We start from the raw sequence: 72,089 nt of genomic DNA, 5'->3' as shown, positions 1-72,089 counted from the left end.
TGGGAGCTCACTGAAATGCATATTAAACCAGAGTTAGTTATGTGTAAAAGCCTTCATTATATGAGTATTGATATTAAGACAAACCTGGTGCTGCTTTGAAGCAAGTAAAAGGCAGTCGTAGCAAAAGGACCAAACGCAGCAAAGCACAAGGGTTCCCCTAGACCTTGATAACTTAACCGAAAAGGCGGGCACTACAAGACAATTTGTTAGAAGCAACGGAATCCAATTATTTATATATTGAGGGAAAAGAGAGACAATAAACAACTAAAATTACTCATAAATCTCCCATACAGCATAGAGAGAGATTAGCACAGAAGCCCACTAATCATCATATATTATTATAAGTGTAAAGCTCCAAAGTAGAAAAGTTGAATTACAATTTTACCCTTATGCTAAATTCAAATGTTATTAAATAAATAATTAATTAAATATTAAAAATAAGAGTTATCCCTTTGAATAGATACATGTATGTGTTTCATCTTCCAAATTAATTTATATTTTTAATTAATATTTGTTTTTAATTTATAATAATACTTGACCTTTCAACTTTGTAAGTGAATCTTCATATTCCAAAACTATATTTTTTTCCCTACAAATACAAATCTTTCTATGAAAATTTTCTAATAGTATTTTCATAGAAAGATTTATACGTGATACAATTTTTGTGTGTGGAAGACTAGAGAAACTTTAATCAAGTGAAGAAAATTTCAAGGGAAAGAGGATTTCTGTCAAGATTACAAGGCGAATGTAATTATAGGGATGAATAACACTTCAATTACTAGAATATCGGAGTTTGATGTATTTGTTTTTGTAATTTGCCGAGATTAGAAATATGATAAGACCCCTCCATTTATGTAGTTGAATGTCGCTTTCGTTAAATTCTCTTCCAAAACTTTTAACTTTTTTTTATGGTCAAAGGTTAAATGTTTATTACTATAGTTTTTTTTCAACTTGCATTATCAATAAAAAAACAGGGAAAGGAATGTCTTAAAAATAGGGAAAGGAATGTCTTCAATTTACATTATGAATTTGCATTTTTGTTGGTAGCCTTATGCTAAACTTGCTCCCATATTTAATTTTTTTTTTATTTGTAATTTTATTTTAAGAATGTTTTGATTGAATGGTGTATTTTCGTATAAATTTTTTAATACTTAGTTATAATGATTTTCCATTACAGATTTAGTATATTTGAATTCTTTTATATATTTTATTCTTAGATTACAGTTTTGTTTACACAGTACATTTAAATTTTATAAATTGTTTAATAAATTAAATGTTAATATTAAATAGTAAATAGTAAATCATCATATTAGTATACATAACTTACCATCAACTTGTAAATGTATGTGACTCTCACTAATTATATTCATTATGTTCATTACTCTCATTTCTCATCGATAATCTCAAATGGATTAATATTTATTTATGACAACTCTTTGTATTTCTCAATGTTATCCAATAATAAATAGTGACATTTCACACAATAATATATAAACTTAAACCAATTGAAAAAAAATGAGAAAATCTCTATGCTCTCTTTTCTCGTCTCTTTTTATTTATTTAATTTAACATTTATGTTTCTTGCTTGTTGTTATTGTACAACGTAATTTCTATTGTTGTGTTATTATTATTGATAATTTACTATGCCCTGTTGCTTTGTATACATTAATCTATCATGTTGTATTTTAATATCTTCATTGGAATATTGAATTTGTGTGATAGTTATTTTTACTTTATGCACTTTTAGTCAATTTTATAATTAAAGATATAATATTTTTACTAGGAATATATATGTAGTTTCTACCGAAACAATGATAAATTTTACGATACAAAATTTATATGAAGTATCTTGGGATAAACGTGCAACGCACGTTCCTAAATCTAGTTTATTTTTAAAAACATTAAAGAAGACCTTTGTAATTTAGCATGGAGAACAAGAGGGCAAGACAGGTGCTGTAATAGAAACTGCTGAAATTATTTTTCTTTTCTTTAAGAAACTAGTTGGTATTGAGCAAGCTCCATCGAGGGAAACTTTGAACAGATACAGCTGAGAGTGAAAGAGTAAAGTAGGAGCAGGGAAGAGAAAAATTAAAGTTCAAGAAGTCTGACTACTTCCCGTTATCCCAATGGGAAATTGAGATTGAGGCATGATAGATTGATTAATTGCACTTGGATTAGAGATTTTTTTAGAAAAAAAATCGATTTCCAAGCATTGTAGCAATTAGCGGGGTTATAAGAATGAACCATTTGAAGTTCAATTCTTCTTTATAAAGAGAACCTTTTCCACTTCAATTAAGATGTTGAATTTCCTATGCTAACCAGAACAATAAATATTGCTTATGGAGCAATATATGCAGGATCAGAAGTATAGAAGATTCCATTGAACTAAATTATTTGAAGGGAAAAGGGTATGACTACTTATAAACAAATGACTCACATATACCCTTTTCCTCTAACGGAAATGAAAAAAAAATCTAATTTTTTATTATTTTTTTCTAAAAAGTATAATCCCCATGAGTAAATTTAATACTCGTCAATTTTTATTTCTTTTGACTTTTTTTTTATATTTCAATGACTAATTTAAAATTATTATTTTGATAATCAAATTTATTTATGTTTCACTAATATTTTTGTAAAACTTGTTGTAGATGACCAAATTTTTTTCTTCGAATACAAAAATCAAATTACAAAAAAAAGTTCAATTTTTTTTCTTTAAACTAAGGAATGAAAGAAAAAAATAAGAATAAGAAACTCAAATAATTGTAATAAAAGAAGTCAAAAAATGATTTATGTATGAAAAAAAATTAAAATATACCTTGAACTTTGATAAAAGAATCATATATACCCCTAAATAATTCTTTTTAAAAAAATTAAAAGTAAAAATATAAATTTAAAACTAATATTTTAACTTCCGTTAAATGAAGGGTATGAGCTCATTTTGTAACGGCAGGGGTATATGTGAGCCGTTTGTGTAACGGTAAGGGCATATATGAGCCACTTTCATAAAGGGGATAAATCAGCTCCAAATGACAAAGTTGAGGGATATATTAGACCCTTTTCCCTTATTTGAATTACCTGATATATGTAACCACAAGTAATTGCAGAAGCTAATAGTAATATAGCACGTAGATTTGCAGCCTCCACGGATGTATAAGTAAGCCCCAAGAAGCCAAGGGCAAGTAAGAAGCAAGCAGCAATTAATGTTCCTGTGCGGCTTACACCAAGATTACAAAGCAAAGTGAGTCAAACCTTAAAACTGTAATTCCAAACAAATTAATATAAGGCCATTGCATGACCACATTGTTAAGGCAACCTTATACTGGAAAAGTCACAGGAACTTCATATTCACAAACTGAAATATGGAAGCAGTCTGAGAAAGAGTGACTTTAGTTGATACATCCTCTTCTTTTTTTAGAAAGGTAACATGTTAGTTGACACATACTTTTAGTCAGCAAAAGACTCTAGCACATACTTGATACAGGTTATTGACTTATCTAACTTGTACTGACAATCTAGTAACTATGATAAGTAGCAGTCTGACTGAAGGTTAGTCAATATACAGGTTATCCTGTCCCCTTCAAGTATTCAATGACAAATGATTTCAAGCATAAGAATTAAGAGTTCAATATACACAGCCATGCACTTCATTTTCAGAAAATTATGGTACATCACCCTATTCAATTAAAGTAAGATAAAGAAAAAAGAAAAAAAAAAGGAAAAAAATAAAATAGTAATGCGATTGTCATGGCAGCAGTAGAAATTTTTACCTGCCAACAATGTTCACAACTGACTCTTTCTTGTCCTTATCAGCTCCTGTGTCAAAATCATAAACGTCGTTGCTGCCCAGATTACAGAAATATTGATACAGAGTGCAAGATGTGTAACAAGGACATTATAGTCCTTACTTGTAACATAACCATAAAAAATAGAGCCACATGCATTATAATAAAGTACAATCTTTTTAAAACAAATCAGAATTATTCCTATTATAGTGCACCAAGACAATGTCAAGGGTTGGCTAGCGGTCAATAAAGTAGGTAGAGAACCATAAGGTCTCATGTTCAAATCCTAGCGGAGGCAAATACTAGGTGATTTTCCCCATCTATCAAGCCTTGGTGGGCAGAATTGCCTAGTACTTGAGTTGGTGGGAGATAGTAGGTACCCTTTGAAATTAGTTGAGGTGTGCGCGAGCTATCCCAGACAACACAGTTTTTTTTTAAAAACAGTGGGTTTGATGCTTAATCACTTCCATCTACCAAGTTAGTCCAAATATCTCTCTCATATGTTCAAAAACAATCTCAAAATATACAATTCTTGGCAAGGCAACATGGATTACACTTAAGGGTAGAAGAGAAAAGAAAATGTAATGAAAGTAAATGAAAAGAGAGGGGGAAAAAGAAGCAGAGGACTAGAGAAGAAAACAAGATTTTCAAGAACTAACCCCTCCAATATAAAAGTCCTACCCCTATCCTTATTCATTAATTGTTGCAACAAGATGAACCTAAAAGGACTTCATGAGCTCTCTTGTCAACTTGCTGATTGAAGAGGGATTTGATCGTGTCTAAATGTCATTCAATCAAGTGCTTCTTGCACTAGACAACTTTGACTAGATGGTGAAAGCACATCAAAGTCTTTCCACCTTGCCACCATGATCAAGTAGTAGATAGAATTCCCAAAGACAGTAAAACACACACCTTAAATTAAGCCAAGTGATAATAAAAACTGAAGATGCCAACAGCATAAAATAACGCCTAGCAGAAAAGAGGCCTGTCTGCAAATAAGCAGCTGCACTCCCCACCTATTCATGAGGAGCAAAAGAACAGTGAGATTTTAGTGTGACGATACTGCAAAATCTGTTCACTATAAGCATAGACAGTTTTACTATAATTATTCACTACAACAACAAAACCAAAGGTATCAATTCGGAAATCTCTTTAGCTAGATCAAGTGAAAACCACTAACACCAAACAAAGATGGGCTCCAAGAAACAAGAACAATATGGATTTTTTGCTCAACTAAACTCACAATCAAACTTCTAGAAATAAAAGGGAATTCTCTCTTTACACTAAAAATAAATGAATATAGGTGAATTTTTTATAAGCCTAACATCACTCTAGCTTTAATGGAACAATCTCCTATTTCTTTTTTTCCAAATAAAACCAAAAATGACGTAACAATGACATCCTCCGAGTTGTCTTCTTGTTCTTTCCAATCTTTTCAGTAACTGAACATGATCATGTTATTTCAATGGAATACAAAATATCTCGCCTATCTAGTAATCATCATCACTCACATATTGAAGTTTACCGGCTCCTGACAACAGTTCAGGCTGTTCAATTTATTATTTTATTATACTGTTTACAATAGTCTTCTAGCTGCAGTTACAGGTCTAGCTAGCTTGTTTAGTTTATTCACAATGGCGATTCTGCATCATCTCCGATCTGTAAATAAAACTTCTCAACAAATATATAAAAAAAATCCACCACATTTTTCTTGATAGCAATTTAAGTAACATATTTAACAAGCCACAGGTAGCCTTTGTATAGTTTGGTAACACAAGATTAGCATTCGTAATGATTGCTTGCATTTTGAATCTCAATAAATATAAGAAACTAGTTAGGTGTTACCTTCACATTATGCCATTCACATAGGTTTACATCCAAAATCCAAACAACATATATAGTTGAAAATGTTAAAACCCAAAAGGAGACTTCAAAACTTACAGTTAGAGGAACTAAGGCTACAGAGTATATTGGCAATTTGATTGCCCTCCGTATCAAAGTAGCTTGTGAGATATTTTCTTCATTCTCCTCAGTGGTAACATCATGTTGTTGCACTTTACACATGAAGAAACCTCTCAGGCTTGAATGCCATTGCTTGACTTCTTTCCATCCTAAGTCAATAACACTGCCAGATCTTCCTGTGCATTGGAAGCAGCAGATTGATCTTTGTGTGACGTGTGATGGTAGTGAACAAGTCCTAAAGATAAAATTCCTGCCAAACCGCATAATGTCAAGGTCAGAAAAGATTCCATTGCTGATCAGGGATGGAACTTAAATTGTTTTCAGACATTGCGGTAACTATTCAAAAATCAAGCCCAAAGATAATCAACATCTTTGGGATGTTCAGCAATCAAATGACAAGCAAACATTTTCTAGCATTTGCAAATTCAACTATGTAAACAGCTAAATATTTAATAAGCTACAGAAGGAAATGAAATGAAAGGAAGCATTCATAATGTATTGAAGCTACACATAAGAAAATATCTACAGAACAGATTCATTTCATGAACTTTGATATTTCCTAAGGTTACATGCCCTGCATTCATGCGTACAAATGTGGATAGCCACGACTGCATTTACGTTTAAACATATCCACAAAATGTATTCACCTCATACATTTTGACATGTCCTGAAGTTGAGTAGCCAGAGTCAGTGTTCCTCCAATTATGCATATGCAAAAATATTGATCACATACTAGTCTAAAACATATTCGCTGTTTCAACCATACCTATGTTAATAAATATTTCCCCATAAAAATTATTTATGGTGTACCGATCAGGGTGTGGATTTCCCACTCCATTAATGTTTTAAGCATGCTCGTTACAGGTAAATGAGTAGCATTTCCAGCTCTGGAACTACTTATGTAGAAAATGACAATTCTATTTAGAGTCAACCCCTTCTTGACTCAATCCCAGGGTATAAACTAGTGGTCAATAAAGTGAATTCAGAACAACAAGGTCTCACATTGAAAGTCCACGGTAAATATACTAGGTGATTTCTTCCTATTTATCCAAACCTTGGTCGACGGTACTAGTGGAAGGTAGTAACTACCAGTGATTTTTTATTTTTTTTTGCAACTCTTTGATTCAAACTTTACATATGACACATTAAGACGATGAGATTAAAAAGTAATTTGGTACATACGTAAAATTCAAAAGTCTTTGTTTATAAAGACAACCAAAATTAAAATTGTAGGAAATATGACCAATAAACCAAACAAAGCCCAATATCACACCTTTTTTCATGGAAAAACTTTATCTTGGAGATTTACTCACACAACAATAAAGTAAACTTGCCTGGAAGAAAACGGCGCATGGCTAGTCTTATTAAAGGCAGAAACAAGAATTGGAACATTGAAAGTGGCTGACGATGCCATCAGTAACTCTGATTACCACTTAAAGCATCAGCCAAAATTGGGATTTTGAAAACATCACCACTGAAATTGAGAATAAAGAGACACCCAGGAAAAAAAAAGAATGCCCAAGAACATATAAAAAGTAGCAAATTTAATCTGTATCAAGAATCAAGAATTTCAAGAAACACCAGTTTTTTCTTTCTTCTTATGTTATCTGTTGAAGAGAGTGCAAAGATAAGAAGCCTATCAGTTGAGCAACTGTTAATAAGAAACAAAATGACAAAATTAGTCCCTTATTTTCGATGGTTAGTACAAAATAATTCCCTTTTTCTATAATACATTTTAGTCCTTTAAATTTGTTATAAATTACAATATTTTTAGTTCCCAATTTTCCATTGAATATTTATGAACCTAAAGTATTAATTAAGACGAGAATCATGAAAAGAAAGAAACTACGAAAAGTCACATGATAATAATCTTTTCATCGGTCTAGTTGGAGAAAATATTAAGTACTCAAGAGTTTTTCTATATTATTGTTGGGAGGTAAAAAAAAAAAGTTAGAATATTTTTTTTTTTGGAAAAATCAATTTTTTGGCTAACTCTCAAGTAAAAAATTTTTTTTTGCGATATTTGAAAAGCATCTTAAAAATTGTATTTCTTAAGAAAATTAGAAGCGAAAACATAAAATTATTTTTTTGTGAAGACTATAATATCACTTACATATTTATCTATATCTCTTATTAATTAATTAACATATTTCATATGTTTTGTTAAGTTTCATTGTAAAAATTTCTTTTTCTTTTTCTTTTTAGATGATAAACCTTTTATTTTATTTATGTTTATATGTCTTATTATTTATATTTGATATATTATTTTATAAACTTGACAGTCAAATTCATCTTGTTACAAGTATTATGGCTAACAATAATTTCATACGATGATATTCTACCATTGATAAAGACTATTTTGCAAATGAAGACGTTATTATAGAGATCGAACAAGAAGATGGGTGACCTTCAAAAATACAAGACAGGTTGTCTACTACTATGAAAATATTGCGTGATAAAATTAGGATCAAAATCATTGAAAAGATTTGTGATGTATGAAGAACTTTATCTATTTTTATGATAAGTTTTTCGTATTTAGTGATTTTATTTGCAGAATAGTTTTTAAATTTATTTTACTTGATATGTTTAATTATATTTAACTCATCATGTTAACAATGTATTAATATTTTATCTATTTACTTATCTATTTACAATATTGATTAATAATTTGAATATGTGTATTTTAATTTAGTTAAAATAAAAATCTAATTAAAGTTATGTATTAAATATTTAAAATGTTTTTCTTTACAAAATAATTTTAAAAGTATATTGATACTTGCTCTTTTTCGTATTTTGAATCTCAAAGCACTTTTCAAATAAATTTGACAAAACATCATTTTTTTTAAAAAGTTTACTTTTCGAAAAAACTATTTCTGAGAAAATACTTTTAGAAGTAAACAGTTTTTAGCAGCAATGTCAAACAGATTCGTTTCAGTTTTTCACATGATACTAGTACAATTGTACTAGTATGAATAGTTATTCTGGATCATTCTACTTGATAATTTGTCAATTAGCCTTTTTAAAGGAAATTCAATATTGTAATCCCTTGTGTGTTTTCATCATTAACCAAACTTATGTGAAAACTTAATAATTGAGCTTGCACAAACAAGCGTGATTTTTAGCGTGGTTATCAACTACTATTTTAAATATATATTTTTTATTTTTTGTATTTTATGGAGTAACATCTTTTGCTAGTAATTATTATGAAATAACTATTATATGATATTAATATATATGACATATCATTTATGTAAAGAAAAATGAGCTACACACGTGATTTGAGAGTTTTAAAATTTTTATTTTATTAAGTTTAAGAATTTATTGGATAAAAGATCAAGCAAAAAAGTTTAGAATACAAGCTGACAAAGTACTTAATAAACAGGTCATGTAGGGGTTATATCTTCCCCACGCAAAAGTAGAACACCAGCCTCAATTAATTAATGTTCAGATCATTATTAGCTCCAATTGTGAACATTAATAGATAACGCTAAGTGATCAGAAAATTTAATTAGAATTTAGTCAAAAAGTTTTAAAAGTGTATAATATTTTTCTTATTTAAAATAAACAGATCTTTTTTCATTTCTTAACTAAAATGTATTAAAATTAAAAGACTAAAAATATTAAAAAGATAAAATAATATAAATAATATATATGTCGGGCCAAATTTTCTGCCCAACTTTTTTTTCCCAATATTAATTAGAGTAGAATAATGTTCCAATCTTTTAAACAATCTTTACCTTATAAACTAATTTTTGAGTTGAAAATATTAAGTTTCTCATCATTATCAGAGTACCATATCAATCAAGTTTTTTTTTCTCAAGAAGCAGAGGCCCAACTAGTGAGCAAATTATAATAAAAGACTGAGGGATAAAATCAAACTTATATTTTTTCGAAAAAATTTGGATATGTACGAATATACTCGATAACATTGGAGCTCCAGCTCCATTAATTACAAGTATAATAGGATTGGAGGTTATCTGATCATACGAAAAATCAAATGCAGAAAAAGTTGTTCTCCAATTTGTCTATATGAATTGATAGTGAAGTAGCAAATCTCCAATTTCTACATAGAAACTTTTGGAACATATGCATGTGACACATGTACAGTTCCTTAATTAACTTTCCTCACCAAATTAAACAAATCATCTTAAAACCAACAAATTATACAATATAGTTATAAATTATCATTTTGTTGACCCTGATCGTCAACAATATAGTCGGTGTATACAAGTTAAAGCTCTAGTAAACACCCCCGCCCAGGCAAACTAGTACTAGTATTTCGATTAGCTGCTTAATTATGATGTAGATTTTAATGTTATCAGACAAGGCAGAGTGGTGATATTCTAATCAATGGCCGCAGACAAACACTGGCATATGGATCCTCTGTAAGTAAGAGTATTAAAAATCTAAAGATATAAACAAATTCAATTCTTCAAGTTGTGGAGGTTGGAAGGATTTCAAATTATAACATTATTACTATAATTTGATGAAACCAGGCCTATGTGACTCAAGAAGACACTCTAATGGCAACACTCACGGTAAAAGAAGCCGTATACTACTTGTGAACATGTCCCGTGATCTTGGATACTACTGGATACGCTTAGCTGTTTATATTGTAATAGCTGTAGGTCTTGGCACTATCTACTATGATGTTGGCTTCTCTTACTCCTCAAGGTAGAATACATATTCCATATTAAATAGTTTCATTTTTTAATTTTTGATTTCTCATTTCTTCATCTCATGCTAATAAGAGGCTTCTAAAACATGATTATTATTTTTTTTTAGGTATTTCAGCGTGAGAAACTAAACGGTCACTATGGCTCTGGTTCATTTATCATTGCCAATACACTTTCTTCTGTGCCATACTTGCTACTGATATCTTTTATACGAGGAGTTATCGCATATTATCTCACCAGACAACAAAGTGGATTCGAGCAGCATTTCATCTATTTTGCACTAGTCCTCTTCACGTGTTTGAGAGCCTAACGATGATTGTAGCAAGCATAGTGCCTAATTTCCTCATGGGATTAATCACTGGAGCAGGAATACAAGCACTTATGATACTAAGTGGTGGATTCTTTCGATCATCAAATGATTTGCCTAAGGTATTCTGGAAGTACCCTTTACACTATGTCGCACTTCATAGATATGCTTATGAAGGGATGTTCAAGAACGAGTTTGAAGGACTAAAAATTCATGACAAGCACATGAAAGGTTTGATCAAAGGGGAAGATATTCTGAGAAATACATGGCAAATGAATGTGGATTTGCTGTTTGTAAAGGCTGGTGAAAAAGTAAAGCCAGCTATGAGAGCAGTCATGTCTACATCAACTAAACATTTCAATTCGGCAGAAACACCTTTACATGTATTGGCTACCTAAATTTCAGTGATGATAGGGTAACATATATTTACAACGTTGCGGTGTATATAAGTTTAAAATATTTTCATGTTATTATAGCCTACTTCCTGAAATTGTTTTACTCTAGTTGCTGTTCTGTTTTCTCCCTGCCCCAAAATCTAGCAGATGATGACTACCTTAATGTAGCATGGTTTTTTATTATATAAGTAGTTTAAGTGTCATTATGCAATTCTCTCTTTTATTTGTTAAGCCTGAGGCAAATTGATCATATATGTACTATGCTGACTGCTGAGTATATGAACTGTGAGCAAGTGAAACTGTTTTTTTAATATAGAAAAGGGTCAAAAGTGTCCTTAAACGGTACATAAAATGTTTTCAACTAAAAGACTGAATCATTCTAAATTTAGAAATAGCATAGTGTAAACTTGTCATTTTAGCTTTACTGAGAAGCTTCTATAGTCACGTGAATGTTATGACAATGTTGAAGATCATAAGTTTCAAAACATCTTATAACTATATACAATATGACATGTTAAAAGACTTAAAGCAATGAAAATATTCATTTCTTTCTCAAAATTATGTGCCCATTCTCATTGGTTGAATTCACATAAAACTGACATTGAGAGAATAGAACAAAAGTAGTGGATTGTGTTATCAAAAAGGGTAAAATAAATTAAAAATCTAACATGTTAGACAAATAGGGTAATATAACAAGAAGTAAGCAAAGGCTGATATTTTCCTGGATTTGGAAATGAACGGTGAAATATGAATGAGAGGAACATATGTTTGTGATAATTAGTAATATTTGTGACTGTGTGAGTTCATAATCAGCATATGTAAGACAAACACACAACAAGCTTTATCAAGAAAATCAGACCTTATATGAGTCTTCATTACATGTATAAGCACTACTAGCTTGTGATTTGTCTCACTACTACAACAAATCAGGGGCAAAGCTAGAGTGTCTGTTACAAAATATTTAAACTTGTTTTAAATATAAATATCAAAGACACTACACTACAATGCTATAACTTTCGAGAGTGACATACTTAATTATAAACCAAGATTATAGTGTTCAATATTACTACCAAGGATCGATCGAGTTTTAACTAGATAAACCATAGTGAAACGTTGAAGGGTTTCTTTGAACCTTAATTTCTTTTCTCAATGAATACAAGTCCACTTAATTGACATTGGAGCTCCATTAATTTGTCATTGTAGGGTAGGAGGTTTCATATTTAATGCTGTGGCAAATCAAGTTCAAATAAACTTCTTTTGTGTTTTAAGAATTGTTGACATACAGTGCATGTGATACATGGTTCTTTAAGTTTTTATAACCAAATTAAACTAACAACGTTTTAATCGGATTTGGCTCCTCTCCAATAATAGATCTCTCCGGTTCCTCCATTACTTTTTTAATATTTTAACATATGTCATACAAATAATCTAATGATTCATATTTCTTTGGTTAACTAAAGAGTTTTATCATAGTTAATATTTCTCTCACTTTCTTTTTGTGCTTAGAATCCTTTCTTCTCAATCATACTTTATTTTTTCAAACTCTTTTTCGCAGCAAATCAATGATAGGATTTTGGATTCGATTAAATTTTAAAATTGACTAATGTCATTAAATTAACAATGCACTAAACCAACCGGAGAAGAACCTCTTCCGTTTAAATCCATGTCGACTAAGGAATACGTACTATTAACTACGTATAATACGTATTAATAGTACGTAGTACGTGTTACATCATGTCACAGTAAAAAAAGTCTTGCCTCGATGACATTAATACCCGCGCACCATGCCTTCTCCACCACAAATTATTCCTGGTACTATTTTTTTTGTCTTTAAGCTAGATGTTCGGAGTTCATATTGAAACTTCGATTTAAATTTGAATAGCGCATTATAGGGTTATTTTTAGTTTCCTAGTACTATATCACTTGTCCTTTTTTTTTTTGTCCGCTAAATTTTTATTTTCATTACTCTTTTTATTTGAAGATCGAAGATATTTTTTCTAATTAGAAAATATTTAAATTTTAAGCTTTTTATTTAATATTAAATAAGATGATTTATAACCACACAATTGTCTAGTTTTAAACAGGATGATTTAAAAAAATCTATATATTTATTCACCACTCAAATGGGGAGAAATTCCCAATTGTTTTGGATGGATTTGGAATATTTTGTTCTTTTAACAGTGATTAGACTACGTGTCTAGATTTTATTTTTTTCACAGAAAAATTAACGCCAACATGAATTATTGATAGGCAAAGGCACCACAATGTAATTGATCATGTCATTATATTGGAAAGGAGCAACTGCCCCATCCTAATTCATGAGAAAAACTTTAAACTAAAATCTAGCAATGGATAAGAAACGAATTTTTTAATAATAATTAAATCTAGCCATATTTGAATGTTATGACAATATTGAAGACCATGAATTTCAAAAAGTCTTATAACTATATACAATATGACAAGTTTAAAGACATAAAGTAGTGAAAATAATCATTTCTTTCTCAAAATTATGTGCCGATTCTCATAGGTTGAATTCACGTAAACTGACATTGAAAGAATAGAATAGAAGTAGTGGATTGTGTTATCAAAAAGGGCATAATAAATTAAAAATCTAACAAGTTGACAAATAGGGTAATAACAACAAATAATAAGTAAAGGCTGATATTTTCCTGGATTTGGAAATGAATGGTGAAATATAAATGAAAGAAAAATATGTTTGTCATATTTAGTAAAAGTGTGACTGTGAAAGTTAATAATCAACATATGTAACAAAAACTCACAACAAACTTTATCAAAAAAATCAGAATCACCAACATGGATTGTGATAAATTAGTGTGAGTGTTTCACCTTTAACTAGAGATCTCAAATTCGAGTCTTAAATATGAAAAAAATTCTATTGAAAGTGTCGCCTCAAGATAAGTTAAAAAAAATAAAAAATAAAAAAATCAGACCCTCTATTAAGTCTTTACTACATGTATAAGCACTACTAGCTTGTGATTCGTGTAGAGCTAGAGTGTCTATACCCTATAATACTAGAATTTCGAGACTCTTCTTGATGTCTATAATTATAATCCAAAATAAAGGATCGACCCTTCGAGTTTTAACTAGAAAAGGTAAATCTAAACCATAGTAAAATGTTGATGAATACAAGTCCACTTAATTGACATTGGAGCTCCATTAATTATGGCTGTGGCAAATCAAGTTCAAATAAACTTCTTTTGCGTTTAAGAATTAATGACATACCATGCATGTGATACATGTAAAGGGTTATTTTTATAACCAAATTAAACTCACTACGTTTAAATCAGATCTCCAAGTAAGGACAATAGCATTAACTACTTAATACTTTCTTTGCTCTTAATTATTTGTTTAATTCTTTTTAGTTATTTCATTTTACTCGTCTATTTTGTTAGATCAAGAAATGATAAAAAGATTTTTTTACATATTATAACTTTAATTAATTAATTTTGAAAAAGGTAAAAAATTTCTAAAGTTTTAAATTTTTAATTCATTTACTTTATAATTAATAAGCTAAAATAGTAAATTCACTATATCAATTAATATTTTCTTGATAATTATATTAATTTAAAAATAGACAAATAATTAGAGATATAGAAAATATCGATTAATAGTACGTGTTCATCATGTCACACGGAGTAGAAATAGTCTTTGCCTTTAATGACAATAGTACGCGCCATCGCTTCTTCACCACAAATTAATCGTAGTACTATATTACTTCGTCTTTTTTTCGTGTCTTCAATACTCTCTATATTAAAAAAAAATAATTATTTAATCGAAAATAATAAAATTTTAAACTTTTCATTTTGTCTTTAATAAAATGATCTATAACCATATAAATGTCTATAATTTGTTTTAGATAGCATATTTCAAAATAAAAAAATCTATTTATTTATTCATTACTAAAATCCAGATTAATTCCCTAGCGTTTTGGAAGGATTTGGAATTTCTCGGTTTTTTTTTAAATATTGCTTATATTACGTGTCTAGATTATTAGTTTTTCCACACAAAAATTAACCCCAATATGAATTATTGATAGGCAAAGGCACCATAATATAATTCATTCATTATATTATAAAGGAGCAACTGATTCATAACAAAAACTAATTAACTATTACAACTATGAACACTAAAATCTAGGAATGAGTAAGAAACGTGTTTTCTAATACTACTTAAATCTAGACATGTTTGATTTCTAGGATTAAGAATTTGGATCTGATAATTATTGCTAGTTGTTAAGAACCAGAAATCTAATTAAACACCCCACCTCCATATGATTTTAAACCTGTGTCTTCATGTGGTGGCTAATGATAAATTTTGAATTTCTTATATTATTTTTGAAATTTTTTTATAATCTCACACACATATTATAACGCATTTAAAACTACAATTTTCAGAAAAGAATAATCTTAAAACTCCTTATGAAGTGATGAACAGTGCTACATAAATTGAAACTGATAGAATTATAAAATGGTAGAGAAGTACTTTTTTTGTCCCTAATTACTTGTTCATTTTTGAATTGATACACCTATTAAGAATACAATTACTGACATAGTGAGTTTACCATTTTATCCATGTTATTATGAAGTGGATGAATTAAAAATTTAAGATTTTCAAAAATATTTTTATCTTTTTTTAAAATAATTAATTGAGGATATAATAAGTAAAAAAAATTTATTCTTTCTTGACTTGTCAAAATGATCAAGAATCAAGGACAACTAAAAAAAAAATAAGACAAAAAAAAGTAATGAATTGTGTGTTTTCTAAAAAAGATCTAACGAGAGAAAATAACAAATACGAAAAAATTGATATTTTGTTTGATACGAAAACAAATAGTAAAATTTGAATGAAAGCAAATAGATCGATTTCTTACCTTATAATCTCCTAAAGCGACGTACGACTCAACAAAGACCAGACAATAAATATGATTAGTAAACATGAAAGCAACATATGATTCATCAAATACCATCAACGTGTTTTAAATGTTATAAGGCTTTTATTTCCTGTATATAAATTTTCTTACAAACTTGTTTTTAGCCTTTTTAATATTCATTTATTGTTTCTACACTAATAAATTAAGCGTAAAAATTATTTATTATATCCCTAATTAAACTCTCTCTCACAAACTATAATGCTAAACTTATATTATCATTAACCTTAATGTATGCAGGTATATATTTAAGTCTGTCTTCGCTTGTAGAATTAGGGTTTAAAATTTATTAGGAGATTAGAACTTGTTAGTATGGCAATTTTCATTATCTTAATAGAATTTATTTTAAATTATGGTTTAAAATTAATTTAATATAATAGATGATCTTTTAGAATTTATTTATATTACATGCATTGAAATATGAAATGTTCATAAAGTTATTATTACCTTTTTAAAAAATAAATAGATACAAATATAGAAAATATAGAGTTAAATTGAGAGAGGGGTTGGAGATGGTCAACTGTTATTTCTCTTCTTTCTAATCTTGCGAAAACATTGTTAATACCTTCTTTTTTTTTTCTAATTCTGTAGAAAATAATAACGTAAATTAATAAATAAAATAATAATACATAAACTTAAAACAAAATATAAAATTTATTATTTAAAAATAATAAAATTATGAAATGAAACTTAACCAAACATATAATTTTTTGTTTTTACTTTTTCTTTTTTATGAAAGAGCAATTTTTAGTTTCTTTTAAAAAATAAAAAACAATTTTTACTTTCAATTTAAAAGTAGTTTTACATACAACTACTTTTTTTTACAAAAAAAATAAAATCTCAAAATTAATGGAGCTCCCAACCACAATATCAAACAGGTTAATTATAAATCTCTAACCCAAACTAATTTAATATTAGACCTAATTCATGGGTCAATACGTAGACTCATTTATTAAATAGGACAAACTCACAACAAACCTGTACAAAGAAAAATTAAATTACTTCATTGCTTAATATATCTATATATATACACACACTGATGATCACTACAAGAACATAAATCACTACTTCCCTCGATTTGTTTCATGCTTCTCTTAAAGTTGTTAGTAACATTATATATATATATAAAGTAAATAACTTTTAAAACATCGTTAAAAATGAATATGTCAAAAAATGGAGAGGTTTTTTTGACGTGGGAAGATTTGTGGGTGACGGCTTCAAGCTTGAAAGATGGCAACAAAGCCATACTTAAAGGTTTAACAGGCTATGCTAAGCCTGGTCAGCTCTTGGCTATCATGGGACCTTCTGGCTGTGGCAAATCTACGCTTCTCGATACAATAGCCGGTACATACATACGTATATATATATTTCACCACGTAGATTTAATATATATATAGTACTCGATCAAAACGGAATTTTTTTTAACACTATAGTGTTATTATTTTGATTAGCTATTTATTTTATGTTATTATTAGGGAGATTGGGATCGAGCACAAGGCAGAGTGGAGATATTCTAATCAATGGTCGCAAACAAACACTGGCTTATGGAAACTCTGTGAGTAAAATTTTAAGAATCAATTAATTACTTAGCTTGGTAATTAATTGATTCTTAAATGTGCATGAATATTATAAACATGTACGTACATGGCTTCTTCGCTAAAACAGAGGCAATTAAGAAATAATAACGGAAAAAGTGTTTGATATGTTTCTGGAGTCTCAACTTTGTGATTTAAAATTGATATATCGATCTCTCCTTATACTAAATATGGTTCCGTTACACAAATGACCAGATGTACATTTACCGTAATTGGCCCGGATATACCTTAAAGTAGTGAAAAATTTAATTTTAAATTATTTTTTAAAATTTTTTATTTTTATAAATATCTCCTTGATAGATCTATTTTATTTTTTGGTTATTTTATTAATTTTATTTCATTTTAATGAGAAAATATAAAAAATAAAAAGAAAGAAGGGTAAACGGAAAAAAAAGAAGAAGAAAATAAAAAAGTAAGAAAAAAAATCAAGACTAGTTTGTGTGTGGCTATATTGTAATTCATTTTTTTTATTTATTATAGAAAAGTTGGAGAATTTATGAGATATTTTACAAAAAGATGAGTGAGATATAAATTTGCACATCAAAATATGAAAGTTAAATTATTTGGTAAATTAAAGAAGACAAAAAAATTACGTTTAGAACAGAATAAAAAATACCTCCTAACTTTGCCAAAAGATAAAATATATACCTGGATGAATTTTATTTTTGTAATAAAAAATAATTTAAAATATACTTTTTCACTTTTATTAGATAAATAACTAAAAGGTTTATCCAGGTAATTAAGTATGTATGTAAGTAACTTTTAAGTTAATACCACAAAAAATTGCTCAATTTAAAAATTTATTCATTAAATTTTGTTTTATATTCAATAAAATTACTTAATTGACTTTGACTTTTATATGAATAAAATCACTCAACTAAATTTTGCGCTAAGAAATCTAATATGGCAACATAAAATATTTATTTTGATGCCATATAAATATAAACCCCCCAAAGAAATAAAATTAAAAGGAAAAAACTTTTGAAGGAGTTTTGACGGACAAAATTACTATAGATTTTAATTCATAAAATTGTTTTATATTTAAAATGAACAATCTTTCTACCCTAAAACGCTAATGGTGAAACTAAGGGTGCGTTTGCTACGGAGGAAAATGTTTTTCATGGAAAATAATTTTCTGGAAAACAATTAGATTTTAGACTTATTTTCTCATGTTTGGTTGGTGAGTAGAAAATATTTTTTGGAAATGATTTTTAGTGTTTTCTTATTTTCTCATGTTTGGTTGGTGAGTAGAAAATATTTTTTGGAAATGATTTTTAGTGTTTGATTTATGAATGAAATATGTTTTTGAGACACATATTTTATTTTTACTAAAGTAAAAAATAATTTATGAAATTGAAAATATTTTTAAAAAATAAAATTATTAATTTTTTGAAGCGTTGTGGAGAGGGTGTAGGAGTGAAAAAATAAAATTTTGAACTTGATATTATTTTAAAAAAAGCCAAATTGCAGGATCAAATTTAGCTTTGTAAAAAGAGGAGCAAATTGTTACTCGTTGACTATATACAGTTTGTACTAACATTTTGATACAATCAATCAGGCCTATGTGACTCAAGAAGATACTCTAATGGCAACTCTCACAGTAAAAGAAGCTGTATACTACTCAGCTGAACTACAACTTCCAAATTCCATGCCAAAATCAGAGAAAAAACAAATAGCAGACATGACTATGAAGGAAATGGGGTTGCAGGATGCAATGGAAACAAGAATTGGAGGATGGAGTGGGAAAGGAATTAGCGGAGGACAAAAAAGGAGAGTCAGCATATGCTTAGAGATTTTAACGCGCCCAAAACTTCTCTTTCTTGATGAACCAACTAGTGGACTTGATAGCGCGGCGTCTTATTATGTCATGAAAACAATTGCAAGCCAATGTCAGGGAAGAACAATTATTGCCTCAATTCATCAACCTAGCACTGAAGTTTTCAGTCTTTTTCATTCTTTATGTCTTTTGTCTTCTGGAAGAACTGTCTACTTTGGACCTGCTAATGCAGCAATTGAGGTGACCATGTTATTTGAATTTCTTAAAATGACTAATTTAATCAATCAAAACATTAATATTAATGAATTGAGTTGCTGCAGTTTTTTGCGTTGAGTGGTTATCCTTGCCCGACGCTCCAGAATCCATCTGATCATTTTCTCAAAACAATTAACAGTGATTTTGATCAGGTATATATGATCTTTTTGTATTAAAATATACATATTATGTGTATCAGTTGAAACTTTTGGCTATGAATAATAGGACATTGAACAAGGTCAAACTAGTTGGAAATCAACAGAAGAGGTGATTAATATCCTGATAAAGTCGTATAGTGATTCTGATAAGTACAGAGCTGTTCAAAGTCAAGTTGCTGAAATCTGCAAACAGGTGCAAAAAAAAAAACTCTGTTTCAATTGATGTTCCCCTGTTATTAATAGGTGAAGCTACATGTAGAAACAAGAATCCCCTTATTTAAAATCCTGACTTTGCTGGCTCAACGACTTTCTAAATCATGTACAGGAAGGTGAAATACTGGAGAAAAGAAGCCGTGCCAGCGTCACAACTCAAAGCCTTGTTTTGACAAGAAGGTCATTTGTGAACATGTCCCGAGATCTTGGATACTACTGGCTGCGCTTAGCTGTTTATATTGTAATAGCTGTAGGTCTTGGCACTATCTACTATGATGTTGGCTTTTCTTACTCTTCAATTCAGGTAAATCATGAGAAACACACATCGACATGTATTTAATGATTGTTTCAAATTGCCTGATTATTTACATGGTGAAAATAGTCAAGAGGCTCCATGCTCATGTTTGTGGCAACATTCATCACTTTTATGGCCATTGGTGGATTCTCCTCTTTTGTGGAAGAACTCAAGGTAAAATACATTTGGTATGTATTTTCACCTTTTCTTCATCTCATGATGTGCTAATAATGTATGCTAGGTATTTCAACGAGAGAAACTAAACGGTCATTATGGCTCTGGTTCATTTGTCATTGCCAATACACTTTCTGCTATACCGTACTTGGTATTGGTATCTTTTATCCCAGGAGCTATCGCTTATTTCCTCACTGGACTACAAGGTGGATTCGAGCATTTCATGTGCTTTGCATTAGTCCTCTTCACGTGTATGATGTTAGTTGAGAGCCTAATGATGATTGTAGCAAGCATTGTGCCTAATTTCCTCATGGGATTAATAACTGGAGCAGGAATACAAGCAGTTATGTGCTTAAGTGGAGGATTCTTTCGATTATCAAATGAGTTGCCTAGGGTATTCTGGAAGTACCCTTTACACTATGTCGCATTTCATAAATATGCTTACCAAGGATTGTTCAAGAACGAGTTTGAAGGACTCAAAATTCATGACGAGAACATGAAAGGTCTGATCAAAGGGGAAGATATTCTGAAATATAATTGGGAAATGGATATGGATTACTCAAAGTGGGTGGATCTTGCCATTTTACTGGGGATGATAATTTTATACAGGCTTTTGTTCTTGCTGTTAGTCAAGGCTGGTGAAAAGGTTAAACCAGCTGTAAGAGCAATCATGTCTAACTCACCTCAACAAATCAATTCAGCAGAAACACCTTTGCATGAATTTGCTGCTTAAATTATTTTACAATGTAGGTGTTCATGGTATTATAGTCTGTTTTCTTGTATAATTTGCTAATTTCATCATGTAATAATAAGTCAAGTGAGTAATATATGTACCTTTTAAGTTAGTTGGATCAACCTTATATAGCAAACTCATCAACTAGATGTTTCAACTCAAAGAATCATATGATGTAATGAAGAGAGCACATTTATTGTTCAATGATTTCTAATAAGTCTTTCCTCTCTAGTATATATTAGAACAACCAAAGGTTGATATAGAAACTGTATATCTAGAGAGAAAACATCACATAATTGTGCAACCATTTGGATTCTCATAGCTATGTTGGTAACCATAATCACCCCTTGGAGGAAAACAGGATGTTGGTGGTTCACCTTGATGCTCCAACAGCGGGGATGGTTGTCCGCGGTGGTGCCCCATTAGCATTGGCGGTGGTCCAGGCGGATGCAATGCCATGCAATGACGTAGAGTATGATCCTCATGAAAGTCATTCAAAGGGTCACGATAATTCATTCTATAGCCCACATCAAGGCTCTCCCCTCTCTGCATTCTCGAGGATCGGTCCAAGTTATCGTTCCAGTAGTAGTTTCTGACGTGTAATGGGGGTCGTGGTGGCCGATGACATGGCCATAATGATGGTGATATTGGTGGTGGTAATGAATCTTCAAGTGGTGTTGGTGGTGGACAAGGCTTGCTTCTCCGCGGACGAATCATGTCATGATCCATTGAAGAGTGCTGGAAGTATTACTATTATAACAAAACATTCGCAGTAGTTAGTATAATCACACAAGTGAGATTTGAAAATTACAGTTAATAACAAATACGAAGTATTTACCTAATGGTACTTGCTTGTAATGAAAAGGATGTGGACGAGGGCGAATAAATGTACAAGGTTATTCAGGAAACTAGGGTTTAATATGAAATACAATAAAATATTAATGGAGGTTCTAAACCCTTTAACAGTGTGATACTTAATCATAAATTTCTTACTTATTTCATTTTATTTTTCCTTTTGAACCTACGCCAATTTTTTATTTTTTTTTTCCATTAATAGAGAACTAGGGATTTTAAATACTACTGGTACTTATTATTTTCTTTTTTCCTTTTTGGTCATGTGCAATTGTGTGTGCTAACTAAAAAATAAGGCAGCTTCATTTGTGTATACTATTTTAACTTAACATACACATAGGAAGGATTAAAAGGCGAATAACATTTCGCTAATAAGTGTTTTCATACTTTAATATGGAGTAACAAATTTTAGTGGATTTGTCTCACAAGTGCAAAAAATAAGAATTTAATATAAAAGGAACAAATATTGTAAAATAGCAAAGGACATTAAAATAGATATATACAACATTCATTTAAGAGGGACTATATAATTACCCTCTTTAAATTGAATAAAAGCTAATAGTACAAAAATAGTAGATTGAAGGAGATCAAGTTGACAATTGACGAGCGGATTTTTTTTATTTTCTATATCTCCTAATAAAATACAAAATAAAAATGAAAAAAAAATCTATACACAGTAAATGCTATGTATGGTACGTATACCATATTATACACGGTAATATAATTAAAGAAGATTCTAAACTAATAATAATGTATGCTCCACCTTCTAATCAATCAATCATAATTAAAGTTATATATGATAAATATCGATTTTACTAATTAATGGTGATTAATGATTAACAAGACAGGGGAGGGAAAATATTCCACATATAAGTAGAGGCAGCAATTTAATATTTGTCTGGATTGGGAAATTAACGAATGGTGAAATATAAATGAAAGCAACATATATGATTTATAAAAAATGAGTAGATGTGGTAATTGATTGACACACACTTGACCAGAATAATTATTTTTCTACTCAAGACACGTAATATATAGTATAAACAGTGAGTTAATAATCTAGAAAATCGGACCCTGTATGAAACAAAACTAGCTAGCTAAAATGTTTAAGATGGGTATGTATCTTTTTATTTCTCAAAAAGAATTGAGCAAAATAAATTTTCATATAAAATGATTAAGTTGTAGGTGAAATAAAATAACTCTTAAGATATTAACTTTATGAACAAAAATTTATAAAGTCTACTCAATTCTTCTACTTACTTAAAGAGAGGTTTAAATTTTGAAAAGATTGTATAACCTTAAACAAATTCAAAAATGTATATGCACCCCTTTTTTGGTCAATCTAAATAATCAATAGATAGTTACATCATACATGTAATTGGAGAATATTAATAGCTAAGTTATTTTAATTGACTACATAAACTTTCACCTTATTGGTGAGAATTCAATTCTCTACTTTGTAATCCCCTCGATTGGTTTCCCTTTTCCCTTCCCCTTCCTCTTCCACTTAGATGTATTATTCTGGAAGTATGGCTGAGCAGATACTGTGATCATACATGGGCTATTTCCCATACGTTGCTTTCTATGTAGTCAAAGCTCATCCTCAAACGGGTAAAACACGGCATTCCTTTAACCTCTTATCTTTTTCCTCGACAAGCAAAAAATTGTCTAATACTATATGTCTTTGTATCATGTTATATGACAGTATTTGATTTAAGTAATGAAGTTTATAACGAAAGGACTTTAATTTATATCTAATCTACACTTACAACTTGTAATTTTTATAGGCATCTTATGCCATTTCTTATGATATATATGAGTCCTAATATAAAATGACATTATCATTATTTTTTAAAAAGACTAAAAATAAAAGTATGAGATATATCTTGGTCATTAAATTTGATCAGCTTAATATAGTTAGCAAACTCATTAATACGTTTCAGCTAAAGGAATCCTTCAGAAAATTGCTGGAAGCGATGGCGAAGACCCACACATTACAAAAGTTTTTTCTAATATTTGTGTGTAAGTAATAATTTTCTAATAAATAAATGTGTACACACATGAAACGCTCTAGGATGTGACATTATTCCAAAATAAGACAAAATAAATATCCTTCCTTCATATATTAGTAGTAAAATCACCAAATAAAATATAATTTTGCCAACATTTCACCGGAAAAACATGCTACAGCAAATAAAAATTTTACCGAGTATCTCGAAATTAATGGCATTAACTCAATTATCACTAAATATTTTTGCAACGATACTAAAGGAAAATCTGTTGCTACTAAATGTCCAACATGTCACTCGGGAAACAATACAATAAATAATATTTAACGACAATAATAAATATTGATACTTATAACCTGCACTTTATCTAAATGATGCTAAAGGCTTCAGCAACTCTGAATATAATGACATTAACTCAATTGCAACTAAATATTTTCTCATGACGAAAATTTATTGACATTATCTATTGAAATCACAATGATTAGACCAAAATTCAATGAGAAGCTATATAAAATAAAATGCTACCGACGTCATTAAGTTTTTGAGATGTGAAATCTAAATTAGATTGAGTTGTCATATTGAATAGTTGAATTTGTGTATATATATAAATATATAATCGTAAACCTATCGAGAAATAAGAAAGTTGAATTGAATTGGTTGGGAAGAAGAGTTAATGTGAGTCGTTGTAGTAGTATTAATGGACAGGCCCATTCTCTTTAATTCGGAATCGATAGTGTTTCTCTTACAAAAGCCCATAACTATAGTAAATACATTTTGTGAAGAGAAAGTTCCATGAATGAAGCATGCATACTTATGTTTATTCAAAAGCATTTATTTTCTCCCATGTGATTTCTAAAATAATCCTTGGTAATAATCAGGTATGGGCTCATCTTTCGTTGACTTTTTCTAAAAAATTAAAATATTCATTCCAAAATGTGATAAAATTGGAGAATCAACCAATGGGAAAATAATTATTAATAACAAATTGCTAAAGTTTAAAATTTTACTCGACATTTCCATGTTTCACGTATTGTTTAGTTCCTATTGACACCGGTGATACTTATTAATTGTGTTGTAATAATTTATGTAGAGGTGTTTATGTTGGGAGGTGGAGTGGGGTGAGGCCTTGAGATTTAATATTCGCTAATTAATATTGTTATTTGGTGAAATGAGGTAATTAATATCTCTCTATAGTTTTGGGATTAAGTCTTGAATCTACCATGTTCCCTCTAAGATGGTGGGTAGGAAGTAACTGGAGGTAAATCATAAGTTACCGATTTATCTAAACTCATACAGCAGAATATATCAAAAAATTCACTAAAAAAAATAAAAATTGTAACATATTTCGTTGTCCCTTACACTAAACAAGATGTGGTATACTGGTATTATTCCAAACTCGAAAACATACAAATTTTGAATCTGCATCCATTCAAGTAGATTCCTTCGTCCTCTCCTCTACTACAAATGTTAACCTCCGCATTCGATCAATTTAGTTCAAAAATCAGTTCGGTCGATTAGTGCCAACATATACCTAGACATGGTACAAGAATCTATATTATTTTCACAAGGATAAAAATCCTGAAATGTTGATTGGTTTTTTTTTACTTCTTAATTGGGAGCTTGGTTTGATTGAATTTGCAGTGCACATAAGCATAAAAGACTTTATATTTAAATTACAAAATCCCTTAAAATTTATGGATTTTGAATACATCACTGGACTTCCGGATACATAGATGAGGAATGTCCGACAGGGGAGGGATGTTCAGATAAGGAATAGAACATCTGAATACATCGCTGGACTAATGGATATATCAGCACACATCTTGATATATAGGTGAAAGAATGTATTAGAGGAGAAGAATATATCCGATAGGGGTTTTTGAAAAAAATTTAAAACGATAGGAAATTTTAGAAATTATGATATTATTAGATGTGTAATTAGATAAATTTTTTCCAAAAAAATATAGAGAGAATTACATGTTGATAGATTTTAAATATTTTGTACCAAAAAAAATCCTAAAATATATGATAAAAGAAAAAAGGTTGGCCGTGATCTAGTTGACTAATAATTGATTGATCTCTATAACTGAATCCATGTTGTTGATTAATTGTTGATTGATCTCTATATCTAAATTTGTATAGCTTGATTCTTTGTTGATTGATCTCTGTAACAGACTTCAAATTCAAACTAAATTGGCTAATAAAAGCATTTTCTAACGGTTGAAACTCTAATTTATTTGTATTATATTATTCTCTTTATTTCAATTTTTTCGTCTTACTTTCTTTTTTAATATGCTTCAAAAATAATCTCTTTATTATTTTAGTTAACTCTTTAATTCTAAACTACTATCAAACATATATATATAGAACTATAAAATCAATGAGCATTTTAATATCTTTTTAACTTAAAAGACCAACATTGTTCACTTAATATTTGGTGCATGGTCGTTGGACTTCCCTATCAAGAGTTCGAGAAAGTGTAGTATCACAATCTTTCTGACTTTTTTTTTTCAAGAGTTTCACATGTACCTTATAATTTTTATAATAATTCTCTGAACTCAATTATGACGCATAATCAAAAAAAATTGAGATTTATATTTGTTTGGACCGTAAAAATAAATCAAGTGAGACGCAATAAGCAATAACACATTTGAGATTTAATATTTATTTATATCATTTAAATAGATATAACATATATCTTAACCTCAATTGATATTTTTTTAATGTTATTCTTATATATGCATATGTTTCACCCATAATCTAGTTCTTATCGACAATTGTGCAAGTGATATTTAAGTTTATGTAATAATTATGTTTTGCTATATTAGGCTCCATGTTCGCTGATTAATATTATTGTTTGGTGAAATGAGGTGAATATTCTTTTTCTCTATTATTCCAAGCTTTTGGGATCAAGTATTGAATGATGAATCGACCACATGAAAGTTTTTAGACTAGTCCCGACGAAGTGCATACGTAACTAATTCGTCCAAACTCAATAACTTCGGGTAAATATGTTGAGAAATTCACTAAACAAATAGAAATTAACATATTTCCTGGATTTGCTTCTATAATATTAGATGACGTTGTCCGCTAATAAACATTTTCTATGTAGCGTACATGACTGGTTTTGTTAACCTAGGCATTCAGTAAGTTCGGTTCAATTCGACTTCTCAATTTTGGCCATTTTAAATACAGGCTTTTAGATAGTGTAGTAATTGGGTTTGTAGTATTGTTCAGTTGCCATTTAATTTCTAATTGTAAACATCCTCATTAAGCAATTAAGATTATATTTAATTTGGTTTCAGTTCTATCTTGTGGAGTTTCATATTTCTGGGTTTTTGTTTTATACGGATAAGTGCCCACCCCTACATATAAGAGTACAAGAATCAATTAAAAACAGCCTAACTGTGTGCTTAAACAGGTAGCTAGTTATTGCTTAGCCTATTATATACTGTGATTATTATACATAGTGTTAAAAGAAAGCGACTTCCATACTGAATTCTTAACCCCACATGGTTACAAATTACTAGAGAGTAGAGATACGTTGGTCCCAAACTTCATTTAACGAAAAAATTATTCAAATCAAAGAAGCAAGAGTTGACAAGAGGGAATTTTTTTTTAAAAAAATGAGAGTTAGGATGAGAACGAGTCATTAATAGCTGAAACTTCAGACTCCAAAGAGAAACATAAATGAGTTGGTTCCCTTGAACTGTTTGTAATACTTAGATATATTTTGACATATTATCTCATTAAAGCCCTAGCTGACAAAGATGACTACAACCTCCTTAAATACCCCATACCTTTTGCATGAAAAAGAAATAAACCACCATTTAGTCTTTGTATTTCCTACAAATTTTAAGGGTATTGTATGGCTTCTGTAAATTTGAATATGGAGTTACAGGAAGTAGAATTGAATAATGCTGAGAAAGGACAAATGGGATCAAAAAGTCGAGGCGTTTTCTTGACCTGGAATGACTTATGGGTTACTGTTAGCACTAAAAAAGGTGGAAGCAAGTCCATACTTAAAGGTCTCACTGGCTATGCTCGACCTAGTGAGCTCTTGGCTGTTATGGGTCCTTCTGGCTGTGGCAAATCTACATTTCTCGATTCCTTAGCTGGTAAATATTAGTATATTACTACTGTTACTATATCTCTAAGAAAATGATGCATATAATATCTTCAATGGGGACAAAATAACAGCTATAATGCTAATTGTTTTTACAAAATATGACTAACCTGATGAACACCTCTCAGGGAGACTGGATTTCAGCACGAGGCAGAGCGGGGAAATTCTGATCAATGGTCACAAACAGAAACTTTCGTATGGAACATCTGTAAGAAATTAAAATCTTCAGCTGAATGCCGCATGCACTACTCATTTTGTTTTCCTTTTTTCACAATAAGATTACTATATTTTTTTTATTAGCATGCATGGTAATGTTCTTTATCCTATAAAATCAGGCATATGTGACTCAAGATGAAACTCTGTTAGCAACACTAACAGTTCAAGAAGCAGTTTACTACTCTGCACAACTCCAACTCCCAGTTTCCATGACAAAATCAGAGAAAAAACAAATAGCAGAGCAGACTATCAAGGAGATGGGGTTGCAAGATGCAATGAACACAAGAATTGGAGGATTTGGTAATAAAGGAATTAGTGGAGGAGAAAAGAGAAGACTTAGTGTTTGCATGGAGATTCTAACGCGGCCAAAACTTCTTTTCCTTGATGAACCAACCAGTGGCCTCGACAGTGCTGCATCTTATTACGTGATGAGCGGAATTTCACGTCAAAGAGAGGGAAGAACCATTATTGCATCTATCCATCAGCCAAGTGCTGAAGTTTTCAACCTTTTCCACAGTTTATGCCTTCTGTCTTCAGGAAGAACCGTATATTTCGGACCTGCTAGTGCAGCAATTGAGGTATGCATATATATTCATTATTCGACTATTGACTTGCCAAGTAATAGAATGGACATATAATACAAGTGACATATGCAATGATTTGATAAGTTTCTATGTTTTTTCATTATGATAGTTTTTCACGAGGAACGGTTTCCCTTGCCCATATCTTCAGAATCCATCAGATCATTTTCTTAAAACAATAAACAAGGACTTTGATGAGGTAAATATTATTTTTTACCTCTTTCTAAGAGAAACCAATTAATGTTACCCTTTTATTAAATTATATCTTGGTTCCTATTTAAAGGATATTGAACAAGGCTCAGCTGGAGGAAGGAGACCTACAGAAGAAGTTATAGACCTTCTCATAAATTCATATAAATCATCAGAGGGATATCATGAAGTTCAGAGCCATGTTGCAGAAATATGTCATCAGGTAATTAAGAAAGAGTTAACTCCCAAAATGGAAAGGAGATGAGAAAGGAGTCTCTCTAATTGCATCCATTAAATATTTTCAGGGTGGTGAAATGTTGGAAAAAAGAAGCCATGCTAACTTCAAGACGCAATGCCTTGTTCTTACTAGGCGGTCAACTGTGAACATGTTTCGTGATCCTGGCTACTATTGGATGAGATTCGTTGTTTATGTCGCCATTGCTTTAAGTCTTGGCTCCATCTACTATAATGTTGGCTCAAACTATCGGTCAATTGAGGTATAGATAGACAGAACACAGATAACGAAACACCAATTAAATTTTACAACTTAATCTCTAAGTACTTTTCAGTTCTTCTTGACGTGCACACGATTTATGAATCATAACACGGTCTTGGATATTGCAGGAAAGAGGTCTAATGGTTGCTTTCGTAGTTTCATTTATGACATTTATGACCGTCGGTGGATTCCCTTCATTTGTGGAGGAAATGAAGGTAGTGTCATTTTCTCATTTAAATTAAAACAATTAACGAGTTATATGATTTATTTTTTACTTATCGTGAGAACTTAATTAACTGCTTGGACAAAAATACTGCAGGTATTTCAACGAGAAAATGTGAACGGGCACTACGGATGTTTGGCTTTTGTCATAGGCAACACACTTTCTTCTATACCATACGTGTTACTAATATCATTGGTTCCAGGTGCCATTGCCTATTTCCTTGCTGGATTTCGAAATGGATTTGAGCACTTCATCTACTTTGCTTTGGTCCTCTTCATCAGTATGATGGTAGTGGAGAGCCTAATGATGAATGTCGCAGCTATTGTACCGAACTTTTTAATGGGCATTGTAACGGGGGCAGGAATACAAGGACTACAAATACTAAGTGGTGGTTATTTTCAATTACCGAGTGAGTTGCCTAAAATACTTTGGAAATACCCACTATACTACATGTCCTTCCACAAGTATGCTTACCAAGGTATGTTCAAGAATGAATTTGTAGGACTAAAGTTTAGAGATGATATGTTTGGAAACAATCATATTATGAGTGGAGAAGTCGTCTTGAGAGAAAGATGGCAAGCAGAAATGGGATACTCAAAGTGGATAGACCTAGTCATTCTGGTCGGTATACTAATTTTGTATCGATTGGTGTTTTTCCTTATAATCAAGACAAAAGAAAAAATTGTGCATGCAAGAAAGACATCCACGGCAATTCTATCAAACCGAAGTACACAAATCATGGCTAAGTCCCTACCTGCCTCACCTCTCCATGGACTCACTCCACCTCATGACACTCCCACCAACAATAGATGAACTAATAGTTAGTCCTTCTGTTCTCTACAAGATTTGACACTATATTTGGCTTCTTATTTCTATAATGTATCAATTTGTACTGTATTGTATTTTACCAACTGTTTTGTGGATGTAATGTTTAAATAGACTATAGCGTTTGATGATGTAAAACTTTTTCCTTTTTGGCCTATAAAAGAGATGGCACTTTACCTTTAACTTGTCATTTTACGATTGATGAGATAATTTATAGCCACAGAAATTTCTTAGGATTGTTACACTGCAAGTTTCAAAAGCTTCTCTTCCATAAATCCGTGTCTAGTTCAACATTGCCACATAAACTGGAACCAAGAGAATGGAGTAGTATTTTTTAGATTTACAACTAAATTTCTCTGTTCCTTGAGAAATTTACTAAAACTGTTGGAAGATGAGAAAACAATACTATAGGTCAAATATTTGATTTGGCTAATACCATATTCTGTCAAATAAAAGCAATTTTCATAGGTTTATACAGAGAAGCATATGATAATTTCATCATTCTAGATTGCTAGAGGTAAGCCAAAACCTAATTAAAGAGGGAATAACAGAAATTGTACCTGATTATCGGATCAATCGAAATCAGACTGGCGAACCATAGCTTAGAAGTAGAAGATAGGTCAACACTTTCCTCTAACTCTCGAAGAATGAGACGAAACCTGAGCCCTAATTCCATGATCGAATTCAGAAGAGAACTCCATAACAAGAGTAGCGTAACGAAAAAGCGCAGAAGTCTGAGGACATGGATGAAAAAGATTAAATTTCACCCCTTGCTAAACGAAAATAGCAAATTGTTTATATTTTCTGTTTGTTTAGCGCAATTCAATTTGAACTTATAAATTATTAATATTTGAATTGATCACGTGTACTTTTAAAGTTGACATTAATTTTCACTCAAATATTTTAACTTGGTTTAAACCCCTTATAGAACTCCTTGATATGTCATTTTGATGATTTTTTTTTGCATTCAGCAAAAATATAATGCTGTGCGTATTTCACTAGCAACCTAAAATTTCAAATTAAAAAAAATCAACTTAAATTTTTAGAAAAATATTTATTTCTTAAGCACTTAGTATGTAAATGAATTAATAATATACATATATCCCCTTTAAATATTATTAGTTTCTTGTTAGTGGGAAAGTTAAGATATTTATTTTAATTTTAGCTTGAAAATTCTAAAATTCAGCTCCTTTTTTAAATCTAAACTTTATTGATTTATTTATTTCAAGTCACTTATATAGCACCTCTTTTCAATCTCGATGGTGATGTCTAGTTCATTATTTATAGCACTTCTCTACTCTCTTTTTCAATTTCATATATGTAATTTTTCTTTGCTTTGGGTAAATTGAGCGCCAATACATGTACTTTAATCCCCAATTTGAGTTTCTTTTGAATGGTTTCAACGGTTGGTTATATATGAATCCATGTTCTGATGAAGGGACCTTTGATCTTAAAAGATGCATTTCTATACCTTTTCTTTTTGAATGAGGAGAAATGCATGAAAATGAGAAGTAACATGTGGATCTGTCTACAAAGCAGTAAAATAATAAAGAAATGAAAGTGATATTGATCAAATTGCATTATCACTTGCTATGTTCTTCAATTTTTCAATCAGATATCGAGATATTACAACAATTCGACATTATAATTCCTTTCTGGTGCGACAACTCTCTGTTAGTTCAGTGCATCTACAAGTAATAATGGTCAAATAGGTTAATTTGTTAATCTCCACAACCAACTCCACAAGACTCTTGGAAAGAAATGAAGACCTTTTAAGTCTTTGAGAAGGTAAATGTTATTTTTGGGTGTGTCAAAACAGGATAGTCATATTTGTTGCTTCGGAAATTTCACCACTTTTGTTTTTTAGTTTTGGTGTCTCAAAACAGTCGGATGACATTAATAACGTTACGAATGGTTGTAAAATACTTCTAATATTATGCATTTTTATTTATTTTTCAAGCAATGATTTTGTATGAAGTGATATACGTTTTGTTTCAGGTGATGGAAGAAAAATAGTATCTGGCGTGGCACGACAATTGAACGAGTCGCATACTTCTGTTGTGTAGCACTACGACATCTATTTGGTATTGTTTGATGCATTTCTTATCCTCTTTCAGTTGGTTCTCTCTTTTTGATCAGATGTCTAATTTAATTATTTCTTCAAACCTTGCTTAATTTATATGTTGCCGCATATAGTTGCAATTTTATATGCGAGTAGATTTTTGAAGTCCAATTATGATTTATATATAATTTAGCAGCTTATGATGCTTCATTTTAACAATATTATCGATCATATCTCGCAGTTTCATAAAAGATATTATTACCAATAACAAATTGTTCGAGTATTAAACTAAAGATATTTTTTAAATGTTGATGGAACTCTTTAACTTCTTTCCAGACCAACAATACAAGGAAATGACAAGGTATTAAAAATGTATCTGGTGCTACTTCAATCAAGTTAGTTTTGCTTTTTCTGATAATTATTATTTTTTATGTGTAATATATGAAATATGATGGAGAGATTTTATATATATTTTCTTTTTATTTGTAAACATCATGTTATGTGCAGCCAATTTTTAGTTTACTCTATCTATTGTCATGTCATAGAAGATGAGAAGTCACCAAATTTTCGATAGTTCGCCGTGACAAAGTCAATAACTATTTAAGTCACGGCGTGACAAAGTACAAACACTTTTATCGCAATTTTTCTAAGAGATGAACTTGAGCAAATATGTACCTTTATAAAGTGTTTGTACTTTACATAAGAACATGCTTAAAAGTCAATAACTATTTAACTTTCTTTTGTTTTTACCATCTTGATATAAATATGCAGTTTCACAAATTGTGAAATCGATAGACTTAACAGGAACATGTTCTGACTATTTATGATGTGTACTTTTTTCAATAATTTGCAGGAACAACTGTTAGCGGAAACGTGAAAATAAAGAACAAGGAAGAACAACAATATTTAACGTGGTTCGGATCAAAATGATTCTACGTCCATCAAAAAACAACTGCACAAATATTTATTCACTCTACAAAGAATACAAGTGAAATACTACAAGAGAGAGAACACAAATGTCTTAGAAGGTGAGAAGGCAAGTGAGAGGATGATTTAAAAATGAATTAAGAATTACCTATTTATAGGAATGAATTCATCCTATTGATGTCATCCATGACATCACGATATGTCAAAAATGTCAAGGTTAAAAATATGAAACCATTTTATGGTTTGTCTAAACTTCACCTGCCAAGATACTATTTTGACTTTTATTTTATATTATCTTCCTACCAAATATTCATGTTAATTTATCTTCCAGTTAGTTTGATTCCACAAGAACCAAACCAACTCTTTCAACAACAAATAATAATGTCTGCGTAAGAAAAAGTAGATAATGTACAAGGAGTTGCAAGAGTTAGAGGTCAGAATGATCGACTCTGCAATTAGGAATCATTTAGTCGTTGATGTTCTCCATGACACATTGGATAGTCAAAGATTGTGAGACTGCTAGAATTTGAATAATAGGTTGCAAATGCACAATATTTCCAATAAATTTGAGCATTCTTCGTTTCTTTTTTACTTTTTGACTATTTTGTTTGGGTGCAAGTTGTTTGAGTTGTGTCTAACATTTTAGTCTTCTACTTTATCAATGATTTGGTGGAGTTCGCTTCTTTCTTAATTTTTGATTATTTTGTTTGGGTGCAAATTGTTAGAGTTGTTTTTAAAATTTGTGTTTTGCGGTTGGGTATTGTTGCAGATTCTTGAGTGAATAGACTTTGTTTCTATACTTGAGCTTCCCTTTCAGTAATACACCCATACAACTTGAATAAATCATTCCTTAAAATTTTTGATTTTTGATTTGTATAATTCAATAATTTTTAACAATACTTTATTATTTATGGAGAATAGATCTACTATATTGGGCTCGTGCCGTGCAGGCCATTGCCCTCTAGTTATAATATACATATATCACCCTTTAAATATTATTAAATTTCAGCTCTTCTTTTAAATCTAAACATTATTTTTTTTGTGTTCATTTCAATTCACTTATATAGCACCTCTTTTCAATTTCACAAGTCTAGTCCATTTAATTCATGATACCTTAATTTAATTTATTCATTATCAACTTGTAATTATTTTATTTATTTATTCAGTTTTACTCATAAGCTAGGATATTATTTTATTTCACTCATGTACCTCAATTATTTCATCCACTATATTCAATTTATATATTTTCTAACTATTTATTATTTTATTTATGTATTTCATTTTACTCATGGTGCCTTGTTCATTTTATTTATTGGATCTCTGTTTAATTTATCAAATTCCAATCGATATTGGTTTATTAATCCATTTTAGTTCACTCATAATAGCTTATCCATTTCATCCAATATCTCTAAAGTTACAATACAAATTAGTCAAATAATTGAAATACTATACATGAAACCTTTGTTAATTTACATGAAATAAAGGGTAGAGTTTGTGCGAAGTTCGCATACAAGTTTTTCTTTAACAAATTCGAATCCCTTATTTATATTAATAAGAATCCTAATTGTAATATTCAAATCATTAAATTACTATGAATAAGAATAGAAATGAAAAATGTTAACTCTAAAAATATAGAAAGTAAAATCACTATACTTTTTACTGAATAATTGGCATAAACCTATTTTTCATGGAATATGCTTTGAGAAAATTTCAGAAATAACAAATACAACAAACATAATAAATAGTTTCATTTGTGATGGAGATTGTGGTTTGTATATTTTTTTCTATATGTATATTTTGCTTCCGAATATACAAATAATGTAAGTTATACAAATTCTATATATTTAGGATTTTTCAGAACCTCGTTTGTATATTTCGCTTGCCGACATCCAACGGGGTAATTTATTATGATTTTTTCGTAAATCCTATACAAATAGCTAGGATAAGTATATACAAAATTCTGAATTTATACAATCATGAATCGAATTATACAAATTATACAAATGAAGGGCAAAAATTAGGAAACTTGTAACCATGAATTATATATATATATATTTTAGAATTATAATTACAGTAGCTAATGTAGGCTAAATATTTTTATATTCGGCATAATTTTGAATCAGGCACGTAGTATTGTACTACCTATTTGTGCGCAAAAGTTAGAACATTGCACTTAAATGGCTATGTCCAAATACACGGCACGATGAATTTTGGTTTACCAAAGAAAGTATAGATATATATATAAAATTTAGCATGTTCCATTTTGAAAAATAATTTAACTAAATTATACTTTAAATTTACTTTTTGATTTTTTTTAAAAAAAATCTAACCTATATATTCAGATTATTGCCTTTTTGAGAAGTACACTGACATATTTTTTTTTCAAAAAAAGAAAAAAACTTTCCTTCTATTGATACGTTTTTCTTCTCTTAAAAATCTATTATTTTTGTTACCAGAAAGAGTGTGTTCCTCCTAATTGTTAGTACTTGAAATTTGAAAAGTTGGTTAAATATACCAAATTCAACAAAAATATCTTAAAGGATAATATCCTTTAACACGTCTCAAATTCTAAGTTTAGCTATTGTTTCAGTATTTGTTTTTCCTAGTAAATTTTTGTTATCTTTGCCTGTATTTGTTGTATTTATTACATAATTAATACAATTTATTTGAACTGTATTTATTTACGTAAAGAATATAATGTGTATCTTAGTATTCATTTGGGCAACAAATACAATTAAGACAAAATTAAAAATACAAGAATGGCCACCACTGCACAAGTGGATTTGACTAATCGTAAAAAAGAAGAAGAGAGATTTTGAAATACTACAAATTTTTTGGCCAAGTCTAAATATTAGATGCTCACTGTAAAAATAGACACATGGTTGGTTCGATAGACTGGACATGCATCCGTAGTTTTGATATATAATTTTATTATTATTTTATACTCTTTTATTTGGTTATTAAATTTTAGATAAGTAATACTTAGTATCTAAATAAGTTAAATGGTGTGTGGAAAAATAATAATATTAAAATTAGATAAAATGATAACAACAACAATGATACTTTTACACTATGTTTGGATCATTGTTATCTATTGTATTGTATTGTATTGTTACTATACCTACAATGTTTGTTTTGATTGTTACTTAAAATGTATTTGTTACGTAACAATGAAAACCCCTATTTTATGGAACAACCAATTTGGTGTGTTCCCATTGTTCATTAATTTCTTTTTTCAATTATATCTTTACATAATATTTCAAAATAATATTTTACCATTTACCTTAATTATTTAAATCTAGTAAAATCTCCTACCTTAGAATAATTAAGGATATTTTAGTAAATTTATAAATTACAACAGGATACAATCATGTCAAACAATTAAAATGTTATTAAACGACAACAACAAACAATACAGTCTAACCAAACATTATAATACAACAGAATACATTATGAAACAATGGGTAACAATGATTCAAACAAAGTGTTAAAATCCCTCAAAATCTTCTTCTTCTAAAAATAAGGTGGGCAATGTTTGTTTTTTTTCTTCTTTTTGGTAAATAAATAATTTATTCTTATAAATTATATAATACATTTTTTCATTAATACGATAAATAAATTCGCCAATAAAAAATAATCAATCTCAATATAACTAATTTTTTCAAATCAAATGATCCCAAGTACTTTTGATTATTGAGATGAAAAGATCAAAATTATTTTCCATGATACTGTTTAAAATCAAATAACTTATTCTTCATTTCATTTGATTCATTCATGATTCATGTCCAAAATTTTGAATATGAATCATAATTACCCTCTTATGGACAAAAACGGACTTTTTCTAACAGTAAGGACACTAATAGACCTAATGTCAAAACATAACATTTTTTTTTTCTAATTAAAAGTCAAATATTGCCCAAATTAATGTAGGCCGACTATTCATTTTCATTTGATCCGAAAAGATTGTAAAAACGGAATATAACTAATATTTCCTTCTTCATTTTTCCCGTTGTCACCTATATTAAAAATACTTGTTTTAAAATAATTTTAATTCAAACGAATAAAAGAGAATTAATCATCTGTTTCAACTTTGCTTATGGTATTAACTATTCTATAATTAAGAGACAGATATATATAAATAAAGATTAAAGAATTAATAAGGAATATATTGATCAAACAACATTCCTTATTAATTTTTTCTTTAAGTTGAGCATCAAATCTTATCATGACAACTAAAATAGGATGGAGGGAGTGATAATGTTCCTTATTAATTCTCATTTTTTAGCGTTATACAAATGTTCCTAAATATGATTTTTTGTTTGTTCCAATAAAGAGCTATTGCTTTATATTAATGTTTTGATTTTTTGAAGTTAATTTTTAAAATTTGAGTTCTAAAATAAATGATATATACCATAAAACTTACCAAAAGAAATAAGAAGAAAAAAATTAAAAAGGGTGGGTGAGGTGGGGTGGGGATGGGGGTTATTTAATTTGAATATTATTTTCCAAATTCTAAATATTAAAAGGGTGAAGTGGACATTAGTCATTACACTTTCTATATATAATTACTCTATTAAGAAACAGAAATCCACCACAAATATAGAGTGTCTAATTTGTATTATTTTTGGAATCATTTAATTGAAGAAAGCGATCCCTAACTGTGTATTTAATGATTTTTTATGGATTATTTTATACAAAAAAAATTGTTGTATGTAGAGCCACTATAAAGAATGATACTTTGTTTCAATGGTGTATCATTTGCTTCCTTCAATGGTGTGAGAAAACAGAAGGAGAATATACGCATATTTTGCTACACAATAAAATTATTTAGCTAGAATAACTAGAGTCTAAATTAACTTATTCTACTGTTTTTTCAATTAATATTTTATTTATTTTTAAATAAATAATTTGAGAATTTGACTTACAACAAGTTTTGAAATATCCAAGTAAAACGAAATTACACCATCAATGTATATTAGCTAAACTCTTAAATGATATTATTGAAGAAAGAGGAAATGAATTCAGCGATACAATGACTGAACCGTAGATCTTTTTTTAATGTTCAAAATAAGTGAATTGTTTAAAGTTCAAGAAAATTGTTCGAAATTTCTTTTATTTTTGTTCCCGGTAATAATTTCAAGAGAGTTCATATTTATGATATTTTACTTTAAATTATTTATATTTTCAAAAATAGTTTGAAAATAGCTAAAAGGATAAAAGTGAAAAATGACATTCTATTTATATACTAATTTCTTTTTCTTAATAAATATATATTGCCTCACAAATTCACTCAATATAAAATAAAGAAAATAATGTTTTATCTCACAAAAGTATAAAATTTTGAAGACAAATATGCGTCACAAACAACTAGCTATTGTCAATTATGTGGTAAAGTTTTTCGCCTTTTAAAACAATAGCTAAATCAAAATTATTTGGAAATGATTTAAGTTTATCTGTTGAACATTTTGAATACAAAAATAAATAAATAAAATATTAAAGTATGTAAGAAGTTGGAAATGAAAGAGTGTTGTGCAACCAAAGAAAATTTGTGCGAGAGTAGTAAGTACTCATTCATCCTTAATTAATGGTTTTAATTCAAATTTTGTTAAATATCAAGTTTGAGCCCATTTAGGTATAGAGTCATCTTTGTTAGAAAACAATTTCTTTACTTTAAGTGTAAATCCACATTTAATCAAACTTTAAAATAAATATTCGTTCTGTTTAAAAAAGAATGAACTCATTTCTTTTTTAGTCTGTGAATGACCTCTTTCTTTTTTGGGTAATATTTCAATTTTCAATTTCCACATGAGATGTTTAAGGCGACAAGATCAAAGGAGAATTTTGTACAATTGACTTAACTTTAATTTAGGATCACAGGATTTAAAAATATTCTTTATACTCTTAAACTCTGTATCAAGTTAAAACAGTTTATTCTTTGTGAAACGAATGGAGTAATTGATAGCGATAGAAAATAAGAAAAATAAGTGTGTTTTGCACACTAATAAGACCACACAAAAAACGAAAGTTGTGGCACAGTGTTTTGCACACTAACAAGACCACACAAAAAAAGAAAGTTGTGGCACAGTGTTTTGCACACTAATAAGACCACACAAAAAAAGAAAGTTGTGGCACATGACTACTGTCTAATAAATTAATGAGATTAATTAGGTAGGAAGTAATCCTTCATCTGCGTCGGTTTCGAAGCTACTTACCTACTTTTAAAAATTCCTATTTATTCGGTAATGGCTGAAAATTGATAGCATGCATGCATAGCGTTTTACTTTACTCCTATGTATATATAAGTAACCATATAAACTAGTTTCCTTCTTTTTTAACTTCATTTATATATGCATTTCCGCAATTATTCCTCTACAATTTGATTATTTTAGCTACAATATACTTGTATATTTTTCTATGGAGATGTGGGATGAAGAATCGAATGACGGTGTTTTCTTGACATGGAATGATTTGTGTGTCTCTGTTTCTATTGGAAGCAAAAACATAATTGAAGGTGTCACTGGCTATGCTCGCCCAACTCAACTATTGGCGGTAATGGGTCCTTCTGGCTCTGGAAAATCTACACTTCTCGACGCGTTAGCTGGTATAATATACATCTATGTTCCTAAATTTGATATTTATGTTCAGTTATCTTCGCGAATTAAATCATGTTTATATACTCATAATTAATCAGGGCGACTGGATTTCAGCACGAGACAGAGTGGGGATATTCTAATCAATGGTCACAAGCAAAAACTTTCTTATGGAACTTCTGTAAGTTAAAAATCTTATTCATCTAAATTTTACATACTGCAAATGCCCTCCTGCATTTTTTAAACTCTGTGTCAAAGTCAAAATAGGTTTAATTTCTTCATCCTAAAAAAATAGGGATATGTGACTCAAGATGAAGCTCTGATAGCAACGCTAACAGTCAAAGAAGCTGTTTACTACTCTGCGCAACTACAACTACCAGATTCAATGTCAAAATCAGAGAAAATACAAATAGCAGAGCAAACTATAAAAGATATGGGGTTGCAAGATGCAATGAACACGAGAATCGGAGGATTTGGTAATAAAGGAATTAGCGGAGGAGAAAAGAGGAGGCTAAGTATCTGCATTGAAATTCTAACGAGACCAAAACTTCTTTTCCTTGATGAACCAACCAGTGGCCTAGACAGCGCTGCATCGTATTATGTGATGAAAGGAATTTCCCGCCAAAGAGGCGGAAGAACCATTATTGCATCTATCCATCAGCCAAGTGCTGAAGTTTTCAACCTTTTCCACAGTTTATGCCTTCTGTCTTCAGGAAGAACCGTATATTTCGGACCTGCTAGTGCAGCAATTGAGGTATAAATTTATACAGTTTATGGTCATGCATATTTTTAAACAATATGTGAAAAGAATTCTACACTTGTTTTTGGTATTGTAGTTTTTCAGGACAAATGGTTTCCCTTGCCCACTTCTTCAAAATCCGTCTGATCATTTTCTTAGAACAATAAACAAGGATTTTGACGAGGTAAATAAATACTGTATCCCTACTTTTCTTTTCAATAATTCATGGAGGGGTTAATGTTTGCTTTTCTACTAAAATTTATTCATGTTGCCCTGTTAATAGGATATCGAACATGGTTTAGCTGGAAGAAAGCCAACAGAAGAAGTGGTAGATTTTCTCATAAATTCATATGAATCGTCCGACGAATACCATGAAGTTCAGAATCAGGTTGCAGAAATATGTCAACAGGTAAGCAAAAAGTCCCAAACAGGAGTTGAAATTGTAACTAGTATCCGCTATGTATGTACGCACGTACGTGACAGAGAAGGAATCACTCTAACACCATTGTGTATTTTACAGGGAGGTGAAATATTGGAAAAAAGAAGTCATGCTAACTTCATTACACAAAGCCTTGTTTTGACAAGGAGATCATCTGTGAACATGTTTCGTGATCTTGGCTACTACTGGATGCGATTTGTGTCTTATGTCATCCTTGCTTTAGGTCTTGGCACCATCTACTATAACGTTGACTTAAGTTATCGTTCAATCGAGGTATAAACAATAGATATAAGAAATCAGTAAAAAAATATAAATTAGTAGTACTACTAAACAAACATACTATATATATATGATCATTGACAAGAACAATTTTCCAGGAAAGAGGTCTAATGGTGGCTTTCGTTGTTTCATTCATGACATTCATGACAGTTGGTGGATTTCCTTCATTTGTGGAGGACATGAAGGTAATATATCTTCATTAACTTCATCATCACAACCAACTAATTTCTCTGTTTAATCATTCGTCACAACTGATTAAAACAGGTATTTCAAAGAGAAAACTTGAACGGACACTATGGTTCTTCCGCTTTTGTGATTGGCAACACTGTTTCCTCCATGCCCTACTTGTTATTGATTTCACTAGTTCCAGGTTCCATTGCCTATTTCCTCACTGGATTTCAACCGGGATTCGAGCATTTCATCTACTTTGCTCTAGTCCTCTTCATTAGTATGATGATAGTCGAGAGCCTAATGACTAACGTTGCAGCTGTTGTCCCTAATTTCCTCATGGGCATTGTAGTTGGTGCAGGAATACAAGGATTGATGATATTAAGTGGCGGTTTTTTCCAAATACCTAACGAGTTACCTAAAATTATTTGGAAGTACCCGCTATACTACATTTCTTTTCACAGGTATGCTTACCAAGGCATGTTTAAGAATGAATTTGAAGGATTATTTTTCACGGATAATGTCAATGGAATCAATGTTACTATCAGCGGAGAAGATGTATTGAGAGAGAAATGGCAAGTAGAAATGGGCTACTCAAAATGGGTAGATCTTGCTATTTTGGTAGTTATATTGATTTTGCACCGTATGGTATTCTTCTTGATTGTCAAAACCAATGAAATATTTGTACACGCAAGGAAAACATCCACATCAGTTTTATCAAAGAAAAGTAGGCAAATCATGGCTAAGTCCCTGCCTGCCACACCTCATCAACAGTAGTTGAATTACAAGTTATAGTTTTTATCAACGTCTCGTTTTGTAATATTATACATCTCATGAACTCTAATAGTTCGTTAATCAATTGCAGTTTATATATAATATAAATGTTTTTCAACTTTATAAGTCGTTCATTACTTATTATGGTCATTTGTTAGAGTATTGAGAGTGAGATGACGAGGGAAAGTTCAAAAAAATTAACTTTAAGTTTATTATTTTGTTTTTATTTAATACAATATATTGCGTTAAAAATTTAAAATGTCATGACTCATGACGCATTCAGACCAGCAGGATTTCAGTAAAGCTTTTGTATGTGTCAAAATATTTTTAATTATTAGATTTTATATTCAGTTAATTATTGCAATAGAGAAAAGGACTATAGATTACCAAAAGGATTAATAAGATATATGAACTAACAAATAAGATAAAGTGATAGTAAATATGCTTGCTTATCGGTTTCAACTTAAGATTTGAAAAGAAATATTGGGAACTCGTATTTAGAAATAAACTCCTCGGTGTATGAATTCGAATTGGTTGTGTTTTGTATTAGAAAAAAAAGATAAATGAGAAAGTGATATATACAATGCAAAAATAAACTTATTATATATTAATATAAATTAATCGAGTTTTAATATAATATAGACAAGAAACACATAATTGAACATCTTCAAATAACAACTGTTTAGTTCTAAACAAATTCAGGTGTCTCTGTATCTGGAGATAAATTGAATTCTCTTTGTATTCCCTAATCCCAACCCAAACACACACAGAAATGGCTCTGACAGCAGCCACCGCCGGCGGCAACAGGGGTGGCTCAGCCCTCCCCAATTCGTGCCTTCAAGCCCCAAAGCCTGCACCTTTACAGAAACCCATCTTCTTCTCTTCCTTTCCCAAAATAACAATCCCGTCAAACTCCAAAATCAAACCCATCTCAGCCGTTCAATCTCCACCCTCAACAACAGCAAAAACTGCTCAAAACCCAGAAGGAAAATGGAGTCTCGAAAGCTGGAAATCGAAGCCGGCTTCTCAGCTCCCTGAATACCCTGATAAGGTAAAGCTGGAATCAGTTCTCGATACCCTTTCGATGTATCCCCCAATTGTATTTGCTGGGGAAGCTAGGAATCTTGAAGAGAAATTGGGCGAAGCTGCTCTTGGGAATGCTTTCTTGTTGCAGGGTGGTGATTGTGCTGAGAGCTTTAAGGAATTTAGTGCTAATAACATTAGGGACACTTTCAGAGTCATCTTGCAGATGGGCGTTGTGCTTATGTTTGGTGGTCAAATGCCTGTAATCAAGGTAATTTTATCTTTGAGTTAATTACTTCATAGCTAATGTTTGTACTAGTCATCACCCAACAGTTCCATCCTTTATAAAAAGTTCCATTACAATTTCAAAAAAAAGAAGAAGAGATTAATAATTTCTGGTGGTTTGCATGATCACATGGCATATGTGGTTTGGTCCCATAGGTGGTCTTTGTCTGTGATATATACAATTTTACAGAAATTGATCTAAGCTGTCCAAGCCCTTCGGGTGGTTTAATTAGTTGGTAGAGGGAAAAATTGTTATGTTTCCACACTGTTTGACACTTAAATGGTTAAATTTGACCTAGATTATAGTATCTGACTATCTGTAAAGTGAATTCTTTCTTTCTTTTGATTGCTCTGGGACAGCTTTAGATGGTTGGCCTATGATGACGATGTGCTTGAAATAAGTCAAATGATGCTTGTTGCTAATGGTGAAAATGATATTTCAAATTTATTCTTACTTGCTCCTTAGGCAAAATACTTGATTGAACTTAACTTTAGTCTACTGCTTAGGTCTTGGTTCCAGTTATAATTAAGACATTTTCTTGTTTGACTAATTATCCGAAATCTTGCATGCATGTCAAGCAGACAAATAAGCAACTGAATCTCGAAATTTAGAACCAGGTGTAATGTATTCATTTTAGCGGTTTTTTGGCTGTAACAAAGATAGTCCTACTTTTGATTGTTGATTGATTCAATAAGATGAGGTCCAAAATTTGGTTATTTATTCTTGTACTTTACTGGTTAGGTGGGTAGAATGGCAGGTCAATTTGCAAAGCCAAGATCTGATCCATTTGAAGAGAAGGATGGTGTGAAGCTGCCAAGTTACAGGGGAGACAATGTGAATGGCGATACTTTTGATGAGAAATCAAGAATTCCTGACCCCCATAGGATGATTAGGGCTTATACTCAGTCTGTAGCTACATTGAACCTCCTCAGGGCATTTGCTACTGGAGGTTATGCTGCCATGCAGAGGGTTAATGAGTGGAATCTTGACTTTACTGATCGCAGCGAGCAAGGTGACAGGTATGTCTTCTGATATGCTTTATTTGTTACTTATCAAAAGAAAATGTTTGTCTTTTATTGGTTTTGTAGCCTGAATGTCCTTTTATTATAACTTCCATGACTAAAAATTTTGTGAGTAATACGTTTCCTGAAGGTACCGTGAACTGGCTCACCGAGTTGACGAAACCATGGGCTTCATGACTGCTGCTGGGCTTACAGTTGACCACCCAATCATGACTACAACAGACTTCTGGACATCACATGAGTGCCTTCTCTTGCCTTATGAACAAGCACTTACTAGAGAGGATTCAACTTCTGGCCTTTATTATGACTGCTCCGCTCATATGATTTGGGTTGGGGAACGAACAAGGCAATTGGATGGTGCTCATGTTGAGTTTCTGAGAGGAATTGCCAATCCACTTGGAATCAAGGTACAGTGCACTACCTTTACTGCACTTTTATTTTCTTAGAAGAAAGGAGAGTGGTAAGATATGCCAATTATATAGGGTCTGATGAGTATCTTGTAAGATGGAAGAAATAAACCGTAGACTGCCATGTGCATGTTATAAGGCGTTGAAGGGAAAGTTGGATGTTATAAATTCTAAGTGGTGTCTGAAAGATGCATTTGACCGTGCATGGACCTTCGTCTATTCTTTGACCATCCACATGCTGAGATTCAACATTTAGCCTGTGATCAGCGGGTAAATAATCTAAAATGTTTAAATACCGGTTAGCAAAAAGAGAAAACAAAGAGTTGGACTAATAATTTCTGAAGTTTTAGGTCTTGTTCTATATGAAGTGTGAGTAAGTCAAGTTTATGATATTAATTTATCCAATATATTGTATAAGAGGTAGTGGTAATCTAAATTTGAGAAGAAAATGTCATATCATTGTATTGAATTAATATAACACATGAATTTGAAGAATGGTATCGAGCATTTGAGATGTCCCAAAAAGTAAATTGACTCGTATAAATTGGGATGGAGGGAAGCAAATACAGACCAGAGTTAAAAAAAATTTAAATGCAAAGTACAATTATAGTATTCACCTCTTCATTTTCCTAAGAAAACAAGTACCGTATCACCAGATTTTAAGTTTTCTTAGTTTCCACTTTCCACGATATTAACTAGCTTGGAGTTGCGACAAAGTTGGTTGACTGATTGATGGAGACACATGCTATATAAGCTAACTTTGTTTCCACATTTGTAGGTGAGTCATAAAATGGATCCAAATGAACTAGTCAAGCTTATTGACATTCTTAACCCTCAAAATAGACCAGGAAGGATTACAGTAATCGCCAGGATGGGAGCTGATAACATGAGAGTAAAGCTTCCCCATCTGATCAGGGCTATTCGTGGAGCTGGTCAAATTGTCACTTGGGTCAGTGATCCTATGCATGGAAATACTACTAAGGCCCCTTGTGGACTCAAAACACGTTCATTCGACTCTATTCGGGTATTGATGCTATTCTACTTATTTTATATACCTGTACAAGAACTTGCTTTATGCTCTCGTGGTATGTATGCTATGCTGTATTTTTTCACAATGATTTATCCACCTACCCTGTCAATATAAGGGAAGTATTTCTCAACTCTTGAAGTATTCAAGAAACTATAGCAGTAGATCTAAGTAGCATACGGCAAGAAAGTAGTTGATGATAAGATCTAATAAACCCTTTACTAATACAGGAAATATTGTGAGCTTATGCTCTATATTCCTACCAACTAGACTATCCTAGTGAATATTTTTTCGCTTCTGCTTATGTGTTGATTGCATATATCTGTGTAGGCTGAGGTTCGAGCATTCTTTGATGTACATGATCAAGAAGGTAGCTATCCTGGTGGTGTGCATCTGGAGATGACAGGTCAGAATGTAACAGAGTGTGTTGGAGGTTCTCGGACAATTACTTACAATGATCTGAGCTCGCGCTATCATACACATTGTGACCCAAGACTCAATGCTTCTCAAGCACTTGAACTTGCCTTTATTATTGCGGAGCGCCTCAGGAAAAGAAGACTGGGTCCTAAGTTTGGGTTTTAGAAAACCGATCTTACTCCCCTTTCACTAGTATTCGCAGTTTGGCGTCTGTGTGAAGAGGTATAAGCATAGTATGGGAAGATTCAATTTTATAGTAATATGACACTCAAAACATGGAAACTCAGAAAGGCTATTCTACAGTGTATGTGTTAAGATAGGACCTCTTGATGCTTAAAGTTTGTATATATAATAAATAAGATCTTCGAAGGTAAAGTTTGATATATGGAGTAATATTTTGTGGCAGAACAAGTTTTTTTCACCAACAAAATTCAAAATTAAAGAAATACGTACAATTAACTAAAGTTATTTTTAAGAAAGGGGTTCATCGCTACATCTGAATCCATTTCGGCATCTTAGCTCCACCCCAACTAAAGACTATTTTATTTCTAGGTTCAAACTCGAAATATTTTTATTTTATTAACGCAATACTTGTTACTGTGGAATATGCTCTGATCCTTCACAAGTCACAACCCCTAGTAGTTTTAAATTTTTAAAAGCATTTTTTATTTTTAAAAGCATTATGTAAACCATTTCTATAATTTTATTTTTTCAAGGGGGTGTTAAAAGGTGCGTAAGACTTTTCTTTTGAAGTGTCTACCTTATCTATCCCAAATATTAAAAGAAAACAAAATAATATTCTCTCAGGGATCGAGGTCTTCTTCGGTTTTAAGAATAAATTGTGGAAAAGATGGAGACCCCTCTAATAATTGCCATTTTTTTTAATGCAATTTAGTATTTCCGCTGATCTTTATATAGACTAACTAAACCTGAATTTACATTGGAAAACCCTATATTAGAAGGCATAATTATTATGGTTTAATTTTTTTTTTCTAATTTTTATAAATTTATTTGTAAATTTAGGAGTTTATATTAATAAAGATTTACTCAAATTTATTTCTTCATTTTTATATAAATTTAAAACAATATTTTGTAATTTAGCTTGACAAGCTTATCCTTATCAACTGATGTGACACGTGACCCCTGTAGTCTATACTGGCACGTGATCTGTGCTACTTCAGACTTGCAGCCTAGCACCAGATAAGCATACAATTTCTTAAATTTATAACTCCATTTTAGGGACGTTAATTTTGTCATACTATTTTATTAAGTACATAAATATGTTAATTATATAAACCATATCATATTTTTTAATTTAGACAAATCAATTTTGATTGAATATGACTTAAGTTTTACCACATATTATTAATTAAAGGGGTATTATATCTATCAAATGTTTAACTTGTAAATCCAAATTTAAATTTTAAATATTTAATAGAAGCGCTTCATAATGTGATTGATTGAGTGATCAGTATCGAGTGATCCATATAACAAGTTTCGCACCTAACAAATTTAAGAAGTAATTATTTACTGCGCCATTATAAATATATGACATGTGATAATGATAATTTAACTAATATAAATTTATTTTATTTATTAACATAACTTCTATATTAATTTATATTTTGTTCTTATGTAAAATGATTGATTTGTATTTACAAAATAATTGCGAAATTACTAAACTACAAAATGGGGGCTATCACACAACTTGCAATAGTTGACTGAAAAACCCTTAGATAAGGAAAAACAAAAAAGATTGTTTTGGATAATAACAGCAATTGTTAAAAGCACGAGCATGCATCACCTTATTATTATAATATATTTTAACCACATAATTAAAAATTAATTTAAAGTTGCAAAGTCATGGACTAATTGTTACTCTAATTAATCTCTATCCGAAGATATTGATACAGAGTGAGTCCCCTAAAAACAGACTACTCCGTAAGAGTAATTACTAATTTTAAAATATTTTAATTAATAATACGTCAACTCAGACAATTTAACAAAATATTTCTTCGTCCAATAATATTTATCTTCTTTATGACATAAATAATAATTTTATACTTAATTTTAATTTGTTCTTTCTAACGATTATAGTTATTTTTTATTTTTTTTAAAATTTTTATTATAATATTAAAAGATTGATATACTTTTCAATCTATAATACACAAAATCAATAATAAACCAACTATTATAAAACAGTGAGAGTAAAAGATTTTAGTTGCAAATTAATTTGCACCATTATTATTACTCCTCCCTCCATTTTTCCATTTCAAAAAAGTAAAGCATTGAACTTTGATTTATTTAAAATATAAAAATAGTTTGAAAAATAACTAAGAAACAAAAGTTAAAAGTGGCGATACTGTTCATAGTTTAATAATCTTTTTAGTAACTAGATATACTTTTTACCTCTTATTATATTTAATGAGTAATTATCATTTTAATTGAAGCTATTCAAAACTTTTGCCAAACTAAACTTTTCTTTTACCAAGATAGAAAAGGAAATAAAAGAAGAACCTCTTTTTTAAAATTCATATTTTATACAAACACTAATATTATTATGGATCATATTATCATTAATTATAGTCCTATAATTATTGGATTTTACACATTTTTAAAAACATAAAAGCAAAGGAATATACAGTCATACAAAACGACAACCACCCACCCCCACACTTGCCATTCCTCAGTCCAATAAATCATGATGGTACAGTGAACATACGTAGACTCATCCACACCCAATCCCACCACCCTCTTCTGTTCTTCTTATCTCCCTCTGATTTTTTTTTCCCTCTCAAACTAGTGTCGAGCATGCAGATTTAGTTGGGTCCCACATCGCAGGGAGCAAGAACCTACGCCCATTAACCCCATGCGCATTATAGCTAGCACCCGTACTCTTATCAACCAAAGTTTGACCCGGATAACCAGGATAAGAACCCGACCCAAACATACCCGTACAAGCCGAAACAGCCTCCAGCGGTGCCGTCGCTGGGCCCTGAAAGTATCCATTGTTAAACGGATTCGTCACGGTTCCCGCCAAAACCGTTGCCACGTTGATGATCATACCGTCAACGCCGACGTCGCCGTTCGGCGCAACCAAAGGCGGCGTTTGTGGGCCGTAGATAGGCTGATGAAACGGCCACGCACACTGACCGGCGCATTGAATCTCCGAGTTACCAACCCAGGCGTAAGTAAAACGGACTTTACCCCGAGTTGAACCATGGGACCCACATCTACTACAGAATCCTTCCACAAATACATCCTTCGCCGTCAACACTAAGTTCACCGACCTACCCATGTAACCACCCTTCGAAGCCAAATACACAATATGTGAATTTTTCAGAGATTTTCCTAACGAACAATTTTCATCGAGAATTTGCTTTCCTAGGGTAACAGTGGAGGCACCAGTTTTGTATTTCTCAGTAGTTTTCCACCAGGAAGCAGCTGAAGGATTTGGGGCTTTTGGAGAATTTAACGATTGAAGGAAATCAACTATTATAGACCGTTGAGCAGGGGTAAACTTACCGTACCATACGAGATTCACGGTGACGGTTCCTTTAAGAAGAGCACCGTTGTGGTATTTCAGAACAAGAGGTTGTTCCTGAACTAGAGCAGCCATAGAAGCTCCGAAGAGAGAAGAAGAACACAATAGGAACAATAAGATTGAAGAAACAGTGGCAGAAATGTAATTTGCAGCCATATTGGGGGATTTAAAAGTGTTTTTAATTAAGCGTATTGGGCAAGTAAGTTAGAAGGCAAGTAGTGGTATTTATAGTAGGGCTAAAGAGTTAGTAAGAATAGTAGACAGCTGTAGCAAAGGAGATGTCAACATCAGGCATTGCCACGTGGAGAAATATGATAGGAGGCTGGTAGAAACTAAGGGTAGCCGTACATTGCCAGGCTGGAAGATTCATAGGGTGACGTGGTGGTCTACTCGGAAGACCTTATTGAAGGAGAGTTAGAACACACCCAGAAATAGGCATGGTCTAGAGCATGACGTGGCGTTATGGCACTGCATGCAGTGATATTGACGTGTCTCCTATTCTTTTTCGTTTGTAATCTTATTATTTTAAATATCTACGTGAATAGTAAAAGATTAATTTTTTATTGATAAATTTTATTTTTTAAAAAATATTATGTAACTTCTATTTAACAAAATAATTAATCAAAAGTCATAAATAAATAGTCTATATTAGGTGAAGTTACATTAATAATATAAAAGTTTTCTGCGCTATGATTGCATTTAACGCAAATCCTAATGGTAAAAAATAGGGAGATCGAAAGCGACTGCACAAAATATTTTCGAAATTGTTCTATATTTGAATTTTGCAAGTGACCACAGGAATATTAATTCTCCAAATCAGACTAACTCTATTTTTAATATGTTGCCTGATACTTGCATTGAAGCTGACGCTTTTAACATAATTTTCTCCATATTTAAAGCTTTAATCTAGAACATCTAACTATAAGTAGAACAATTTTATCACTATATTATCGACCATATTGATCCATTTCATTTTTATTTGATCTATGTTATCTTAACATTCTCGGTAAAGAAAAAATGTTTATATTATTGATAAGGAAAAAAAGAAATCAAACTTGATATTTAAGACAATGATTATATATTTGGAAGTAAAGGCAGGGTGGGGGACATTGAAAAGTAATGTGGAAAAGTTGAAAAATGGGCAAATTATATGGAAGGTGGCAACATTTGATGGACCACTTCAGTGCAGCGTATATTAGGCTTTGGGAGTTGGTAGCCTATGGACCACTTCAGTCCATACATGCACTCATCACCACTGCTCAAATTCAGAAGTGTTATCATTTTTTGTAAATAAAAAATATATATATTCTTATTATCAAGACAAAAAATTACTCTCAATTTAATTTCATACATATATTTCAACAAATATTTAGATTCTTTTGAAAGTAAATATTTTGGAAGCACTCTTATTTAGTGTGTTCATCTTTTCATATTCAAATTATATTGAATCCATAATCAAAGCGGAGGCTTCTCCATGATTTTACCTAAAAAAACTAAAAAACAATAAGAATGTCATAGTATCTAGGGCAATTACATCGTAGTCTTACTCTATTCAGAATAATTAAAATTTCTCAAAATTAAAGGATTTCGTATATATCACTCAACGTCTCAATACATCACATAGAATTACATCACTTTATTGAAACAGAACACACATTATCTAAATACATCGGTCAATATTTTGATAGATCATGCCCCCATATATTATCCTTGTTAATATAAGACACACTTGCCTGATGCATCCCTCAGCACGATGATACATATCTCGTTCTGATTTATAACCTTTGTGATACAAGACACGCATGTCCTGATCCATCGGATAAGAGTGATGTATCCGAGATAAGGGAAGGTGTATTTAAGTAATTTTTTTCTATCTTAATTTATGTGACATTATTTAACTTGACACGATATTTATAGACGAAAGGAGTAGTTTTTAATTTTTGTAAAAAAAGAGTTGGTTCATTTCTAAACTATAGAAAAGGAGAAAGCTAAAAAATTTTTTAATAGATTAAAAAAAGAAAGGATATGAAAGTGGAACAATATATTTGTCCTTTTTTTTTTTGTTGAGAATCAAATAGTGAATGAAAATCTAAAGTAGAAATCCCTAAATAAGAGAATAGAATAGACTATAAATAGGTGGAATCTGATCCTAATTTTTATTTTGAAATATAAAATCAAAAGATTAGGTACAAAGTGTTTATTTGAGCCTCTCTAATACAAGAAATTGAAGGAAAGTTGTGTTGCATTATTTGAGAATGGCCCATTTGTCTCTGATTCCAAGGCCACTCACTATATACTTCTTCTCTATTTTCTATACATTGTGCGGCAGAGTCCAAACAAGCCACATATAATAATTGTTCATCACTCTCTTTATTAAATTTATACACTTTTAAAATTTACAAATAAAAGAATATTTTTTATTAACTAATCTTTTAAATATAATATATTATACGAAAATAATTATAATTGATGATAATAATAAATTAGGAATAATATTTAAAATTATTATTAATTTCATTAAGTGTACTAGTATTGTTAGACACTCAAAAATAGTAATTATCTCCATTTTTAAACAAATCATGAAAATATAAACAATTTAAAGTAAAATCAAGTATAATTAATTAACTCTCTTAAAATTATCACCTAAAACTAAGTAAATGAAAGGAAAAATATGAAAAAGAATTTCAATAACTCTCTTGAAATTTAAACAATTCACGTATTTTAAATCATGACACGGGCTCAATACTTCCTATATTTTGAAATGGTGGATTGAACGGCGAAAAAATTTTATTTGGCATACAACTAAAGAAAGAATAAATAATAAAGATAATATAATTATATTATCTTTTAAATATATTAAATTTTAATAATTTGAAAAATATATTAAATTTTAAATTAATATTTTAATAACAAAAGTATTAGACACAAAAATAAATTATCTCTTAATTTTTAAATTAAACAAATAATATTAGAAAACTATTTTAACATAATAAATCAGTAAAGATGGACGTGGAGAGTATAATGTTGAATCAATAGAATTCATGATTAGGTTTTATTAAAAAAAATAAAAAAGAATTTATATGCAACATAGCCCTAAAAATGCGATAATTTCTTTTTTTAAAAAAGTATAGACTTAAATGTATTTTAGTATTATTTTTTATTAAAAAAATTGTGTCCAATTAATAAATTGAAGGCTAAGTTAGTGCGCGAAACTTCCAATGCACACAGCACATTGGGGAGAGGAGCAAGTATAAAGCGTTTTTTAGAATATGGGGAAATATTAATTTTACAAAGTAAATAAATATTATTGAATATTTTAAAATAATAATGAATAGGATAAATATTGTTGTTTTTTTTACGAAGATAAATATTGTTGTTAAAAACGAAAAGTTGAGAAATATCTATTTTTAACTTTTAACTTACTAATGTTTTTCTTTTTTTAACTTTTGTCAAAAACACAAAAATTAAAATAATTTACAATAAAAATTGATTAATTTTTAAGTCAAATACCAATCGTCTTTATCCTTCCTAATTGGTGTTCAAGTAAAGTCAAAGTCTCAGATTTTTAATTACGAAGTGATCAGTCGCCTTTTGTGAAGCATAATTTATTTTAATTTTTAAAGTAAGAGTAATGAATTTTTGGGACAACTGGATGAGAATGTGCGAGTTTAATACCCCACGAATTATTATTACAAAATTAAAAGTGAATGACATTATTGATTTATCTAATAATTTTGTGTCCTATGTGATGTTATATATGTATTATATCATATTAAACACTTATATTTATTTATATAATTTAATATAAATTTAAGTAACTATTTATACCTTTAAATAATGAAAAAATATAAACGTTATCGAGAGTAATATAATATATTTATGTATGAGTAGTCTCATTCCCCAAGAAGTTTGGTGTGAGTGGGGGCTTTTTGGTTAGTGGGTTGTTGAGTCTTTGAAACAAGTGACTAAATTGTTCCAACACTGCCGCCCCATTGCGCAGTCGAATCGTACTTGGACGGACGCCTGCCGACCATCTTGCTTCGATTGCCACAAAACCTAAGATTAGATAAATATTTAATTTAAGAGTATGACTTATAAAAATTATTTTTTTAATTTTATATTGATCGAAATGCATTAAATAAATTGAAACAGATATTTAACGTAAAAAAAAAAAAAATCTCAATGGTTAGGAGTTTGGGGGTATAGAAGAAGAAACGGAGGTGCAACGTGTGGAAGAAGATGTGTAGCGTCGGCAAAAGCAGGAGTCAAATGTATCAACGAAGCTTTAAAACTTGAAAGTTTATAGCCCTACCAAATACTACACAGTAGGACCAATTTTGGAATTTTAGCCGACTAATAAAGACTTGTCTCCTTACACGTATATTAATTCCCTCAAACAAAAAATATAGAGTTGTATTTTTTTCGTTTTACGTTAGTGGTTCATCTTTGTTAAATTGAAAAATATATTCATACTTCTTATTTTACGTGATATTATTTTTTTTAGTGCTAAAAAGAATTTTATTTTTTCTTTATATGATAAGTATTTAAAGGTACAAATTCTTTTTTTATCCTTGTTGGTTCTATTTAATTTTAAAGATAGTACTCTCTCCGTCCATAATCAATTGTGATTATTTCTTTTTTTAGAGTCAAAAACTATAAGAACTTTGATCAATATTTTACGATAAATTTTTCCATCATATTGATATGCAAAAAAATAGAATTTATAGTACTTTTAATATAGTTTTTGAATATCTAATTTTTTAGAAAAAAAAATTTAATTAATGTAATATAATCTAACTTTAAAAATTGATCAAATTGACTTTTGAAAAGCGTAACATGATAAATAAAAGTGGAGCGGAGGGAGTTATTAATACATTTATGAGAAAAGAGAAAAGTAAGTTTACTTTTTTTAAGGACAATTTAATAAGCATTTCAAAATCTTCTTTATCGTTTGAACGCTACATCCAATCAAATATTATCATATAAAATAAGATAAACAAAGTATTAATTAGACTTTTTAAAAATAAATTTTTTAAAAAAACATTTATATTTATTCATAATCTTATATAAAAAAGAAAATGATCGATGAAAGAGAGGAAGCAATAACCTGCCAATATTCGACAGTGGCCGTACGCATGCGTGCTCGCTTGGATTTATTTTGCCCACTCCCCCTACCATCACTGCAAACTCTGTAAGTAGGCCATGGATAAAGAGAAATTCAAGATAATATTAATTTTTATTTGTTCAGAAAATTAATTTTTCATAAATTATTTTTATATCAAATTAAAATATTTATAACTAAAGGATGGAGGGAGAACCTCTTCAGTATTTAGGATAGTATAGTTATGCTATATACAATGCTAATATGAAATTATGAGATAAATTTGAAATTTCATTTAAATATGTTATTTAAATTTTTTGTGTTATATATTTTTTCATAAGCGTAAAATCTCATAAGTTGTAGATTATTATGATTGTCTCAATTATTTATATAATTTTATCAAATAAAAAAAGTTTATAAAATTTCATAATATACTTTTTCAGAACTATTCTGAAAAGTACAATATTTACTGATCAAATTTAAATTTAGTAAGAAAATAAATTTGAATGAAGTAATAGAAAATTTGGATAGTAAATAAATTTGATAGAAAAATAGTGAATTTAGTGAACATAAATGGTAAAATAAGAAAATTTTATGTCAGTAAAATAATCGCTATATGAGGTTATAATTGATTTAAAACCTTAATTTTCGCTTACATCTAAAAATTAATAATTTGATAAAACAATTGATATAAAAAATTCAAATCATGACTTTTTAAGAATTTGAAATATTTAAATGCTATGTAAAAGAAAATTCAATTTCCAAAGTACAAACCATATATTCACTCTTCCTCGGCAAGACCACCGTACCGTACTCTATTTAGTACTCCAATATACGGTTCATAATTTTCCTTACTACAGTATACTTTTATCTGAATTATTAGCTTCGAAATACTCATATAATATGTTAATATAAAAAAAATAGAAAAATAATTTATGTATTAATCAAAATAAATTAATTTATATTTATTTATTAAAAATATAACTTCAAAAAAATATCAAATAACTTGAAAAATTCACTATAACTTGCATTACATTTTCTATAATCGATAAATTCATAATTAATTTAATTTTTTCTCTTTACATTAGAAAATTTCACTATAACTTAATATAATTTTCTACTTTTGTACGGTAAAGAGCTCAGAAGTAAAATGATTACAGAAAAATGACAAAAAAAAAAGGATAGTGGAATCAGATCGGATTGTTGTCATTTTTCTGGGTCCACTGTCTTTGATTAGATTAGTTTAGACTAATCTACGTCATATTAAAGCCAATTAAATGTGATAAATATAATTTTTCTTTTGAAATATTATTTATATCATAGTGATAGAGGAATAGGATAAGTTATCCCAAAATAATTTATTCGGAATAACTTGTTTCCAAGGATTACTTTTATTATTTAATTAAGAGGGGAAGAAGGCTACTAAGTACTCACTTTGTTCCTAAATACTTATTCACTTTTTTTTTTTAGCTTTCTTTAATTATATCTGTTTTAATTTTTGACAAATTACAATAGAATAAATTTTTTACATATTATATCCTCAATTAATTATTTTAAAAAAGATATAATTTTCTTGAAAATATTATATTTTTAATTTATCAATTTAACAATTAATAGAGATGAATGATAAATTTTATCGTCTCAATAGTTATTTTCTTTATAGATATATCAATTTAATTACAAATAAAGAGAGTAGTAACTCTAAATTTATGAGTGGTGAACAGTTGTATTCATCTTATTCATTTACAGCTAATATATACAAAGCCTTCAATTAAAATACTTTATTATTAATTCGGTCAACTCAAGACTTGCCAAATTGCAATTTGCACCTATATATAACCTACTCACGGTTAGAAACTTTAATTAGGATTTTGTCTGAAAATTTTATAAATTATAATTTTTTTTTTTAAAATAAACTGATTTTTTTTTCGTTTTTATGGTAAAAAGTATTAAATTTAAAATGTAAAAAATATTTTTTTAAAAAAAAATTACATAGAAAAACTTATTCTAGCTAAATTTTCTGGCCAAAAGAATTTTTCCTTATTCAGATTACCATAATCTAATAATGGTTATCCGTTAAAAATAGTTTATTTATATTTTTTGAGTTTAAAAATTAAGAGATAATTTACTTTTTATGCTTATTTTTTTTAATTAAATAGTACTAATATATTTCTCAATCATTAAATTAAAATTAAAAGATAAAATGGTAATATTAAATTTATTATTTACTATTTCTTAAGAGTGACAAATTAATGAAAAACTATTATTGACTGAAAGTAATACTACTACTTTGATTAACATATTACATATTTATTGTTGTCCTCTATAAGCTTAAACTCCCTCTTTCTAATTTTATGCCACTTTTAAAATAAAAGATGTAGTTAAAAATAATTATCAATTTTTATCTTTTACTTTTTAAGTTGATGGTTGTAATGGAATATTCTTTTGGAGTCAAAATGATAATTAAAATGGCGCAGGCGGATTAATTGGTTCTTTCTTTTACTTTTACTTTTACTTTTACAATATTAACTCTGAAAATAATGATGGGAATGATATAATATTCATATTAATTAATATTTAATTTTAAATCTAGTGAAATAATTTAGGGATTAAGTAATTAATCAGGAAAAATGTAATTATATTATAAGTATGAAATGAACGGAGGTAGAATGGATAATTGCTAGGGCGAATTATGCTCTGCTAATTAACAAATTCAAAAGCAGGCAAATGATCCATGAACAATGACACGATAAGTCAGTTCCATTTAATTAAATGTTTGGTAACAAGTAGGAGAATGATAAAAGTTAGTATTAATTTAAGTAGACATCATAATTAATCCTTATCCATATCTTACTTTGCATCACATAGAGGTCAAGTAGTACTCTTAATGACTTAAATTAATTAGGTTAGTGGAATTCTTTTAAAACTTTTTAAATCCATTGAATTAAGAAACTATCAATCACTAATTGTGTAGGCTATGACTTGAGAGTTGTTGGAATTGATGGGTTAAATTGTACACTACTGTTTAGTTTATGTGATGTGATTTTAACGTGGATAGCTTAAAATCTTATCGTAATAATAATTTGGCGTGTGGTTGTGCCAACATAATATAATTTAGACGAATAGTATAATTATGGAGTGAACGGAGTGCTTAGGCGGGAGTGGAGAGATCGTTGTTGGATTGAAAAGGAGATAATATGCTTTTTCCTTTTTTTTTTTTACTCCTCTCACCTTTTTTAGTGACATATATTAACAAACTTACGCTCCGTTTAGTCATAGATTTTTTAAATAATATTTAAGCTAAACGGGTCATAAGTAGTGATAAAATATTAATGAATATAAAGTGATGATATTGTTGTTGACAAAAATAATGATCAATCGGTTCAGGATAATAAAGTCATGTGCTTTTATCTACTTCATGATGTATGGAGTGATGTTTGTTGCACTCACTCCAAACTATTACATTGCTCTAGTGTCATGTACACTACTTGTTATTTGTTGCAACGAAAATTTAATTGAATTGTAATATAAACTTATAGTTAGTTTTGATAATTTTTAAAATTTATAGGTATAAATAATATTTTTATAAAAAAAGTGAAATATATATCTCGAATACTATGGCCAAATAGATGGTCAAATTTCACCCAAATTTTCTTTCAAATAATATTTAAAAAAAATTTATGACTAAATGTTAACTTAAATTAATAGTAATAAAAGATGCTTTTCATTCGAGAAATTTCTTTTCATCTTAATATTTTTATTCGTACTAAACGTTGAAAACATCTTTTTATTCAACCCAAAAAGAAAACGTCTTTTTTAATGTTTCCTTTCCTACCAAACATATTAGAACTCCCTACTTTTATGTTTACTAATCTACTATAAAAATATTATTTTCTCTGTCTCATTTTTTGTGGCTATCAATTTTTTTTTGATTAGTCAAAAAATAATGTTACATTTTCTTATATGATAAGTATTTAAAGATATAATTTTTCATTTACTTTTATTGGTTTCACTTAATTTTCTAATATATTTATGAGGAAAGAAAAAAATGAGTTACTTTTTTGAAGGACAATTTAATAAATATTTCAAAGTTTTCATTATTTTTTTAAAACTCCATACCAAAATAGGACGGTGGAAGTACTTTTATACGAATATTACTTGTCCATTGTGTGGTGTTGTATATTTGATTGAATTACCTTTTTTCCTTTGTTACTCGCCCTTACCTCTTCTTTAAATGACTGATTGATGCATTTTTTAGAGCTATTTGGACCACATTTTCAAGGTAAAATAGATTGATAATAAAACGGATAAAAGCGTTTAAAATACATTTAAATTATTAAAAATGTAAATTTCATATCTAAATTTTATTTATTTATATATATATAACTAATTTATTAAAAAAATTATCAAGGTGGAATTATTAATCCATGTAAAATGAAATGTGATGATTTTTAAAAAAATAAAAAAGGAAGTCTATTCCACACACTACAATGAGAGTATATAACAAAAGAGAGAGTTGCGTTTTTCAAACTAATACTTTAATAATTTAGATACAAAACTCACAATTTTAATAGTTTATATATTACGCTAAAAAAAAAAAATTTAAATATATTTTGATCTTTTATCTCATAATATAGAAAGGATAAACTAGAAATAGTGTCACGAGTAAATAAACTAGTGCCAAACATTGTAAAGGTAAAAAAGAATTTACCCCAAATATTTCATTTTACTTTTCGCATTTATCGTGTCTACTTTTTCAAATTAAAACAAGGACAATGAAGACACGAGAATTAACACTAGAAAGCTGCATGAAATGTGTAGATACAATGCGTCCTATCAATTTTTTTGGATGGTATAATGTTTAATCAAAAAGGCCCACATATAAGATTTTAGATGTATAAAACAACAAACATGAACCAACAACCAATAATGGAGCTCAAGGGGTCTACCTTTAAATGTGCGGTTTGACTCTCTAAATTTCAAATTCTCGAGAATTCAATAGCTTTAATTCAAATAAACAATTTTATATATATAATTAAAAATTAATTAGAAATATACACAATTAACTTTAAATATAATTATTTTTATTTGAAGTTGATAAGATTAAATTTTTATAAAGCATAAGCTAACCCTTAGGGGTTGTTTAATTTGGTGATGAAGACATGAAGTTATCTTATGATTATTGATAAAAGGGGTTTAATTTATTGATTTCATAAATTAGATAAATATTATTACATATTTTAAAAGTAATATATTGAACAACTATTATTACACGGACGAAATATTTATTTTTTATAAAAGCTTAATTTTTTAATTATATTTATGAGGCGTGTGACTCGTTTTAAATGTATGTTGGAACTACGCGAATAGTCATAGGTAGAGCCCACCAATTAGGCATCAATCTTAATGCCACAAGACTACAAATTTATGCACATTTCCCTTTCACATTTGACCCATTTTCATCAAATTTATATTGGCAAAGATAGCCGTTTATTAGTAGTTCTAAAAGTTATTTTACTTTGAATTCTATATTTTCCTAAACTGTTTTTCACACAAAGAATATATAGTTGCTTGATGATACAAAAATAATGGAATGACATAATCAATAGCTTAATTAGGATAAACTTGTCTTGGACTAGACCTATTTGTTGTTTATATGGTTTAGAATTATGAATTCATTGAAAAATCTCAATGGAAGTTCATGCTTTCTAATTAGTTAGTTTATAGACGGATTAGGGTGGGGGTGCACGTGCACTCATGTATATCTATTTTGAAAAATTAATAAAAATTAAGATATAAGTTACAATTAACAGTACATCCACGAGGAGCATATGAGTGATGTTGTGCTACTAATACAAGCCAAAGGAAGCACCCCCGAGACATGAGTTTGAATATTGCTAGACCCCTATTTTCATTATTTTTATTTTAAGTTTATATTAGAGCTCATATTTAAATTAAGATAATATTAATAAATTTGAAGTGTTCAAATCTTAAGTTCGCCTCAAACAACAAAGTTGTTAATGTACTAGCTAGGTGAAATACTTCATCGTTCATTTTTTGTCTATTTGAACTTCTGCACAACAATAAAGTGATGTTAACAACGATGAAAAGAAAGCAACACGTGTGAAATTGATGTATCACAGAATTTAAGATATGTTATTTTCCGTCCCTCTTTGCCTCAAATTCAGAAATTTGTACGGATGGTTAAAACAAAATTTTATTTAAAATATGTCTTATACTGTGTTCGATTATTATTAAATTAAATCAGAATTAGGTTATTTATTTATTTTACCCTGCAATTAACATTAATTCTTGAAGTTAAAATAAATTTTTGAAGATTATATTTTTTTCAAGAAGCTGACTATTGGACAAAGAAGAAAATACTAAAGTTGATAAATTTTTTAATAATATTTTAATTATCACGTAAAATTAAAAGTGTCTATTTATAGGGCGGATTACATGGTCTCTAGGGATTCACCCGAATCTGACAAAAAATTACATTATAATTATAAGATAATTTTTTTAAATTTATATACATGCAATAATATTGAACTCCCATGTGAATAAGAAGTAAATCGTAAAGTAGTGGTAGATCTCCTTATAGACTGACCCCAATTTTTTAAATTGTTTTCTGTATTACTGTTTTTTTTTTTTTAAAAAAAAGTAAATCTAAATCCTTAAAAAAATAAAAGTGCTAAAAGGCCTCGGCTAATAAAACTAGTTTTTTGTACTTATAAATTGCACGTTATATTTTTATTGTTTAAATTTCTAAATGAAAATTTTAAATTCGTATTGAGAATCCAATTTGAGATAGAGAGGGTACTGGAATTCTTTGACCATCTTTATTCAAAAGTGATGAATTACAATCTACGCATGGTGTCTCTGAAAAAACATATTCAGGACAAAAAAAAATTAGAATATAATCAACAACAAATAGAAAAAATGAAGCTAACTTGTACTATTTTCTCATTTATTCCTAGACTAAATACAACAAGCTAACAAATCAGATTGCATACGATATGAGAATTAAAGGCATATCCCCTTGATTGGACTGACCATTTATGGCAATCGATATTCATTAATTTTAAATCTTATTTTATATTAAAAGATTTTATTTTTTTAATCAAAATTAACTTTATTACATTAACATTTTATTGATCTTTTCATTCGAAACTTGTACATGTCAAACTGGATTTGAAATTTCCATATCAAAGTTGAGGTATTATTTAATGGAATAAGAATTCTTTGCAATTAAATTATATGATCTCTTTCCTTTTCTCATAAATATTTTTCACAGACAAAAAGTTAATTCCGTATTAATAGTATAGGGGTTGGTGTGGTCTAGACCTAGACACTATTTTAAGTTCTTTGTATCTGCCCTGTAACACCTACTGAATATCTGAAAATTGTACTGGACAATATATTTGTTTTCAATCTGTGTTATAAAATCAGAAATTACTGGTTCTAATAAATCATTCAGAAACACGAAGTAACTGAGAATTTTTATAACCAGTAAATAAGATGAACAGAAATAAAATAATTTAATCTGTAAAAACGTACCAGAATCTGGAATACTCTTATTGAAAATTTAGGAAGAAAATCAAGTCCACTGAATTCACAGTGTCCCCTTAAGGAAATTATTCCCCTCTAGTATCCGAGGTTTGATTTGGAATATAACCTCCCAGGGTAAAATGATTTTAATCAGTAGAGTATAGATACCAAAAACTCTACTGTCAGCGAATCAATCCACAGCAGGAAAGTACACGAAGAAAAAATGTGATTTTAAGAAGAAGGAAGATCAGAAAAAAAAATTCGTTTTTAATATTCTGAAGACTGAATGGTATTTATAGGCAAGAAGAATATATTCTGAAAGGTTGCAACCCTTTCAGAATTAACACGACCATTAATGAAAGGTTGCAAACTTTCAAATGGTATTGACTGTTCCTGAAAGTTGCAACCTTTCAGAACAGTCATGGCGGGAAATTTTGAATATAACGGAATTTAAAACGGGTCACTCGCGCGGATCCGAGTCGGGTCGGGTTTTAACTAAAAAGTTGAAAACATTTCGGTTATCAACTAATTTATTGAAAATAATTTTTGGCCATTTAAAATTAATTAATAAATAATTAAAATAAATTTTGTCCAAAAAATTATCTCTCGATCGATCATTTGCCAAAGCCAAAGCCAAAGCCAAAGCCAAAGCCGAAGCCGAAGCCGAAGCCGAAGCCGAAGCGAGCGACGACGACGACGGCGCGAGGGGGGTCCCTCTTTCCAACCCTTTTAACAATTAATAGGAGTGTTTATTTATTTAAACTCTCCTATTTTCATTTCCATTACCGATGAGGGACTATTGCTTTTTTCATTAAAGCATTAGAGGACTTTTCAAGTTCCCAACCTTTCAAGTTCTAAACTTTTCAAATTCCTCTCCTTCCCTCTATTTCCCATCAATTCTTGCTACATACCCAACAATCCCCCACATTGATGGGGAATAGTTATAACATAGGAATGCACGGACAATTGTGTACTTTACAAGCAAGGATTAATTGCATCTGGATAAGTAGGTTTCCCCTTGGACTTTCCGTAGTGAACATATGTCGGATATACTCGGTCAATCGGTAGATGTGATATCTTTGAACCGTCGAACTTTGGTGTATACCTAGACAACCATATGTCACACAATTAACCCTTTACTGTTTATGATTCTTACGGTTGTGTTCGTTTCAGCCATGAACACCTCCTGGTTTCATGAGTGTATAGAGAATAGGCTTTTGACATAAAATTCTCTTTGAAGCGGCTTCCACTTCACACTCACATAGGTGATTTCTAACCGTGTCATCTCGTAGATACACTATTTGGTCAAATCTACCAAACTTAGCAAATCATTAAAAACTTTAAGCTTTATTACCTCATTAACAAGCCTTAAAGTCTTAACCTTTTCCTGAACATTGTCTTCATCATGAGAATGGATTGAGTTAATTGACAATGTCGAACCGTCAGCCACAACTTTGTTTTTCTCCTTGAATCTAGCTCTTGGGATCTCCAGTCTGCTAGATAGAGTTACCGTCATGCTGACTTGTCCTAAGCCGTAAACCCATTCCCTTAGATGATCTTTCAACTGCCTCTCTCACTAGGCCTTTCGTTAGTGGATCTGACACATTATCGCTTGACTTTACATAGTCAATTGTGATAATTCCACTAGAGAGCAGTTGTCTTACGGTGTTATGTCTACGTCGTATATGACGAGACTTCCCGTTGTACATAACGCTCCCTGCCCTACCTATTGCTGCTTGACTATCGCAATGTATGCAAATTGGTCCAACAGGTTTGGGCCAGAATGGAATATCCTCTAGGAAATTCCGGAGCCATTCCGCTTCTTCACCAGCCTTATCCAAAGCAATGAATTCAGATTCCATTGTGGAGCGAGCAATACATGTCTGTTTGGAAGATTTCCAAGAGACAGCTCCTCCACCAAGTATGAATACATAACCACTCGTGGATTTTACATCATTTGACCCGGTGATCCAATTTGCATCACTATATCCTTCAATCACAGCAGGATATTTATTATAATGCAAAGCATAATGTTGTGTCCATTTTAGATAACCCAACACACGTTTCATAGCCATCCAGTGAGTTTGATTCGGATTACTAGTGTACCGACTCAGTTTACTAATAGCACATGCTATATCTGGTCGCGTGCAATTCATAATATACATCAAACTTCCCAACACTCTGGCATATTCCAATTGAGAGTCACTTTGACCTTCATTCTTTTTAAATGTACAACTTAAATCAATTGGAGTTTTGACTACATTGAAATTCAAGTAATTGAACTTATCCAATACTTTTTCAATATAATGAGATTGAGATAATGCTAGTCCCTGGGGAGTTTTGATAATCCTGACCCCTAAGATCAAATCAGCAACTCCTAAGTCTTTCATATCGAACTTGCTGGACAACATGCGCTTAGTAGCATTTATATCGTCAATTTCTTTACTCATTATTAACATGTCATCAACATACAAACAAACAATGACTTCATGATTCATAACGTTTTTAATGTAAACACATTTATCACATTCGTTAATCTTGAATCCATTTGCCAACATTGTTTGGTCAAATTTAGCATGCCATTGTTTGGGTGCTTGCTTGAGTCCATAAAGTGACTTCACAAGTCTGCACACTTTCTTTTCTTTACCAGGAACTATAAACCCTTCAGGTTGTTCCATGTAAATTTCTTCCTCTAACTCTCCATTTAAGAAGGCTGTCTTTACATCCATTTGGTGGATTTTAAGATCATGCACTGCTGCTAGTGCTATTAACATCCTAATTGATGTTATCCTTGTTACTGGAGAGTATGTGTCAAAGTAGTCCAGACCTTCCTTTTGTCTGTACCCTTTGACTACCAGTCTAGCCTTATATTTGTCAATAGTCCCATCAGGTTTCATTTTCCTTTTAAAGATCCACTTTGATCCTAAAGGTTTATTTCCTGGAGGAAGATCAGTCAATTCCCAAGTGTGATTGCTTAAAATTGATTCAATCTCACTATTGACTGCTTCTTTCCAATAAGTTGACTCTGACGAAGACATAGCTGCTTTAAATGTTTGAGGCTCATTTTCAAGCAATAGTGCTACAAAATCTGGTCCGAAAGAAACAGATTTTCGTTGTCGAGTACTTCGCCTAGGTTCCTCACTAGTTAGAATATTTTCCATTGATTCTTCTCGTGGTCGTTTAGGTCTTTCACTTGTTGACTCACTTTCAGTTTTATACGGATAAATGTTTTCAAAAAACTCTGCATTATCTGATTCAATTATCGTATTAACATGAATCTCAGGATTATCAGATTTGTGAACCAAAAATCGACAGGCTTTACTATTCACAGCATACCCAATAAAGACACAATCTATTGTTTTGGGTCCAATTTTAACCCTCTTCGGTAAAGGAACCTCTACCTTGGCTAAACACCCCCACACTTTGAAATATTTCAAGTTGGGTTTTCTTCCTTTCCACAACTCATATGGAATTAATTGTGTTTTTCGATGGGGTACTCTATTGAGTATTTTATTAGCTGTAAGGATGGCTTCCCCCCAAAGATTTCGCGGTGAACCAGAATTGATCATTAAGACATTCATCATTTCCTTTAATGTTCTGTTCTTCCGTTCTGCCAAACCATTTGACTGTGGTGTATAAGGTGCAGTAGTTTGATGAATAATACCATATTCCAAACATATCTCTGCAAAAGGAGATTCATATTCTCCACCCCTATCACTCCGAATCATTTTTATCTTTAGATTCAATTGGTTTTCCACTTCATTTTTGTATTGCTTAAATGCATCAATTGCTTCATCCTTACTATTAAGCAAATATACATAACAAAATCGAGTGCAGTCATCAATAAAAGTTATAAAATACTTTTTTCCACCACGAGATGGTGTTGACTTCATATCGCATATATCTGTGTGAATTAAGTCTAAAGTTTTAGAATTTCTTTCAACAGACTTGTAAGGATGTTTAACAAACTTACTTTCCACACAAATTTCGCATTTCGACTTATCGCATTTAAAATCAGGCAATACTTCTAGATTAACCAATTTTCGCAAGGCTTTGTAATTTACATGTCCCAAACGGGCATGCCATAAATCACTTAACTCCAATAAGTAAACAGAAGCAGAATTTTTATTAATACTGTCAATAACCATTACATTTAGTTTGAAAAGACCCTCATTGAGGTAGCCCTTTCCTATGAACATTTCATTCTTACTTATTACAGCTTTATCACTAACTAGGACACACTTAAACCCGTTCTTAACGAGTAGTGCAGCAGAAACTAAATTCTTCCTAATAGTAGGGACATGCAGAACATTGTTTAAAGTCAACACTTTGCCGGATGTCATTTTTAACATTACTTTGCCAGTTCCTGCAATCCTTGCTGTTGCTGTGTTTCCCATGAATAAATCTTCATCGTACTCAGCAGGAGTGTACGTTGCAAAGGCTTCTTTTGCAGAGCAAATATGTCTAGTAGCACCTGAGTCGAGAAACCACTCCTTGGGATTTCCAACTAAGTTACACTCCGATATCATTGCACACAAGTCATCTGCATCTTCCATCTTTTCCACGATGTTTGCTTGACTTTTGCCTTTGCCTTTGTTTTTGTCCTTTCTTGGAGCATGACAATCAGAAGATCTATGACCAGCCTTGCCACAATTATAACAGTTGCCTTTGAATTTCTTCTTGGCCTGTTCTGACTTCTGCCCGTTGGACTTCTTTCTCTTTTTGTCTTTGGTAGGAGCTTCTTCAACAATATTAACTCCAATGATTGTTGAACTCTTACGCGACTTCTTTTCGGCATTTCTGTTATCTTCCTCAATCTTGAGCCGAATCACAAGATCTTCAAGCTTCATTTCTTTACGCTTGTGCTTTAGATAATTCTTGAAATCATTCCACGAAGGAGGCAACTTCTCGATCATTGCAGCCACTTGAAAAGCTTCATTTACTACCATATCTTCAGCAATCAGATCATGGAGAATAAGTTGAAGTTCCTGCACTTGTGATCCAACAGTTTTACTATCTACCATTTTATAGTCTAAAAACTTTGCGACCACAAACTTTTTCAAGCATGCATCTTCTGTCTTATATTTCTTCTCAAGTGCATTCCACAACTCTTTTGAACTTGTTATTGCACTATAGACATTATATAAGTCATCCTCTAAAGCACTCAAAATGTAACCTTTACATAGGAAGTCTGACTGTTTCCATGCTTCAACAATCATAAATTTTTCCCTGTCTGGCATATCATCAGCAGGAACTGGAGTATCTTCACTTGTAAATTTCTGCAGACCAAGAGTGGTAAGCCAGAAAAATACTCGTTGCTGCCATCCTTTGAAATTCACACCTGTGAATTTACCCGGTTTCTCTGCTTGTGATACAAGAGTTCGGGTTGGTGCAGCAACAGCCACTGTAACACCAGTGTTTTCCATTTCTGACAAACAAAATTGATACAATATAAGTAAGCAATAAATTATAATTGCAGACTTAAAGGAGTATAAAATCACAAAGATTTTTGTCTCCACCAGAAACACAGATTTACTAATTTCCTTAAGATTGTTTCCAATCTGTGTTATAAAATCAGAAATTACTGGTTCTAATAAATCATTCAGAAACACGAAGTAACTGAGAATTTTTATAACCAGTAAATAAGATGAACAGAAATAAAATAATTTAATCTGTAAAAACGTACCAGAATCTGGAATACTCTTATTGAAAATTTAGGAAGAAAATCAAGTCCACTGAATTCACAGTGTCCCCTTAAGGAAATTATTCCCCTCTAGTATCCGAGGTTTGATTTGGAATATAACCTCCCAGGGTAAAATGATTTTAATCAGTAGAGTATAGATACCAAAAACTCTACTGTCAGCGAATCAATCCACAGCAGGAAAGTACACGAAGAAAAAATGTGATTTTAAGAAGAAGGAAGATCAGAAAAAAAAATTCGTTTTTAATATTCTGAAGACTGAATGGTATTTATAGGCAAGAAGAATATATTCTGAAAGGTTGCAACCCTTTCAGAATTAACACGACCATTAATGAAAGGTTGCAAACTTTCAAATGGTATTGACTGTTCCTGAAAGTTGCAACCTTTCAGAACAGTCATGGTCACTCGCGCGGATCCGAGTCGGGTCGGGTTTTAACTAAAAAGTTGAAAACATTTCGGTTATCAACTAATTTATTGAAAATAATTTTTGGCCATTTAAAATTAATTATCTCTCGATCGATCATTTGCCAAAGCCGAAGCCGAAGCGAGCGAGCGACGACGACGACGGCGCGAGGGGGGTCCCTCTTTCCAACCCTTTTAACAATTAATAGGAGCGTTTATTTATTTAAACTCTCCTATTTTCCTTTCCATTACCGATGAGGGACTATTGCCTTTTTCAATAAAGCATTAGAGGACTTCTCAAGTTCCCAACCTTTCAAGTTCTAAACCTTTCAAATTCCTCTCCTTCCCTTTATTTCCCATCAATTCTTGCTACATACCCAACAATATTCTATACATTAATATCTACATAGCAGTAAAATTTGGACAATAACGTACAGTTATAATTCCTAAAGTTGCATTTTTCCATCTTGTATCAATTTCGTATTACGTAAAAAAAAAAATCACCCAAGACCTACAAATAAGAAAAATATTATTTTCACGTTAGAAATGAATTGACATGACGAGTCAATTTAGAGTGTGTTTGGTATAAAGTAAAACATTTTCTGAAAAGTATTTTTTAATTTTTTTATGTTTGGTTGAAACAAAAGTATTGGAAAATGTTTTTCAAATCAACTCATTTTCCTCAAAATTAAGAAAAAATGTTTTCCCTTCAAAAATTAAGGAAAACATTTTCCAAAATTCTCCTCCAATTTCAAATTACATTATTTTTTTGGAAAAATATCAATTTCAAAATTTTATTTTTTCACCGATCCCTGACCACCACCAGCACCACCCACCACCGGNAAAAAATAAATCTAAAATAAAAAAATATTTTCCATGAAAAACATTTTCCTTCACACCAAACACACCCTTAATATGTTACTTACTGAAGTAGTGTACATGACCATATAGTCACAATCTAACTGTAAATTTAAGTGATCATAGAAAAACGAAAAAAGCCGTAGCCATACATTTTAAATGACATACCACTTTAATTTTTTAATTTATTGAAGGTACATATGAACTGATTAATGCGTTCAATATTAACCTCCTTTTATCCAATGCACCCAAATTTAATTGCATCAATTTGCAGCGTTACATATTATAAATTTTAGGGAAATCATTATCCTTCTATTCAAAGAAAAAATCATGACAATATTTAATGTAAATTAAAAGCTATTAATGAAACAACCACCAATGAAAAAGAAAAAAAAATAAGAATTTGTATATGCAATAGAGATAAGAGAGTTGCAAGTTGCAGTGAGAGAATAATGTTGGCAATTTCTTAACAAACACTATTGAAAATGATACAAATTTTGTCACCAATGCAAATGGAAAATAAAAATTCTTGGATTAGTACTAAGTAGGCCTACCTTCCTTTAATGTTTTTGTTACATTTGAACCAAATATTATTAACTTAAATTATACAACTGGAGTTGTTATCACGTTATTATCAAACGTATTATTTTGCACATATAATAATATACTATAAAGTTGTGAACTCTATATATGCATGATAATGCTGCTTCTAAATGATTCGTTTATACTAACCAAGTCACTCTCTGACCGACGTCTTATGGTAAATACTAATTAATTAAAACATTATCATATGAATCTAATTATACTATGGTGATAAATAAATGAAAAAGACAAGCAAGGGAGACTTAAAATCATGATTGAAACAAGTCCTTTTCCATCCAAAAGCTAATAATGAATTCAACAATATTAAAATTTAATATAGCTTTCTAGAGGATATATAGTTGGTAGATGACATAACACTGGTGGCCTTCAGAATTATTGATATGCTAAAGTGATCATTCGAATAAAATATTACTGATAAGGATTGTGTTGAAGTGCTAAGTATTCAAATTTATTTTATTCAGAAATCTCAAATTTTCGTTTATATAAAATCGTTTTTGTTATAATTTTTATTTTTAAAAAAAGAAAAAAGATCCAAATATTAATATTTCTTTGAAATGGCACTATAGGTCATGTGTTTAGAATCGTATCATTAGTTAGGATAAGGTGCCATAAACACACAGAATGACAATTGACAAAGAAAAAAAAATTAATTAATTATAAATTAGGCACCTCAAGATTTTGTTTGAATTTCCCCTCTTATTCTGATTTTATATAATAATTGTGTTTTTCTTAAAGAAAAATAGTTTGTTAGTTGAAAAAAAATTATTTGGTAAAAAATAACTTATTTATATCTTCCCTTTTCTTGGATGAAGATTTTTGAACTTCTATAAATAATATATTTTTACTTTTCACAAATAAAACAAAAACATCTGTGATATATAGTTGTTACTAAAAGAGTCTTGTTAGAGATCATAGAGATTTTCTCTCATTAGTTTTATGCCTATTTATACGAATTCTCTCGTGTGTGTAGGTCAATCGATCAAATCATATTAAGATTACGTATTTTAAGCATCTCTTTTCTTTTATGATGATCTAATTTATCATCATTGAAGGTCTATAATCATTAATTTTTGCATTATGTCTTATTAATTATATCGATACCAGCAGTTCATTTTATATAATAACATATTCAGTATGATCCCATAAATAGAGTTTGAAAAAAATAATATTTATATAGATCTTATCCTATTCGTATCGAATAGACATGCTTCTAATAGAACATTAACTCAAAAAAAAATATTAATAAAGTAAAAATATGAAATAAAATAACGTCAAACTAACAAAATATAAAACGAATGAGACAACAAAATGTATCATTCAAAGATCACGAGGCGATGACAAAATAAACCTAACCATCTTCATGCGGTGTGAAGAAAAAAATG

At 30.2% G+C, this 72,089-nt stretch overlaps 6 protein-coding genes and 1 long non-coding RNA gene across 11 annotated transcripts in view; 4 read left to right on the top strand and 3 right to left on the bottom strand.

Moving 5' to 3' along the window:
- The window catches only part of LOC107004202 (2-carboxy-1,4-naphthoquinone phytyltransferase, chloroplastic), an 8,915-nt gene extending 1,518 nt beyond the window's left edge, over positions 1 to 7,397 (bottom strand). The window contains exons 1-7 of one of the 2 annotated variants that reach the window (XM_015202452.2): positions 7,079 to 7,397; positions 5,724 to 5,994; positions 4,695 to 4,798; positions 3,768 to 3,839; positions 3,076 to 3,214; positions 85 to 191; positions 1 to 10 (exon numbers count right to left, since the gene is read on the bottom strand). The exon at positions 1 to 10 is cut by the window's left edge and continues 81 nt beyond it. In XM_015202452.2, coding sequence (XP_015057938.1) covers positions 1 to 10; positions 85 to 191; positions 3,076 to 3,214; positions 3,768 to 3,839; positions 4,695 to 4,798; positions 5,724 to 5,994; positions 7,079 to 7,158 — 783 coding nt within the window. In that variant the 5' untranslated portion in view covers positions 7,159 to 7,397. The remainder of the gene's footprint in view (positions 11 to 84; positions 192 to 3,075; positions 3,215 to 3,767; positions 3,840 to 4,694; positions 4,799 to 5,723; positions 5,995 to 7,078) is intronic. The other variant, XM_015202446.2, reaches the window with a different exon arrangement.
- A 9,715-nt stretch (positions 7,398 to 17,112) lies between these two features.
- Positions 17,113 to 21,474, top strand: LOC107008389 (ABC transporter G family member 11-like). The gene is made up of 8 exons (XM_015207406.2): positions 17,113 to 17,414; positions 17,546 to 17,625; positions 19,224 to 19,682; positions 19,763 to 19,849; positions 19,923 to 20,048; positions 20,181 to 20,372; positions 20,451 to 20,537; positions 20,605 to 21,474. Exons 1-8 carry the CDS (start codon positions 17,228 to 17,230, stop codon positions 21,268 to 21,270), a joined length of 1,884 nt encoding a protein of 627 aa, XP_015062892.1. The 5' UTR covers positions 17,113 to 17,227; the 3' UTR covers positions 21,271 to 21,474.
- LOC107008390 lies at positions 21,442 to 31,608 on the bottom strand. Of its 4 annotated transcripts, none has more exons than XR_001455254.2 (3): positions 31,348 to 31,608; positions 28,368 to 29,031; positions 21,442 to 22,020 (listed from the first exon to the last, which is right to left on the bottom strand). It is a non-coding gene; the product is annotated as an uncharacterized LOC107008390 (long non-coding RNA). The 4 variants fall into 4 exon arrangements; XR_003579392.1 differs by having other exon boundaries at positions 28,368 to 28,463; XR_003579391.1 differs by lacking the exon at positions 21,442 to 22,020 and adding an exon at positions 25,391 to 25,662.
- Positions 23,992 to 30,970, top strand: LOC107008387 (ABC transporter G family member 11-like). Its single transcript, XM_015207404.2, has 9 exons — positions 23,992 to 25,009; positions 28,033 to 28,249; positions 28,386 to 28,465; positions 28,593 to 29,051; positions 29,167 to 29,253; positions 29,338 to 29,466; positions 29,549 to 29,740; positions 29,868 to 29,954; positions 30,059 to 30,970. The coding sequence occupies exons 1-9, from the start codon at positions 24,935 to 24,937 to the stop codon at positions 30,773 to 30,775; spliced, it is 2,043 nt and encodes a 680-aa protein (XP_015062890.2). The 5' UTR covers positions 23,992 to 24,934; the 3' UTR covers positions 30,776 to 30,970.
- Positions 31,609 to 39,950: 8,342 nt separating the features above from the next.
- On the top strand, positions 39,951 to 42,891 carry LOC107008388 (ABC transporter G family member 11-like). Its single transcript, XM_015207405.2, has 8 exons — positions 39,951 to 40,377; positions 40,468 to 40,547; positions 40,662 to 41,120; positions 41,203 to 41,289; positions 41,389 to 41,514; positions 41,626 to 41,817; positions 41,922 to 42,008; positions 42,088 to 42,891. Exons 1-8 carry the CDS (start codon positions 40,191 to 40,193, stop codon positions 42,766 to 42,768), a joined length of 1,899 nt encoding a protein of 632 aa, XP_015062891.1. The 5' UTR covers positions 39,951 to 40,190; the 3' UTR covers positions 42,769 to 42,891.
- A 539-nt stretch (positions 42,892 to 43,430) lies between these two features.
- Positions 43,431 to 47,352, top strand: LOC107008091 (phospho-2-dehydro-3-deoxyheptonate aldolase 2, chloroplastic-like). Its single transcript, XM_015206999.2, has 5 exons — positions 43,431 to 44,059; positions 44,816 to 45,093; positions 45,227 to 45,503; positions 46,282 to 46,527; positions 46,861 to 47,352. The coding sequence occupies exons 1-5, from the start codon at positions 43,538 to 43,540 to the stop codon at positions 47,110 to 47,112; spliced, it is 1,575 nt and encodes a 524-aa protein (XP_015062485.1). The 5' UTR covers positions 43,431 to 43,537; the 3' UTR covers positions 47,113 to 47,352.
- A 2,115-nt stretch (positions 47,353 to 49,467) lies between these two features.
- On the bottom strand, positions 49,468 to 50,696 carry LOC107015564 (protein EXORDIUM-like 2). The gene has a single exon (XM_015218926.2). The coding sequence runs from the start codon at positions 50,645 to 50,647 to the stop codon at positions 49,742 to 49,744; it is 906 nt and encodes a 301-aa protein (XP_015074412.1). The 5' UTR covers positions 50,648 to 50,696; the 3' UTR covers positions 49,468 to 49,741.
- Between the last annotated feature and the right edge of the window lie 21,393 nt (positions 50,697 to 72,089).

The sequence above is a fragment of the Solanum pennellii genome, chromosome 1, assembly GCF_001406875.1.
Source record: "Solanum pennellii chromosome 1, SPENNV200".
NCBI classification, from domain to species: Eukaryota; Viridiplantae; Streptophyta; class Magnoliopsida; order Solanales; family Solanaceae; genus Solanum; species Solanum pennellii.
Note: the sequence above shows the minus strand (reverse complement) of the source record. Positions and strands in the feature narration are given on the sequence as shown.

What these genes read in the sequence shown, in the direction of transcription:
- LOC107008389 (XM_015207406.2), top strand. Translation starts at nt 17,228, where the DNA reads ATGAATATGTCAAAAAATGGAGAGGTTTTTTTGACGTGGGAAGATTTG. An exon ending in GCTTCTCGATACAATAGCCG is followed by an intron (nt 17,415 to 17,545) that starts GTACATACATAC and finishes TGTTATTATTAG; the next exon opens with GGAGATTGGGATCGAGCACA. An exon ending in TTAACAGTGATTTTGATCAG is followed by an intron (nt 19,850 to 19,922) that starts GTATATATGATC and finishes TATGAATAATAG; the next exon opens with GACATTGAACAAGGTCAAAC.
- LOC107008387 (XM_015207404.2), top strand. Translation starts at nt 24,935, where the DNA reads ATGCATACTTATGTTTATTCAAAAGCATTTATTTTCTCCCATGTGATT. An exon ending in TAATCCTTGGTAATAATCAG is followed by an intron (nt 25,010 to 28,032) that starts GTATGGGCTCAT and finishes ATGGAGTTACAG; the next exon opens with GAAGTAGAATTGAATAATGC. An exon ending in TAAACAAGGACTTTGATGAG is followed by an intron (nt 29,254 to 29,337) that starts GTAAATATTATT and finishes TCCTATTTAAAG; the next exon opens with GATATTGAACAAGGCTCAGC.
- LOC107008388 (XM_015207405.2), top strand. Translation starts at nt 40,191, where the DNA reads ATGGAGATGTGGGATGAAGAATCGAATGACGGTGTTTTCTTGACATGG. An exon ending in CTGCTAGTGCAGCAATTGAG is followed by an intron (nt 41,121 to 41,202) that starts GTATAAATTTAT and finishes TTGGTATTGTAG; the next exon opens with TTTTTCAGGACAAATGGTTT. An exon ending in CATTTGTGGAGGACATGAAG is followed by an intron (nt 42,009 to 42,087) that starts GTAATATATCTT and finishes TGATTAAAACAG; the next exon opens with GTATTTCAAAGAGAAAACTT.
- LOC107008091 (XM_015206999.2), top strand. Translation starts at nt 43,538, where the DNA reads ATGGCTCTGACAGCAGCCACCGCCGGCGGCAACAGGGGTGGCTCAGCC. An exon ending in GTCAAATGCCTGTAATCAAG is followed by an intron (nt 44,060 to 44,815) that starts GTAATTTTATCT and finishes TTTACTGGTTAG; the next exon opens with GTGGGTAGAATGGCAGGTCA. An exon ending in CCAATCCACTTGGAATCAAG is followed by an intron (nt 45,504 to 46,281) that starts GTACAGTGCACT and finishes CCACATTTGTAG; the next exon opens with GTGAGTCATAAAATGGATCC.
- LOC107015564 (XM_015218926.2), bottom strand. Translation starts at nt 50,647, where the DNA reads ATGGCTGCAAATTACATTTCTGCCACTGTTTCTTCAATCTTATTGTTC.